Below are 60948 nucleotides of genomic sequence, written 5' to 3' on the forward strand. Positions count from 1 at the left end.
AGAGAAATAAATACCAGTGAAGACTGCATAAAAATACAATCAAATTGTCCATCATCAACTGTCATCGCCAATTTTTGATAAAATGATTCGATATGCCTGGTATACTTCTAAACTTTCTGACAAAAGAGAAATTTTCCTGAATGTAAATGAAGTTTGTTTTCCAACGACTCTTTCACAAAAAAGTTGCTCCTGTAAGCAATCTTCCTTTATAAATTGTGCAAGATATCAAAACAGTTTTTGTTTTCCATGTTTTTATGATAAATATCATTCTAGTGTATGTATATAAATAACAACTATATTGTTAAAAATCATCTAAAAATTAAGCTCTACAGTAATTTTGTAGCCGTTGTAATTCAAATTTTAACTTGTATTGATTTATCTCCATTTTCTCTATTAAAGTGCTTTACATGTTTAAAAATTTTGCATTATCTTCAATTCAAATTGCACAAAACTGTAACCGTTACTTTATAAATGAACAAAAAAGAAACTTGCAGTGTATTTGAACCCAGATCGGCCGCATGGAACCCCAGAGCGCTGCCCACATGACCACCGGGCCCTTGTTTACAAACAATCTCTACTAGTTTACAAGTTGCGCGTAAATCTTTAAAGGCTGTTTTCTTGGAATTTTTGCGCTTTATTACTTTACCCTGAGAGTACCCTTAACGATACTACTAATCTGCCAAATCTCATCCCGATCTGAATTTCCGAGACCGTATTGTCTCCTTGTAAGTCATAAACATTATGTATTATGAAGAAATTTTATACTTTCTGTAAACTGTATTTGTGCAAATGTATTATATATTTGCCTACTGAAAGAATCCTACTTTGCAAAAATTCAATTACCGCGGTTAAGTCTAGGACAGATTAATCGCCATAAACGAGGATAGACTGTATACTATGCAACATTCTTGCAGAAATTGGGGCTCAAAGTTATCCTGTGTTACTGTACTGAAACCCTGAAGCTCACACCTTTCGAATTGGTGAAGAAGTTATTTTCAATTTCAAAACATGTGTATACAGTTTTTGTGAATGACAACATTGTTTTCTGCAGTCAGGACAAGATTTGAAAAACAAAATCTCGGAAAAAAATATAGATACAGTATAACTCTGATTTAACGATACCCCGATTCCCCCAATTTAATGATACATTAAAATGCTCTTTGACTTAACGATAACTTTTTTCGGTCCATTGACAGTTGTTAAATCAAGGTTATACTGTTTATATAGTTAACTCTCTGTTTAACAAGGCTCTATGTAACGACTTTCTCTATTTAAAGACGATTTTTCACGGTCCCGGAGGCTCCACTGTAGTTTTAAAAGCATTCTATTTAAGGATGCATTCTACTTAAGGACGATTTTTTGTGGTCCCTTGAAAGTTGTTAAATAGAAAGCCAAATGTTTTTATTATTATCATTTTTAGCTGTAATTTGATGCTTGATCTTGAACAAACTTATTTTTGTTTGTGTTAAAAGAGGGGGGAACTCTTAAATTGACACTGTGCCAACAATCATTACCAAAATGGAAACTGGCATTCCTCACCCCATTTTAACAAATGAAATCATTTAAGCCTCAGCGAATCAGAAGTTGACTTATCATGAGTTAGTTTTAATTTACGATAAATTGATGTAATTCATCACTTCATGTAAACTGACTCATGAGAACAAAGCAATACAGAAAAACATTGTTTTTTTTTGTGAAAATAAAAATACAAATATTTTATTTATATATTTATTTTTTTTAACATGAACAATAATTCATGTCCAGTATCATTATATAAAGAATCTGAAAAACAACATAGTGAAGAATATAATTAAAATAATATTTATATAAACTAGTAGAAATCAATTACTTCAACATTAGCAGCACGATATTGAAAACTGCTCTGCTCCCTAAATAACATTACTGGTGGTATTTGAAATTTTATACAATGTTCAAACAATGTAAGAAAACCTGTCAAAGCACAGTGTCCTATGCCGCACCCAAAGCCTCTCAAACTGGAAAAACCACCTTCCGACACAAAACCTATAATTTTACGTTCAGAATTCAAAAATAAATTTTCAGGCTTCTTCCAAGACGATAACATATGCTCAAGCTTTTCCTTTTTTTCCTTTTTAGATAACTTCTGCCTTTTATTGGATGGTTCAGAATGATTCGGTTCTACAGGATTCAGAAGTTTGGAATTCTCTCTCAGCAACTGGTGGTCGGATTCATTTGGTAAATAAAGTGCGGAAAATTTCTTTGGTATGCCTCTACACAGAGAATCAATTTTTACTAAAACAATTGATCTTTTTATGAGTTCAACTTCTGCAACACACAAATTCACAAAAGAAGTTAATGAATCCAGCGTTTCCTGTGCGTCCTCCGTATCCAGTGTGCAGACCATTTTAGAAATATTTTTATTCAATCTCTTCAGTTCTTTCAACAGTCTTTTAGATCTCAGAACAAACATACTGCTGCTATCTTTATCGGATGGTCTTTGGGAGGAAGATACATTGGAAGACGAAAAAACTGTTTGGATCCACTCAGAATTTTGATGCTTAAGTTCGTCTTCCCAGTTATCTAAAAGTGTTACCCAGGGCATACTAAAAGGTGACACAGTGCCCAAGGATTCAAAATTAGGTCTCTTATTAGGTGGATACCTCAAAAATTTCTTGGTATTTTCTTCCTGATCTTCTTCTTCGTACACTCTACCAGCAGCGGTATCAGGGTAGCTGTAAGGGAAGTTTGGAACACCAGCTTCTATGTTTACAGTGCTCACATCCCTGAGTCCAGCGACATGTGATCCACCATAGCTGAATGGGATCCAGAATGCCATGCTCCAACCCTGGGGAGCAATTAGATCCCAGCCACTGCCTACACCTGAAACATAAGGTTTAGATAAATATTACTATAACTTTCACTATATATTAGGATCAGTCAATACATAATGAGAGAGAGCCTATAAAACAGATTTAATTCGGCATTTTTTAACAATACTGACCGAAATTATTTATACACTTATCCCACTGGGTAATTAGTCGCATAATTACGTGCCAATAAAAATCTTTTGGCTGCTGCTGGAACCAATTATGCATGCACTCCATAACTTCGTTGTCCGAATGAAATCTTTCTCCCCGAAGTTCCTTCTCGAGGTCCTCAAAGATGTGGGATCATATTGGGATAGATTTGGACTCTGAGGGGGGCGAGTCAAGACTTCCCACTTAAATTTCAGCAAAAGTTCTTTTTTTTGCATTGGCTGTGTGTGGTTCTAGTAAACTTTCACATGCTGTCATCATGTTGCATGATAACGCTAGAACACAGACAACCAATACAACTGAGGAACTTTGGCAGAAAGTTGAGTGGAAAGTCTTGAACTCCCCCCCCCCCCTATAGTCCAGATCTATCCCCATATGATCTTACATCTTTGGGAAGCACAAGAAGGCACTTCGAGGACAACAATTCCATTTGGACGATGAAATAAAAAAGTACGTGCGTAATTGGTTCCAGCAGCAGCCAAAGGACTTTTATGAGTGCGGAATTATGCGACTAATTTCCCAGTGGGAAAATTTCGGTCAGTATTTTTCAAGAATATCTCTGCCTTGTTATTTATTGATTGATCCTCATATTACAGCAAAAAACAATGCTTTGTAACAAAATTACGTAGGATTGTTTTTCACACAATGCACACTTTATCATTTACATTATTCAATTAAACCACTGTCATTTACTAAGTTAATGACCATAAGCCATGACTAAGGCAGAACTACATGCAATGTACCACACAGCCGGTTATCACATCCAGAGACTGCAGTTTCGATCTTATTGGGACTCATCAGCCTGAACTAGTGAATAACCGAGCTGGAGGCAGATGTCCTCTCATTGAAGCTGAGCGTTTGTATCAACAAACTGGTAGATAAATAAAAATTATCTCACCAGCGGGTGTCCGCAGCATGATGCTGTTCGACTCGTGAATTGAAGGCAAAGCTTGGGTATTTAGCAGTAAGTTATAGCCCCTAAGCCAGGGCTAAGGCAGTTTGTTGATACTCTCAGCTTCAATGAGATGACATCTGCTTCCAGCTCAGTTATTCACCAATCTTGACTGATGAACTCCAATAAGAACAAAAGTATAGTCTCTGGATGTGATAACTGGGCTGTCTAGTACATTTCATGTTCTATCATTTATAGTTCAGTTGCAGTGTTTTTGGTCCGACGTTCCAAGTATGCCATGATATCTCCGTGTGGTGACCGGAGCAGAATAATCCCAACGTAGTCCATTCGTGTCGTAAAAGGCGACTAAAATGGATACGTAATCTAAGGTGTGAGGCACCGTGCTGGTGGATGGATGGCATCTGGATTGTCTGATGACTAAAGGGTCCCCTCGAGGAACCCGGCGAAACCTCGTTGTAACTTGCCTTGCACTCGTACAAGGTGGTTGTGCGGGTGTTGACCGTTTACAACAGCCCAGTTCCCTACTCTTTTGGAGCTGGATACTGGCTTCATGGAGAGAACCAGCAATCTTGCTGCTGGAGGAGGTGAGGGTGCAGGTATGCAACTCACCGACACTGCAGTAGGGGGGCAGGGGGTACTCATTTATGCACGAAATGCAACAGGCACAGGCAAGAGATGGGGGGGGGGGGCTGTTACAGAAGGCGAAAGCCACTGGGCCAGCCATCCATGAGAAGGTAGGAGAAACCAAATGTCATCGATCGGAGGTTTCAACCCCTGCACAAACTGCTGCATCTTAAGGAGTAAGGACTGGTCAACCACAGTCCTAGGCTCATGCACTGCGTATGTTTAAGATGGTTGTTGTGAGAGAAACCTTCCCGTCGGAGAGATTATCTCCTGATGACATTGAACATATTCAGCTTGTCTTTCTAAGGAGGACAGACCTGATTCTCTCTGAGGATCATATGCCAGAAATGCAATAGGCTTCTTAACAAAAATAGTATTAGGAAGGCTTTTGGTCTTCTTATTGGACTTTACACCTTAAAGTGGCACCTTGCTATAATGGGTGTCAGTAATGATCAAATTTACAGAGGTTATTTAAGGAGGAAACTATTACTCACACCCTGTGTGATTGTGAAGTGTTTTCTGCCTATAGGTTTGAACACCTTGGTCATCATTTACTTGAACCATGCGAGATTCATAATATTCATATTAGGTGTTTGCTGAATTCTGCTTCAGCTACTGGTCTGTTTTAACCCATTAATGCCGGTTTCGAAAAAAACAATAAACTGTGATAATTTTATTAGTATTTATTTATTTTATGTCTAGTAAGTGCATTATATACAAATTTAATTTTTCCCGTTAAATTTTCTATTTTTATTTTTATGGTAGATTTTTCTACCAACCGGCGTTTGTATGGTGTGAGCACATTTTGTTTGCAAATTTTAGATTTATTGTTTGATTGCAATAATTGCATTGATTACCACTTATAATTATTTATAATTGTAGAATATTACTTACACTTACATAAAAGAGTTTTCTAATTACAATTTCATTTATTTCAAAAGAAAAAAGAAATGTGTTCATTTTGTAAAATAAAATTTTATGAAATATGAACTTGAAAAAAATCGATACTAAAAATGTAGTAAAATTTCGAATTGAATATATTTTTAACCGAATATTTATGCATCACAATCTTCTCGGAATGAATAGTGAATCTTCTTTTCAAAAAGTCTGGAACATTCGCCATTCTTTTACAGCACTTTGCAGAAATTGCCCCCCCCCCCCCCCCCCAAAAAAAAGTGACCTCCACATTTTTTTTTTTTTTTTTTTTGCAACAATTTCTAATACCGTATTCTTCTAACGGATCAAAAAGGTCTATCCGACAGATGCACTTGCTATGTGTTTCAATAACTACGATATTGGAATAATAAAATTATTTTTCTCAAAAGCATCTCATTTACTGTTGATTCACATCATGTCCTGAATACTTTATTGCTTGTAATTGCTACTGTAGTACTGCCGTTCCATTTTACAGCATCATCTTTATTGCAGCATTACCACATGCTGTTCTTGGTTGATTGTGTGTGTATTTCTTCATTTCATTTCTTGAACCCAATGGAACATACATTTGTATACTCTTTCAATGTATAAGTTGAAAGAATATCATTTAGCACAGGAATAAAAGTAAAAACTTGCCCATAATGGCATGCATTTCCTCTGGTACTTAGGTTCTTATTATTTTTCCATACTATACAAATATACTATACAAATACTATACCAATACTAATATTTTATGCTATACCAATTCGTCTAGGTGACGTAATATGGTACCGAAAAAAATAAAAGTCCGTATTACGAGAAAAACACTCACAGCTTATATTCAAATCTAATCGAATTTCCTCTTATCAGCTTTTTGCGTCCATGACGTCCATAATAAATTAACAACACTACTAAAATACTTAAAAAATCTTTTAAAAATATCACTTATTTGTACAAATTTTAGATTAAACACTTCATTTGCCCGAAGCAAGACAGTGACTACATATTCGCCGGTTGGTACAATTTTCTACCATTGAAAGTAAAAGAGAATTCATAACACGAAACAAAGATAAAAACAACGTTTTAAAAGTATATCTGAATCAAATACACTGTTACAATTATGGTACAATTTTTAAACCTTTTTGAAATTACTAAAATACATGCAAAACTTGCATTTTACTTTTTGACGGAAGACGAATGCTTTTGGAGTTATGATTTATTCAAGTTTTAAGCCTACTGTTACGACCGTTTTTAACAAAGATACAGTAAACATATTTTTTTCCCTTTTTGTGATTATTTACTATGTAAAATGTACAGCTATTGGGGAGATAGCATCATGTGAGGACAAATTAATTTTTTTCCCGGTTGGTATATTTTTGTACCAGCCGGCATGAATGGGTTAAGGCTTCTGTTTGGGGACTAGTACAATAGACCTCTCATCGCAGTGCTTGGTTCGGTTGAGCCCCCCTTTCATTCATTTCATGCCATGATATTTGTTAGATTGCTACAATTTATTGTGCGATCAATGCAGGAGTTGAACACATAATTAAAATAAAAAGCATATGTTTGGCACACTTTATTTCAGCTATCCTAATTTAAAATTATTATTTTTGTTAATATGAAAATTTTTTTTAACTCTAGAAATTTAACCTGGATAAATCCGAATAAACGAGGTTCTACTGTTTTCAATTTATCTGATGATGGTTAAGGCTGCGGAGTCGAACTGATTTTGGGGAAAAGGAGCCAGAATCAGTAATTTTTCCTTTCACATTTCAGTCTTGATTCTAGTACTTGCAAAAATGTAAGTCGTAATCAACAGGCCTTAGATTTGGTGGGCTTTTAAAACAAGTGGAGAAATGAGATTCAAAACTGTTTTTAAAAAAAGACAATAAGTATTCAAGAAAAACATTTATACCAGTGGCAAAGCTGGATGTATTTTTTTCTACAAACAAAAAAATTTAAGCAAAACAATTTACAAAATTTAAAAAATAGGGGTGATTTAGTAGGGCTCTACAGTATCAGTTCAAAAAGCAATAAAATCTTTCTGAAATAATTAAGTGTAACTATATCAATAATTCATTAAGCAGTAAAATATAAAACGAAATTAAAATAAAAAGGAAGAAAAGCAATTTTATATTAGGGAATGAGAAAATAATTTTCATATTTCAGATAAATTGAAAAATTCACAGGATGCAAAAGGATTGAAATCTGACACAAAACAAATACTTTTTTTCAAAGCATGAATTCAATGTTGGAATGTTTATTTTGTCTCTTCCTACATTCTGATTTTAAAGGTTTACATATTTTATTTTTAATTTAAATAGATGTAAGCACTTTTACTTTTGGTACTTCACAAAAAAAAAAAAAAAGTAACGACTAACAGTATATTCAGTAAAATAAGGAAAGTTAAAAAAAAAAACAAAATAACCATTCAAAGCCAAGATATGATAAAATAACTTTCAGACTTCAAAATGAATGAAAAATTTGCAGGATACAAAAAAATTGAAATCTCAAACACAGTAAGTAATTTTTCAAAGAGAATATGTTTTAATGTAGCGTGTTTATATATTACTTTATTTTTTCAATCCTTTATTTAGAGTAAATTTTTCGATAAAGTTTAAGAGAGTTATTTAACCCTTTCAAACTTTGTACTTTCCAAAAAAAGAACGTAATAATTTACTAATTAGTTAGATAAGAAAAGATGTTAACATTTTTTTAAAAAGAAGCCATTCTAAATGGGGATATAAATTTAATAAAATAATTGTCTATTTCCAAACATGGGGAGGAAATAAAAAACTGCAGGAAGCAAAAAGGATTAAAAACTTAACATATCAAACAATTTTTCAGAGAGGATGTGTTTTATCAGGCATGGTTAATTAGTTGTTGTTTTTTTCAATGCCCATGGTTTAAAATATTATTTCAATAAATTGTTTATTTCAATTTAAAAAGAAACGGAGAATAGAACCAGTAATAATTCCTTTAATATTCGGTACTTACCACAAAAAATAACTATTAATAACTCATTAATTAGAAAGGAAAAAAAAGTTGTTTAAAAGGTCATTCTAAGCTGGAATATGATAAATCAATTTCCACACTTTGAAACATATCCATTTAATAGTTTCAATTCTTTTTTTTATTTTATTTTTTATTTAAAATATTTTTTAATGAAGTTTTAATTCTATTTTTGTTTAAATGAAAAACACCTAACTATTTAGTCCTAGCAAATTTAATACTTAAAATGAAAAATATGTAACTACTAATAATTAAATAATCAGTAAAATAGGAAGTGTTATTAAAATAATAAATTTTGAATATAGGAAACGTTATAAGTTTGGATATGATTAAAATAATTTCTGCATTTCTAGATACTTGAGAAATTTGCGAACTTCAAAAGGATTGAAATTTCAAATACAGTAACTTTCTGCAAAGCATGTGTTCAGTGTGGGCATGCTAAAACAACATTTTATATAATTGATTTCATTTTTAATGTGTTTTAGTAAATATTTTATTTTTAACTAAAAACAAGTGAACAATTAATCTCCTTACACATTCAGTATTTCCCGAAAAATCCGCAATGACTAGAATTTTATAAATAAGTGAAATAAAATATTTAAATAAAAAATAAAAGCTATGCTTGGCTGACATATGATAAAAACACCTCCATATTTCAAAATAAATGATTCCTTTTTCAGGCTGCAAAAATACTGAAATCCCAAATACAGCAAACAATTTTCATGGAGCATGTTTCAGTGTTGGTATGCTTAATGACTTTGTTTTTCTTAAAGCTATGTTAGTTGGAAAAAGTTTATACTTTATTTATTTCTTTTTTAAATTTAAAATCAAGCAATTGAATGCTTATTCTGTTAAAATTTGGTACTTCTCTGAAAAAGAAGTAAGTACCAATAATTTATTGTCAAACTAGAACCAAATTCACAAACGAAAGATTTTTTTAAAAAAATATTTTTGAAACATTTTTTTAACTACCACATGATGCATCATATATCAAATAATTTCCAATCTTAAAATAATTGAAATCTTTGAAGGATGCAAAAGGACTAAAACCTTATATATAGCAAGCAATTTTCTGTGAAGCAGGTGCTCAATGTTTGCATGTTAAAATACATTTTATATTTGATTCTATTTTCAAAGCTTTTCAATAAATACCTTTATATTTAATTTGAAGGGAGTAAGGATGAAACAAGATTTCAGTATAGAAAATTCATATCTTTTAACTTCTGAAATAAATTGCCAAATGTACCAGAAATATACTTCAATTTTTAGAGTAATTGTATTTAAAAAATATATGTATATGAAAATTTACCATCAAATCCAGGCTGGTGAACAAGTATAACAGGCACTTTGTTTTCACGTAATCCTAGGTTCACTCCTTCTACAAAATAAAAACTCGTTTAAAAAATATAAAACTACTTTATAAATTTTAAACTATTTTTTACATTATTTTCAATTTTTGTGTCGTACAATATTTTGAACAGAAAATAAAATATTTTTATCACCACAGAAAGGTTAATACTTGCTTCTAAATACTGTAACAGCTGTTATTTTTGCAAGGCTTTAATTTTCACAAGTCTGGCATAATCGTGAAAACTTTTGGTGAAATAATTTTTCCACTCTCAGTTACGTCCCAATAAAACTCAAGAAATTTTCAATTCCCGAAATCACCGATATCTTTATATAGCTCATGAAAATAAATAAGTGCTTTTACAGTAACCATTAGAGAGAAATGACATTCTTTCCTTTTTCTTTTTTGGCAGAATGGGCAATATTCGTGTCCTTATTTCTGACTGGAGAATTATCGAAGAAATTTTGTTTTTGTCTTGGAGGATACGTGTAACATGAGAGAATGCCAGGCCGCCGTCAACGAAGGCACTTCCAGCAGATAGGCGATTTTACGAGGGGTATGGTGATCGAACTGAGAAGGGAAGGTTGGTCCGTACGTCAAATCGCAGCTGATACCCACATGGATGCGAGCATGGTGCATCGGCTGTGCCGAAGATGGTTGGAACAACGAGATGTGGCAAGATTGGGGGGTGCAGGGGCAGTCAGAATGATGTCAGAACGTGTGGATCGACGCATCCACCGACAAGCTGTAGCAGACCCATAAGTCACTTGTTCCTCAATTCTGCAGCATCCGCAAGATACCCCGAATGTTCCTGTGTCAACCAGAACCATTTCCCGTCGTTTGGTCGCGCATGGTCTGCAATCAGGGAGTCCGCTAAGAAGACTGCCATTGACCCCACAACATAGACAGCAACGTTTAGTATAGTGCCAGACTAGAGCGACGTGAATGACAGAACGGCGAAATGTCGTGTTCTCAGATGAATCCCGCTTGTGTTTATCTAGTGATAGTCGCCGCATACGTGTGTGGCGTTGATGTGGAGACAGATCTAATCCGGCAGTAACTGTGGAATGTCCTACCGCACGACAACGTGGCATAATGGTTTAGGGCGCAATTGCGTACAATTCCATATCACCTCTAGTTGGTATTCAGGGCACTATGACGGCTCAACGATACTTGGATAATGTGCTGCGGCCGGTGGCAATCCCTTACCTTCAAGGGCTACCTAATGCAATTTTTAAGCAGGATAACACCGACCACACAGTGCTCGTACCTGCCAACATGCTCTCCAAGGCACCCAGATGCTTCCCTGACCACCATACACTCCTGACCTGTCACCAATCGAACATGTGTGAGATGTGATTGGACGCCGTTTGCAGACTCTGTCCCTACCTCGTTCAGAAGACGAACTGTGGCAAATGGTTGAAAGGGAATGGAGATCCATCCTCCTGGACACCATCCGCACCCTTATTGACTCTATGCCTAGACGTGTTTCTTCATGTATCACTGTCCTCGGTGGTCCTACATCCTACTGAGCCGATGCCGTTCTCGCAATGCATTCTGTCTATCATTTTGAAATTAAGATCATTTATTATTCCTTGCTGTCTCTATCTTTTTTCCAAATTTCATCACTTTCTGATCATTTTTTCCTGGTGTTGCATTTTCAATGTCGAGCAGTTTATATCAAAACATTCGGATATATATCAAAGTATTGGATATTTTCGAAAATATGATGATCTTTTCGAACCCTGATTAGGAACCTCCACTCATTTGTTGCCCCAGGGCCTCCACACTTCCAAATCCGGCCCTGTCTATAACAGTTGAGATCAAAAGAGCCCGGTTCCATGACCGCATACCAGTGGTTGGAGGGGGGGGGGTCTTTCGCTCCTTTAATAGGTGACAATTCTCTCTTTTAAAAAATAGGATGTAAAAAGTTATTGGCATCCAGATTTTGTTTATAGTTGCCAAAATTTTCTGCTCAGGCATAATTTAAAAATAGTTCAAGTATATTAAGCAATTTCTGCCTAATATATAAACCTTTTCTGCATGACATATAAAGCTACCAATAAAGAAAGACTCGACGTAAAAACTACGATCATAAATTTTTTTATAAAAAGTTTAACATCAAAAAGGTTTACTGGATGTCAAATCATGGTCATCAAACTTAAATTTTTAGTCTTATTTTAACTGTTAATTTTGAACCCTGAGGCCAGCAAACAAAACACTTGACTTAAAATGCAAAAATATTGAATTTTTTTTTTTTTAATAAAAGACGTATTGGTTTCTCCAAAAAATCTAATTTTTAACAACATAAGCACATTGAATGATAATTTTTTCATAGATATTTCTTAAAAAATAAAAGCATATCAAAAGAGGTTATAAATTGCACAACTGTAGAAAAACTTGAAACTGCCAAACAGATACAGTAGAGTACCACAAATCTGCTCATTAAAACTATTTTATTCATCTAATCATTTTAGTGTTAGGAGTTTTCAAAGAAAGGTTTTTGTAGAAACTATGTTGCATTACTGAACAAAACCTAATGATTATTTATAATTTAAAAAAAGAACAGGTTACAAACTGATTTACTAAAAAATTATGAAATAGTTTCTTAGATTTTATCATATTGCTTTCATCACACACATTTCAGTATTTTTTGCCATGTATAATTGTAATAAAGAAGCAAAAAAATGCAATTATGTGTTTCATTCATTTTGCTTGCCTTAAGATTTTGATTTGATGTATTGAAAAATTTATCGTTATTTTATGACCTTAAAATTCACCAAATCCTAAAATCAGTACAATCTCTGGTCCTGGTCCCAAACCAGGTAGCAGAATTCTTTTCAGCAGTCTGCCAATGCAGAATACAAACCCAAAAATTAGGGCTCGACCGATGGCATTTTTTGGCCGATGGGCCGATGCCGATTGTTGGCCGATTGTTCAAAGATGGCCGATGGCCGATGCTGTTGGCCGATGGCAAAAAAAAAAAAAAAAAAATCAAACAGAAATAAATTGATAAGTTTGTCAGGGATTTAAAGGATTATTGATTCATTTCACTTCCTTTCTACGAATAAGGAATTGTAATCACAAAAAAAAAAAAAAAAATCTCGATTTCGACCTAAATTTCTATTTTACGATCACCCAAATTATACTTCACAAGTTTTTTCTGCACATCTGTACATGCATATGTTTCTAAGAACATAAGGTGACCGAAATATCCATTTTGAACGCCTCCTCAGTTAATTATCGCAAATTCTCTTGTGATGTTTTCATGTGCGTAAACTTGCGCCACTCAAAAAGTTATGAAATAGTAAGTTGAAAACTCATACGTACGTAGTATGATCTAAAGGTTCGAGGACAAGTTGTATAAAACCTTACCCTTAATAGTTCACATTAACGAAGCACATCTATCTACAAAATAATCACCTCGAACGGCTTTTGCCAACGTTCGTATGGCTTTTAGAAGTACTCTTGGAAGACAGTTTTCGCAACCCTTTGCAAGGTCTCTTGCGCTGCTGGTTTGACTTCATCGTGGGGAAGAAGGCGACTTTCATGTTGAGGATGCACGGTTCGATTGGTCAATACTCTGATATGACAAACAAATAACATAACGTTTCGTTGGACTTTGCTCTGTGTGACTTTTACCTGTTCCCAGCAAAAAAACATTTGCATGGACGCAGCTTTCTTCCGTCAGGAGAAGATAAAGCTGCATCATAGAAGGTAGCGAAAAATGACTTCCAGGAGCGTTTCCAAAAGTTATATGAACACTGGCAGAAGTACATAGTCCCTCAAGGTGACCTTTTGAAAGTGGATGTGCTTTGGTAATGTGAACTATTCTGGGTAAGGTTTTATACAGCTTGTCCCTGAATTTTTGGATCGTACTACGTACAATCTGTTTAGGGTGTAGTTATGCTTCTCCTTTTTTTGACTGCTGCATGATGAAAGAGAAAGAACAACAGCCAAAAAAAAAAAAAAAAGAAAGAAAGAAAAGAAAGGAAGAAAAACAAAGAGACTAATATTGAACAATTTGATTGTTCAATCTTTTATGAAGCTTTACAAACAAGTTCAAATTAAATTTTTCAATTTAACAATTTTCTGAAATTTAAAAAAATGCATTATAGAAAATCCTTGAAACTTTTCTATAAAAAACGAAAATAACTTATTCATTGATTTTATATGGATACATAAAAATAGTTACTCAATTGATCGCTATTAATGATGCAAAAAAGATGGCGCATTACGAAATATAGGTGTAACAAGTATGAGAAATACGGAAAATGACATTTCTTGACCAAAATAAATAATCGCTAAATATTAAGAAATGCTTGAAACGACGAGGTAGGTTTAGGGGGGTCACCCTCAGATTTTGGAGTAACTCACGCTTCGGCAATTTTTTAGTACAGAACCGCTACCACCAACGATTCGTAAGAGTTTCTGAATCTACTTCAGCACTTCCGAAGAAAAAATTCCAAAGTCCCTTTGATTTCCGAATTATTTCACCATTCAAAACGTCTTTAATCACTTTCTTACATTAATGCTCTAAATTCTTTCTAAACAATAGATAAAGTTTGAAAAAAAAAAGTCTCTAATTTTATGAATGGTGTTAGTCTTAAACAACTCAGAAGTACAACTAGAGTTTAATTTTAGAAATTGAGGGAGTGGGAGGAGGGGCACGCAAGTGTTCTCGGAAATTCAAAAAATAGTCGTAAAAAATAAGAGTTCAAAATAATCATAAACATTGAGCAGAAAAACCATTCCAAAACTTGCACCCGAGTTTGTTTCAACGTGCAGTGGCGGATTTAAAATATAGCAAATGTTGCAATTGCGCGAGAGGCCCCATAACCATAGGGGCATCGACAAAAATGCTTACGATAAATGTTTTACAACTTCTGTGATAGAGAAATAGGGCCCCAAAATGTATTTCGAAGGGCCCCAACCTTGTAACTCCGCCGAAGCGATACAAAAAAGACTATTACTGTGATTCATATTACAAATATCGAAAAATTAAAAATTACCGTCTGTTCAACGGGAATCTTTTATAATGACACAAAAAACGGTTTCGCCATTTCATATTTGTTTCCATGATCTCCTATTCGGCAATATATCACCAAATGATCGTCAGTCTGAGACGCTATATTAGTTTTGCATTGAAATAAGTAATTAATAGCCACAAAAAAAGAGTAAACAGCCTTTTCAGAACACCCGATCGAGAACAAAAAGTTAAGTGCACAACTAGAACGTACGCATACCCAGGGCCGGATTAACGTCTATTTATGCCCTAGGCCAAGCTTAAAGATTACGCCCTCCCACCCCTTTCACATATCCAAACTGTATAGAGAACTCCCCCCCCCCCATCTTTCTCAGAGGCGTAGCAGCGTCCGGGGGATAAGTAAAAATTTGACACCCCTTCCGTTTAAGAATTGAGGGATGGGTTTTATTTTTACTTTCTTTTACAAAAAAAGAAGTATTGTATTCACGAAAAAAATTTCACTCAAAAATCGACCTTAATTTGCATTTTGCTCATCCCCGAATGAATGTTGAGTTTTCTTTTCGACTCGACCACACGTGGATAAGTGCCTAAGAACGTATAGACACCCGAAATATCCATTTTGACGATTCCCGAGTTAGTTACAACAAGGCATTCTAGTTACAACGAGTTTTCTCGTGACGTCCGTATGTACCTAAAAGTATGTATGTGCGGATGTGCGTATGTATGTCGCATAACTCAAGAACGATATGTCCTAGAAAGTTGAAATTTGGTACGTAGACTCCTAGTGGGGTCTAATTGTGCACCTCCCCTTTTGGTTGCATTCGGGTGTTTTTAAGGGGGTCTTTTGCCCCTTTTTGGGGTGGGGAAATCATTTTTAATTTCGATGTAAACTCAAGTGGTGTTACAATTTGGCGGACACTTAGCGATATATCGTCAGTCTTTTGGTCGCCAAGTTTTGTCGCGAACTTGGCAACAAATTTGGCGATTATTTTTTTTCAAAACCTGGTTTCAATTTGGTCTCTGTTGGTGATATTTAGAGAGTAAACTATTAAATCACATTAAAATTACCAATAATGGGAAAATTACATTCAATTGCAGTAAAAGGAAGTCATGTAAGGCACACATCAGCTCATTTCATTTTCCCATAGTGATGTTCAGAAGAGCGGGGATTTGCGAGTGCTCCCCGGAAATTTTTAAAATTGACACTTCAGAAATGCAATTTAAGGTCATTTAATTCGATTTAGCTAAAAGTAACGGTCATCTTTGATGATGTTACAGGAAGAGATGAGTTAGGGAACTCTCCCCTCTCTTTTCGAAATTAAAGTCATGAAACGAAATTTTTGAAAAACTTGAATGATGCTGGGAAAGAACGAAGAAATTGAGGTCCTAAAACAGAATTTTAGATGATATTTTTTTGATGATTGGGCGATCGGTGACTTTAGCAAGAAACTTAATTGAAATTAAAGACCGAAACATTCGAAGACATCTTGTATGATGTTAGGGAAATGGATGGGGTTAAGACAAGCTCCCTCAGAAAGTTTTCGAAATTGAAAACCTAAATACTTTATTGTAAGTCATTCTTAATAACAAAAGGAGAAGAGTAGGAATTCGGTAACTTTCTTCCGTAAATTTTTCAAATTTCAAGTCCTAAAAACACACAACTTTACACAATTTTAATTATGTTGGAGAAAGGCTGATGTCTGCGGCTCACAGATTATTAATATTATTATTATTTTTTTTTTTTTACATTCAGGTCCTAATCTTAGGCGATTTTAAATGAGTTGGGGAAGGGGGGGGGGGGATATTGAAGTCAATGTCACTTTCCTGGAAATTTTTCGGTCTTGAGCCTTAGAAACAAAATTTTAGACGATCTATTATGATATAAAGGCTTTCCTCTGAACAGTTTTTGAATTAAAAATTCTAAATATGCATTCGTAGGACTTCTAAAAGATTTGATAGTGCAGTGTGAAGAGATAGGGTTTGAGGACTTTCTTTCGGAAAATTTCCAAAATTTTAGACTAAATTCAAAATGGAAATGGGAGGGGGTGGGGGGGGGGGGCGCTCCTGCACAGATGTTTCGAAGTTGAGGTCCCATAAAAAAATTATTGGCAGTCTTCGATGATGTTCAGAAAATAAGAGACACTTGTAGTCACTCGGAAACCTTTTGAAATTGACGTTTCATAAAAAGCAAGCTCAGATAAACTTTGAAGATGTTAGTAGAACTGGGTTAGGGGAATCTGGATTTTTTTCTGAAATTAAATTTATAAAATTCGCAATTTTAGGTTACCTTTGATGATGTAACATGATGGGATTAGGTTCAGAAAACGCCTCCCTCCACACATTGCTACGTCCCGAAACTTTCATTCATTTCTTAAAATATGTTGTAAAACATCTTGTCCCAGTTTTTCTTTTCCAAAAACATTGAACAGTTTTGGTTTCCCATAATGAAATTTTCAATTTTTCGCCTCAAAACTTTTGTCTGTTTGGAAAACAAATGTGTGGCCCTAAGAAAAAGCTTTTACCGGTTTCAGCTGAGATAATGTTTAGCAATGATATCTTTAAGTTTTTTTTTTTTTTCATTTTTATTTACATTTAAATATCATGACTCTTGAATTTCTTGATAATTTCATTTTTTACTTTGAAAAGATTTAGAGAACTGCTGGTGTCTCTCTCTCTCTATTTATAAATATATTTAAGTTTTCTTTCACATTTCGGGGTATCCCATGTATTTTTATCTACTTTGTTGTGATCTTCAAGATGATATTTTGAAAAATAATATGTTGCAAATAAAACCTAATAGCAAAGGTAATTATAAAGTAAAAGATAGAAAATTGTGCCTAAGAAATTATTTATTAGGAACTTATATGCAATGCTTGTGTGCGTAGACAATTAAAGCAGACTATGGTAAATATTTTGTGTACAAAATAGGGGATATTATTGGCAAAGGCCACAGGAGATCACTGTGAACACTCCAAAATTTTCTTATTCGCCAAACAATGTCTGAAGGTTCGGAAAATTTAGAGACAACATTACAATATTCTTAAAAAGGATGTCTATTGTCTCTTTTCGTTAGATTTTGCTACACGTGTAATTGTGCTTTACTCGTGTTTTGTCATTTCGTAAAATTTGAAGCTTCATTCGGTAAATTAATTTCACCCCTTCAAAAATTTAAACTTCGGGTGCCGCTAATTATTGACTGTCAAAACTAAACATGAAATAATAAATTATTAATTGCATAATATATACCTAACTGACATGATTTAAAGACATCAAGAGAAAAATTGTTTCATGAACAAGTTCTATACACTGAACATTTTCTATATCATTGCTTTTACGAATTTCCCTGCATGTGCCTTACCTCTAATACTTTTTTTTTTTACTTTGGCAGAGCTGTATTTTCAACAAATCATTGTTCATATTAAAGATATTGAAAATTTAGAAGTGGCGCCGGGTTTTGAAAACCAGTGGGGGTGCTCAAACACCGGGCACAAAAAAGGGGGGGGGGGGAGCAAGCAAGGCCAAATTTTCAGTGTGTAACTTTCAAGAAAATGTGCTTCAGTTTTTTAAACAGAAACACTTAGCGGAAAATATCAACTTTTACTTCGGTGTTTTACCATAAAATAATTCCGCGAGAAAAAAAAAATAAAAAAAAGCAGAGAAAATATTAGAGAAAGTCAAAACACAAATGTGTAAGAACAAAAACACAGCAGTATAATTTGTTCTTTTTGTTAAGCTTAACTAAATTTTTAAAAATTTGGCTCTTTTTTTGTGGTTTCATATTTCTGCTTGATGCCGGTGGGGGTGGAATCTTGGAGTCTGCGCTTCTGGAACATTATCTATTTTGACGAGAAACGGTACCTTGATTCAAGCATTACGCCCCCTCTTCTATAATTGTTTTTTTTTTTTTCTGCTCAGGTTGACAGGTTGCAATCTGTTCTAGCTGGATTTTTATTCTCCAAATACTAGCACGCCGCTTTCATCCCCTCCCCCAAAGGAGTTGTTCTTTTTTTTTTCCTCCGTGGTATGCGCCCTTTTTGGCTTGCGCCCCTAGGCCAGGGCCTAGGTTGGCCTATTGGGTAATCCGGGCTTGCGCATACCTGTATAACGATACTGTCTATAACAATGAACCTGTCTATAACGATATTTCAATTGATCGCAGAAAAATTTTAGCATGAATAATCAAACTGTCAATAACGATAACCTATCTATAACAATATTTTTTTTAGGTCCCAACAGTATCATAGTAGACAGGTTTTACTGTACATACGTACATCCAGCTGCAAGAAACAACGCAATAACTAACATGTTTGGTACCTGAATGCAGTATTAAAAACTCTTTCAAGGGTGACTAAAATAGAAATTCATACTGAAATTTAAGTAAACAATTTTATATGAAAACAATAACTCCTTTTACTTTGTATTAAAAAGTAAAACAACAAAGGTCCTTTTTTTTTCAGAAACATCGGCCAATTCCATCGGCTTTTCGATGATTTTTAAGGCCGATGGGCCGATGTTTCCTGCAAGTTAGCATCGGCCGCCGATGCCGATGCCGATGGCTAAATTGTTGAACCATCGGCGCCGATGCATCGGCCAGGCCGATGCATCGGTCGAGTCCTACCAAAAATAGTCTGCAAGATGAACATTAGATCAATTGTAAATCTAAATTAGCAGCGAAGAATGCTCAAAAATAAGAAGCTAAAGTTAAAGATTACAATAGCATACTACTAGTGTGTGTATGTGGATAAAATTACAAGAACATACCACCAATAAGATTTTTTCCCAAAAAATAAAAATTTCCACTAGCTAAAAAAATTTGAAGTTTTTCATCTTAGATAAGAAATAGTTTGTAGACTTTCAAGAATCTGCGACCCAAGTCAAGCAGCATCACTGTGCTGCTAAGCTGTGCATATTTTTGACTCCACTGTTAAATGCACACATTTTTGTTTCCATCTAATTTTCTATACACTTATAGAATTTACTAAAGTATGACAGCACAATTTGGAAAAATAATGAAAATATAAAATTAGATATATTTGAAGTGTTTAATTGGCATAAAATGCAAATATTTCAGTAAAAGAAAAGAAAGATTGCATATCATCACCTCAGAGCAACAGCAACTTAGTGTTATTCCTGGGATTAGATGTCTTAGTGTTGCTCTGAGGTGACAATAGTAAGTATATACTATCAATGTATACAAAATCGTTCTTTAAAAAAGCATAAATGAAAGAGAATATTTCTGAAGGCATACATAAATATTTGTTAAAATAATTTTACTGCAACATACTTAACAGTCCAACACCATTCTACTAACTAGTGATGCATAACCGAATGATTGGATATTGAGTTAATCTGATAATATCGAACGATGAGCAATCGAATGGATCTCTCAAGTTAACTTCATAATCAAATGAGCACTTCAAGTGATTTTGGAATCAAATAACTACTATTCATAAAAACAACTTCTTACAAATGATAATTTTCAATAAGTAATTTATAATACTTTCTAAAGGCAAGCATAAATTTTTGTTAAAGAATTTTACTGCCACATACCTAATCTATTCTAATATTAAGCTAAAGAGTTTGTTTGAACGCGCTAATCTTAGGAACAACTGTTTCAAATTGACAAATTCTTTTTGTGTTGAATAGTCCATTTATTGAGGAAGGCTGTATAACATCAGGCTTTGATAATAGGAGTGGAGCAGCAATAAAAAATGTAATGAAAACTGGAAAATTTATATCATATTATAAAATGCTTGGAACGCTGAATAGACATATCCACGGTGGCTCGACATGAAAGCGCGTGCTTTACGATTCAGTGGGCGTACGTTCAAGTTAGCCATTGTTAGTAGGTTGAGACAAATCTCAAGGTTCCTGAAAATAGAGTTAAATCTTACCTGATTTTTAAAGAAATCCTAAACGATGCGAAAAATGATTTGTAAAAACAAAATACATATCATTGTTTTTATTTTCTTATTAATTTATTAATTATTAATATAAAGCTGAAGAGTTTTTGTTTGAACGCGCTAATCTTGGAGACTAGTGGTTCGAATTGAAAAATTATTTTTGTGTAGAATAGTCCATTTATATTGAAGAAGGCTATAGGCTATATACAGGGTTCGTACAAAACAAAAGGTTAAAGGACTTGTGAAGACCAAAAATAAGGACCCCTCAATAGAGTTACAGTAGTTTCGAAAATCAGAGGTAATTGGGGCTTGTACCACCTCGGATTACTGAGAACTCAGATTATAATAAAATATCTTAAATATGAACCAAATGTATTTTTACAATACATACTCCTAGAAACGAGTTTTGTATTTCTAAACCATTTTTATATAGTAATTTTTGCAAATTCTTTAGTTTATGGTTTATGTGTCTGAATTTTTAAAGCTTTTCAGTTATGCTTCAAAAACTACTTAAAGTTGCTGCGTTTGTTGTAATAATACATTTTTAAAAATACTAATCTATTGATTTTAATGCGCATTACATTAAAACTTTGAATTTGTAATATTTTATGTTGCTTTCCTAAACTGCATCTCATATAATACCATGTCCCACAGCAAAACATTTATCATTATAGATGAAAAATTTAAATTGTGTAAATTAAAAAATTGATTTACTTCAAGAAAAGTGAAATGGAAAACTTTTTTACCTCGAATATAAGAGTGATTTTCTATTTCTAATTATGTCACTCAAAATCAGTCATTTTCTCTGGATAGTTCAACTTGAAATTAACCTATCAGTATTTTTGCGCTTCCTTTTTAGAACTAAAATGAGTTCTGTATGAAGATAGGATCCCTTTTCATTTCTTTGTTGCATTGTAATAAAATAAATTGTTTTCAGTATGTCAACTTGATGAATACGTACCTGTGTAGCTGCTTCTGTAGGTTAAGAAAGCACTGCCATGTGTTTTAGTGTAAGGACGTTCTGTTCCAGGGGGCCTCCGGGAGGGCCGGTGGTAGTGGGAAAGGTACGTTCTGGCTTGAAGCGTTAATTAATGATTTTAGCCAGAATTTGAAATTAAGTGGGCGCTTGGTATTTAACAAAGATATATGTTGTATATACTCATTTTGTTCCGAATTTTAATCTCTACAAGTTTTTTATGCATATGTATGGCCATTGGAAGCGTTGTTTTTGAGGCATTTTTAAATTAATGAAAAAACAGGTGTTTTTTGTCACTAATTTGGACGTCACGGCTAAAGCTCACTTAGTAGAAGTGGGAAAAAGTATGGTCATTCCAGACCCATACGGCATAGATTAAAGCAATTTCCAGCTTTCCACCAATTACTTCCGTATTCGACCTTTTTTCACTCCCCAACCACTGGCCTAAAAGTGCATTATCTGCAATTTTTTTCTTTAAAAAAAACGTCAGCTGTTGTACTTCAGTTTTATTGCACAAGCTGTTTATTTGGTTTCCGATAAAAATAAAGTACAAAAACAATGTTGAAGTCCAACATTTCCCTATTGTTAGTATGCAGTCCGAAATGAGTTTCTTCAAATATTTCAAAAACTTATTTCTGCAGATAGTATGCTTTGCCTTCCCATGGTGATATGATCCTTTGAGTATGTCACAAATTTCAAGTGACATTGACTCTAAGACATCATTCTTTCTGTGAACTATTACAATCTTTGACACCCTTGATGTGCAATGCTGTCAAGGGTAAAACGTTCAAGAGTAAAAAGCACTTACCATTAGGACAAACGTATTTTGATCTTTCCTTATTTATCTCATTTTCAGACAGCTGTGTTTCAGTAACTTCATCCCGAATTTCTTTCTCCCATAATGCCGAGGAAGCGTAGTAAGGTGGAAATTCTCTCATAACAGCTAATTCTTCATTGTTTCCTGTACAAAGAGGTAATATATTAATAAGAGCAAAAATATCAGCAAGACCGAAAACTTATCCCAAATAATGCTTTTATGAAAATGAATTCTTTGAATTCATTATGATAAAATATTTGATAACTTTGTGCTTGCATGAGAAAAGAGCCAGAAAGATATTTCTTTTCCGCTAGAAATTAACAACAATAAATGTATACATATAGTAAAATTTTCGAAAAAAAAAAAAAAAAAAACAGCTGAACAAAGATACAAACAAAATAAAATTTAGCACATTTGTGTATATGCTTGCTGAATTTCTTTAGATATATTTATTTTGCACCTGAAATACTTGCTGTAAAGGTTCTTATAAAGGTAATTACAGTAAATTCCCGATTATCTGCAGAATAGGGTGGCATGGTAACTGTGGATAAGCGAAAACCACGGATAATCCGAATAATAGGTAAAAACAATACTACTATATACAGAAGCCAAAAATATCAATAACACTCTTACACACTTTTAAATTATAGCTAAAAACATTGCTACCTTGCTTCTACTAACATTGAATGAAAAAAATATACATATACAAAAGCTAAATACAAACAATAACACAATCATAAGTTTAAAAAAACATTTAATGAATTTAAAAAAATAAATATAATGAAATAAATTGTGAAAAGACCCGCGGATAATCCGACTGCCGATAATTTGGAGTTTACTGCATTTTATTTTGCATTTAATTTGAAACTAAAGCACAAAGCAGCAAATTATATTTTTCTTACCTTGAAAGTAATTTTCATTTTCTGCCTTTTTAGAAGTCCAATCCAAGCGTGGATCTTTTACTGTAAGTCCAACAACCATACTCAAAGGAAGCAAATAAGAAAAATTCACATTTGCCAAGTTTTCTAGAAGCTTGGTTTTCATGATGTGGACATTTCTGGTCTCTTCGCTTTCATAGAACTTCTGCCACCAAAGCTTTCCATCTACTGGTGGACGAATAGTTTCGCCACTTTTGGATGACTGGCCTTCACTCGATGCTGAGATGGTGGCTTCACCTGCAGGAACTGAAAAGCTTTGGCCATCCAACATGGAGACATCAGCAGATTTCAACACCTTAGTGATTGCAGACAATGCAAGGGGCCCAATCAGACGATGACGGACTAAAGTATCTTTCAGCAATGTCATGGTGACATCCTCACCAGTAAAAACTCTTTCCTTTTTGAAGTAGAGTTTTGTTTTTGTGTGATTAACCCTGGAAGCAAAATTATGTTCAGGCCTTTTATTTTCCAATTTACTTTCAGGTTCTTTCTCGATCGAGCTGTCTTCCAGCTTGCTGCAACTTTCCTTCAGATGAAATATTTCAGTGAGGACTTCAACTACTTCAGAATGCGTGGATGGATGACACCAGATCCATAATTGACGAACTGTGCTGCTTGGGGAGGGGCACTGGTATTTTGAATTGTTTGTCACTTCAATGTTTGAATACGGTTTCCACAGAAAGGAAACAAAGCCAATGGCTTGGAAGGGATATGAGAAAGGGTGATATAAGAAACAATGCCCCTCTTTACTTCCATCAATATATAATTCTGATGAGAAGTTAGTACCTACGTAAAAAATATACATATCACATAAAGTCACACATACATATATGTACATTAGAATCTCATTTATTCCAATCTCAAGATTATCCGAATCAAATTAATAGCTCATTATGAGCTATTAATTTGATTCGTATAATTTTTTATGACATAAAAAAATATGTTTGCATAGATAGTGGTCGATCACAATAGCAAGAGCATAAATATAAATACAGTAGAACCTCCATATATCAAACTTCCACATATCAAAATTTTCTATATATCGAAATTTCAGCAAATTTCTATGTTCATTACATAGCAAAATAGTTCCTATATATCGAAATTTTTTTCGAGACATTCGTAGATTCCACTTCAGACTTTGTCTCATGAAAAATGAAAATTAAAGGAGAAAATTATGTTCACTAAAGGTTGCTACGAAACTCATAAGGAATCTGGGGTTGAGGGCTGTGTAGATAGGTCGTTGCTCCGTTCTGGAGTTCTTAAATTCCCTCAAGTTTATTTCAAATCTAAGTTGTAACCAGTAACACTGTAAAATCAGTTTCAAGTTATCCCTTTTGTCTGTTGATTATCATTCCTAGTTTTTTAGCTTCAGTAAAAATCATTCAAGTGAAGTAGATTGATTTTTTACTTTTCTCTCGATTACACTGTTAAAACGAAATCCCCCTAATGTTGCGAATCAAGTTACTTGCAGAAGAATGAAGATGTATGACGGCGCAAAAATGTAATTTCTGTTAATTTTTTATTTTTCAACTTTCATTTAATCCGTTGCTCGTATAAATTAGAAATTGGGTTTTATACACGAAAATTAGCTTTAATTTTAGTGATTTAGGAGATTTGTATGATAAAATAAGATTGTTTCTATATATCGAATCTTTTTCCGGAAATTTGCTCCTTCGATATATGGAGGTCCGACTGTACTTCAAACATTCTCTTTTTATTTTGTTCAATTAGAGAAAAAGCATTGCATGTTTAAATCACCGCCGCATGTGTTTGAACCAGAAGACAGTGGACCAATTCTGTGTTAAGAAATCATGTGAAAAATTATTTATATATTTTTTAATATCTTGTTAAAACATCTATGTAATTTTCATACAAAATATTGGATTTTATTCTAATAATGGGTAAGTCTGCTTACTTCAGAATTTGTTTATTAGCTAATTAATAAGTTTTTTTGAAAATTCCAGGTTACTCGCTTCATTCAAAATTAAGTTTACATAGCAATATTTTCAAAATAATTAAAATTGTTTAAAGTAGCAATGCGGAAGAACTGAAACTTTTCACCTTAGAGATTAAAAAAAAAAAGTCTTGGATTTGTTTTCCTTCCCAAATTTTAAGTTTTTTTAAACACTTTGTTCAAAATTGTTTTAATTAGTTTACTAATTGTTGAAAACAAAGTGCTTTCAACTTATTTTAGCGTTTTTTGATGTCATGTGTCATGCGTAATATTAGACTTTTGCTGTAGTCGTGCAGCAATCTTTTAGCATCTGCTTTTGGTCTTTTGATTCATAATACTTATTTTTATTTTCTTATTAGTATGTAACACAAAATATATTGAGCAAAATACAAAGCTATTTTTCAGTATAAATATATGATTAACTTGTTGCATCGCTTGTCATACCAGAAAATGCATAATAAAAAATTAACATCCGCCGATTATAGGCCAATGCCAACCATCTTTTTTTTTCTTTCGCTTATTAAAGAATGCTTCCATTAAAATTTTTCTTTTCTAGAAAATAATTAATTTTTAAAAATTCATAATTTGTTGCACATTTTATGTTACTTTCAATAGTTTACATAGAGATAAACATCCAATTCTGTTTTTGGAAGTTTACGTCTACTTCTATCATGCAAATGACCAAATATGGCGACTAAGTAAAAACTTAAGATAATATGTAGATTTTTGAATTTGTAGCATAAAAGTAGATAAATAATTAATAATCCTTAAAAAACTACAGTTAAGACGAAATAGTCAGTTTTTAGCACATAAGGGTCTAATTAGAATTTAAAAAAGATGTTCTGAAGATAAATTTTTGCATTTTTCAAGAAAATAATTATTAATTATTCCAAAAAAAAAGGCACACTTTGCGTTGTTTTCAATACTTTGCATAGCAATAAACATCCACTGCCGTTTTCGGGAACTTAGGCACTTAAAAAGTCTTGTGTACTTCCATCTTGAGAATGACCAAATATGGCGGCTGCGCCCCCCCCCCCCCTCCCCCCCAAAAAAAGAAGTAATTTTTTGAATTTATAGCATGAAAACAATTTGAAAATAATAAATCTTCATGGAACTACAATTCAGTTGAAAAGTTTTTGGAACAAATTGCATCCAATGCAATGAAGATAAGATTAAGTTTTAAGAACAAAATTTTTCATTTCTCAAGAAAATTATTTAAAATAATAATAATAAAACAATTTTCAGCACATTTTGTGTTACTTTCATTAATTTGCAATTAAAGAAAACATCCAATTATGCTTTGCTTTTGAAAAGTTAGGCATTTAAGGACTATCAACATCTATCTTGTGAGTGACCAAAAATGGCGACTACGTTTCACAGTAGCTTAAAATACTTTCCGATTAAAAAAAAAACGATTTTCCCAGATCCCCTCACCCCCATTTTCAGGCTTGTGCTTCCGAAGCAATAAATTGTCCTCTTCCCTGTTGAGTTTGTGCATAATTCCTATTCCCCCGAGGAATTATTTTCTTGAGAACTATTGAGAGTCAAAAATGGCGGCTGCAAAAGTTTTTTTGGGTCGCCACTTTTTCAGGGTGGCGACAGGAACTGTGAAAAAAAAGTTCCCTGACTTTTCCCTGATTTAGTTCACCAAATTTCCCTGATTTACGTTACCAATGATAATGGTCTTCTTTCTTTGCTCTACTTGAAATCCATTGTATGTTTGTACAAGATGCAGTATTTTAAACGTTTTAAGTTGTGTAAAGTTGTTGAACTAAAGATATATTTTAAAAAGATGCTACTTTTTTAATAAAATGGTTAAAAAAACATATCAAGTCAATTTTTTTGGGGGGGGGGGGGGAAACCCTACAAAACAGTATATTAAATTTTTCTACATGGAAAGATTATAGAAAATTTAAAAAAAAAACTTTACTTCCAGAAACCACTTAACATAAGAATTTTAAGCAACTATTAAAATCGCTCTTAAAAACGTACTATGTGTATTTATGATAGAACTAAAAAGTAATTGAAATTATTTAGAACTAAGTTTTTAAACAGTGTAATAATTGTTGCAAGAATAACAAGTAATAGTGAAAGAATAGAAGTAATGTAGTTATTCTTATATAACTAATTGAAATATTTATGCAAAACAGATGAAACCATTTGACGTCCATTCATAGGGAACTTTTCCCTAATCAAGAACATAGGTTTTAATGAATGAATACAGCATTTTAACAATAAAAAATAAAGATATTTACTTAAGTACACAAGTTAACTCTATTTCAAATGATTTCAGTATGTAACGAAAAAAAAATCTTAGATTGCTTTTGTAACAAACAATTTTGAAATGCAAGAAGAAAAAAAAGCAATTAGTTAATTTTAAAATATTTAAAAGAAGAATACAACTTGGTTATAAAACTAAAGAATCACTTAAATCTGAAGAAAAATCCTTTATGATCTGCAGTGACAACAAATAGTATAACGGCAAAAAACAAAGTTTTTTTAATTGAAAGTTCAATTTTAGCAATTAAATTAAAAATGCGAAGAAGTAATAACTTTTAAGCTTTTATAGTATTTATTCAAAAACCAAAGATTTTTTTTCTTGAAATCGTGATTACAGTACGCTATTTACTTCGAGACAATGGAATAAAGGCAAAGGAGCTAAGGCATAATTGAAAGCTTCCGCTTTGCCTGTATGGTTGTTTATTTTACGTAGCATTGAAAGCATTCAAGGAAATTTCAACCTAGGTAAAATAAACAACTTAACAGACACAAAAGCAATCTTAGGAAGTTCATCCTGTGGATAATAAGTAAGATTCAATACTTTAAAGTTGAGAAAAAAGATGCACAAATATGCGGCAGTGTATAATCGCACCTCATTAATTTTACTTTTTTTTGAACAGATAATTGGCAGATAATGTGTAGGGAATTAAGAGTACTTAATTTTGTAAAGCAAAAAAAAATTTTTTTCTTCAAAAAATCAATTTTCCCTGATTTTTTGTTATTTTTTCAAAATTCCCTGATATTTCCCTGACTTTTCCCTGATTAATAAAGTTCCCTGACTTTTCCCTGATCTCCCTGATTTCCCTGATCAGTCGCCACCCTGTTTTTTAATTGCCAGTCTCATTTTACCTCAAAATTTTTACAATTTAGGAAAAATAGATAAAAAAGAAGATTAGATCTCATGAAAAAAAATTCCCTGGGAAAAAAAAATTTGGGGGGCAAATTTGGAAAATTTCCTGACATTTCCCTGACATTTTTAGCTGTTTCATTTTCCCTGACAATTCCAGGTTTTCCTGGAGCGTACGAACCCTGCAAAAGTGTAGTTTTGGTAAAAAAAAAAAAAGGAAGAGGCTTACAGCAAACGTAGGAAATGAAAGATGTTGAAAGAAAAATTAGGTTAAATTAGGCCTAGAAGTGACATTTGCCAAAAGAAATATCTAGGAGATTATAGGAATTTTTCGAAAAAAATACAGGAATTTTTACAGAACTATAGACATTTTCTGGACAAAATAGCACAGGAAATACAAACGAAGTCCGAAATTTAGAGTCCTCTGGACTTTTGTATGTGCAAATCTTAAGGATTTTTTCTAACTTTTGGAATGTTACATTTTTTAAATTATATTCCCTATTCAATTTTTACAATGTAAAAGGAAACTTCAGTGACACATGGGAGTGATCCACAGATAGAAATTGCTTCTAAGGTCACTCAATGTAATATTATGTATTAAATGAAGGAAAAAAAATTAATATATCCTACTAAAATCATTAAAAGGAACAGAAACTTGTGCAAGGAAGCTTTTTTTCAGCTGATGATTTTTCATGCCTAACAAGAGTTCTATCCCCTTTACGCCATACCACTCTGAAGCATCAGTGAAAAAGAAGTGCAAATTTATATTTCTCTCCCAAAACACAAAGTAATTTATGACCTTGAAGTGCAGATCTCAAGTGAAGCAGGGCTCGTCTGTGGACTCTGCTTGAAATGAATGAGATTTCAGTTTTGTGTGGTGGTTTTGAATTGTTAAAAAAGTTGATATTTTATACATTCTGGTGAACCATAGATTCTATTTCCAGTCCTTAGAAGAAGATAGACCCTCAAAAAAGTAAAGAAAAGAGATTTAAAATTGTTAAAAAGAGACAAAAAGTAGACAAGAAAAACATTCAAACCAAGCGCAGAGCTAAGTGTTCTTCTGCTATCAACAAAATACTGAAGCAAAATGAATTAAAATATTTTTTAAAGGATTATTTTAGTCTTGATTGCTCTATATTATCCGTTTTAAAAACACCTTTTGGAAAAAATAAAATGTAATGTATCTGCCAATTATTTAATAATAAGATAAATAGAAAAATTAAAAAAAAATAATAATAAATAAATAAATAAATAAACACAGCACTCTAAACAACAATACAATAAAATTATTTCCATAATTCAAAAGAATTGAAAAATTTGCAGGTTGCACAAAGATCAAAATCTGACACACTGCAATTTATTTTTTGTGAAGCTTATTTTCAATTACATTCTCTATTTTTTAAGGTTTTAAAATAATATTTTTATTCAGTTCTTTCCAAATTCAGCACACAAAAAAAAGTTACAATCAGTCACATGTTTATTGAATAATTCTAAAACTGATATTGTCTTTATTTTTTTATGTCTTACTTAAAATACTTTCCAATACGTATTTTGTTATAATTTAAAAATAAAACATAAACAATTATTTCACCCTTTCAAACTCAATAGTTTCCAGGAAAAAATATAGGTACTAGCAAAATTGATTAGTAAGATAAGAAAAGTTATTAAAATAAAAATAAAGCTTTTCTAAGCTGGGGATATGATAAAACAATTTCCATATTTTGAAACATTCAAAAAAACTGCAGGATGCAAATGGATGTTTACTTCAAACAGAGCAAGCAACTATCTAAAGAGCATGCATTTCAATGTTGCCATGTATGAATATTGTTTTTATTTCTTAATTCTTGAAATCATAAAAATGTTTTCAATACATTTTTTATTTTTAATAAAAGAATCAAGTATTTAACCCTTTCAAATTTTCATGAATAATATGTAAATTACTAATATTTTACATTGGTCAGTAAAATAAGAAAAGTTATTAAAAGAAATATTTTAAGGGGGGAAATTCCAGGTTTCCTTTTTGCAGAATTCCCAGAGTTTTCCAAGGCAGAAAAAATCCCGACTACTCTTTATTTTTAGGTTACATGAACACTTTGGTTTTGCTATACCACAGTTAAGTTATTAAGTGTAACAGAAGCGCCAAACCGTTTGAATTAGGCTCTTATAAAAAATATATAAATGTGCATGTGTGCGTGTGAACAGGGACAAAGCCAAGGGGCAACACATCCCTACTGCCTGAAGTTTGACTTTCCTTTTTTGACCAAAGAAAATGGCTAAAACTACCCCCCCCCCCCCACTTTTTTTTTTTGCTCTTTATAACTGTTTTTTTGTATTTATACATATGTACACATACACCCTTTTCAGGCATCGCTTGACATGTTTTTAAATAGTTATGAAAGTTCACGATAAATATTATGATAAATATACAACACGATAAATATTGACTTGATTTATATTATGTATATGATCAAGGGCGCCCATATAGGGGGCAAGGAGGGCTCAAGCACCCCTTTGAAATTAGGACTTCCTTGATTGAAATTCCCCTTCCTCCCTTTTAGTACATTTTTTTTTTCGCAAAAATGTAAAAACATTTCTGCTCCAGTCATTAATAAATAAGTTATTAAAAATGTCAAATTTTAATGACTCTAATCTGTCCTAAAATCGGTTTCCACGGGGGAAATATCCAGCTAAACCATGGGGAAAATATTTGAGCCCCCCCCCCCCTTGCAACTTTGCATATGGGCGCCCATGTATATGATCAAATAGTTAAAAAAATAAGTTTAAAAACTTTTAATAAATAAATCTCGTTTTACAGTTTTGATACTACACAATATGAATTGAACGTGATATACGAGCGATACCTGTATCTAAAATAGATAATTTAAAGTAAGCCAAGCTCATTAATATGCAGCAGCATAGTTACCTAGTGAGTCATTTGTCAAAGAAGATAACTTCAACAAAAGGTTTTCTTGCGTTCCCTTCAATTCAATGCAACAATAATACGACATGTCCTAAAAGAGGTGAATAAAAAAAACTGTGAATAATATTTTTTAAAAGTGGTAATGCAATACAAGTTAAAATTTATCTGTTTTATGTTAGCTTAGTCCAGGGGCCCAGCAAGGGGGGGGGTGAAAACACCCCCCAGAGCCATTGGCTTTAACATAAATGCAAATTATAATACAGTAGTTGATGCATATGAAAAGGCTGATTTGATCAAAAAAATCCCCTTCAGACGATATTTTTCATAACCTCCCCTCCCCCACCAGAAGGTATTTTTGTTCAAAAAAAGAACCCTCCAGGAGGTATTTTTCATCAACCCCTCTAGAAGGTATTTTTAATTTAAAAAAAAACCCTCCAGAAGGTATTTCTGGCTATGCTAGTGGCTCATTCAATTAACATTTGTTTTGTAATAAAAGTAATTCATGTGCAAAATGAATTTCTTTATTATTTAACAATAATTTTGGCACTTAACCATGTATATGAACAAATCAAAAGCAGAAAAATCTGCCCTTTCTAATGATACATAATTTAACATGTGCAAGTAACTTTTCCCCTCATGTTCAGGAATTGAAATGAAAAAAGAACTATTAATCAAACTTTTTTCGAACAGATCTGCAAACCTTTCCAGTGTTAATTTAACAAACTGAAAATTTTTGCAAAATCAGCCAGGTAGTGTTTCTAAAATCCAAAGAGCAATCAATCCGTAATGATCTCCCAATTGATGGGGGAAAATGAGAGCCATATTGAGCTTCAATTTTATTTTTAAAAGCATAAGAGATTCCCTTATTTTTTAAAGGGAGTCTTTCTTGACTCTCAGAAAGTGAACAACAGTAGATTTATCTTGCAATGAGACTGAGTGGGGAGAAGTTAGTTACAAAAATGAAACTGATTTATGCATTTTTGGTTTCTTTTTCAATCTGCATTCAAAGATTTAGTTAACAAAGCACTCAAATAGTATTCATTTTTGTACAACTTATTTGCATGTGCAAACATTTTCTTCACTTTGTAACATCAAAAGTGTAAAAAGAAATAGACTTAGGAAGATTTTACCAGCCTTGAGGTTGAAGATTACAAAAATCCTCCACAAAACATCAGATATTCAACAAATAACTTAATTCCTGCATGCAATGTATATCAGCTTTCGTTTCTACTCACAGTAGTTTCATTCATCTTTAAAGATTAAAGATGTGATTATGGCACTGACTTTATGATTTGCAAAAGAAGGCTTGCTGAATGAATATGAGGGTTGATCCAAAAGTAAGGCTCCCATCAATTTTACAAATATACAGCACTGTCTATTCTCATTGTAATTTACATCGTTGCAAAGAAAATACATTTCTCTATTTTTATACATAGTTGCCATCTTTTTCTATGCATTATTGTCAACGGTGTCCTAACTTCTGTATCGAGTGTCACAGAATTCCACTGCGTTTCACCCCTCTTTTGACTTTGTCGTCACTCCAGAAATGTTGGCCATCAAAATGTTCCTTAAAATTAGGAAACAAATGGAAATCACTAGAATCTAGCTCTGAACTGCAATCAAGAACGGAGTGGTTTGTTGACTGTCATGTCCCACTATTGCGCTGAAATTCTGTGACATTCGATACAGAAGTTAAGATATCGTCGACAATAATGCAGAAAAAGATGGTGATTATGTATAAAAATAGTGAACCGTTTCCTTCTTTCCAACGATATTAATTTCAATGAGAATAGACAATGACAATGCTGCATATTTGTTAAATTGATGGGAACCTTACTTTTGGATCAACTTTAGTATTATTCAAAAATAGTATAAATATGTTCATAAGTGTTTTACCTATGACTTCAAATATGGAAAACAACATGTTTATATTAAAATTTGTAGTTGATACATATCATGATACTTATCCACTGATATTCACCAATGAACCCCAATTTATAAGCAAATAATCTTATTTAAAATGAAACATCAGAAAAGAAAACCGAACATACCTGTAACAATGTCTTTCTTGTAGCAGCCTTAAATGACACTCGAAAATGTTTTCCTGTAGAATGCAAAGGTAACTTATATCCATACATTTTCTTCATATGAAATCGCTTGGCGAACCAAATATGCGTTGGCAACCATGTTGAGTTTAGCTGACGCTTGAGGTATTCAGTTTGGCGATTTTTATGGCAATGTTTCCGTTTTTTATGCTTTGATTTTTCCTGCTTGGCCTAGATAATTGACAGGAAAGTTAATTTTAATATAATGACATGCAAATGATACGTTGAAAACTACCAGTCAACACAACAATGTACTCTTCCAACTACCAAACTTAAGAAAATATCCATTTACATAGCTCATAAAATTCAGGATTACATTTTTCTATATTGGGTACTTTAGTTTTATGAACAAAGGTTGTAATCGTTTTTGCATCTAAAATTGATTTTTTAAGGTTTTCTCTATCAAGAAGCTTAAACAATTGTCTCATTAAATCAATACCCAGTAGTGTCACCCGAGGGGGGGAAGGTGTAGCGGTTCACCCCAGGTCCCGTTATTCTGGTGACGACATAAAATTTCCCCCAAATATTTTATGTTCTTTACAATCTATCAAATCCAGTAGCATCATTTGTGGGGGGGGGGGGGGAACAATTAGAAAGACTTATAACAGCAATCATACAAGAATTAACAACCATTGACCAGACATAGCAAAACCTAGATGGATTTTGAAATTCGAAAAAAAAAAATCTTACAACAGCTTTCAAACAAGAATAACAACAAATTTAAGACTTAGCAAAACCTAAATGGGCTCTGGAATTAAAAGACTTACAACAGCATTCCTTAAATTTCTGGGCAATCGCTTTGGATTATAACTTGCAGCTCGTCTTCGCATATTATGCGGCAAATTCTGAGAGGCGAGCTTTGGCTCCTTGCGTACAACATCTTTCATAACACTAAATATTTCTCTTGCTCGACATTCAGCAAACTTCAACACACTGACAGCTGTAAAAAAAAAATAAATAAAATAACTCATAAAAATCAATTTGTTAAAATTAATAATAATAATTTTAAAATAAAATTTCAAAATTGCTTACAATCTTCCATTTTGTTACACTTGCCAAAGAAAATACAATCTGAAATAAGATACAAATAAAATATCAAAAATAAATGATAAAAATTGTATTCAAGTATCAAAGTTAAATTATGTTGTATGCAATCTATACACATGAAATTTCTACGATGAAAATTATCCAAGCAAAAGTACATTGGTTGTCAAAATTAAACACAATATGAAACAAAAATAACAAGAATTTAATATATATATATATATATATATATATATATATATATATATATATATATATATATATATATATATATATATATATATATATATATATATAGCTTTCCTACTTTTCAATAAGAAACTTCGTTGAATGAAAGTGAGCATGAAGCTATTGTTTTCTTAGAAGTCGTCCTTCCTGCTGAGAGAGTTTAACACAAGGATTGGTACTTACTTTTAACTTACAGTAAAAGCTCATCTGTTGGGTACTCTAGTTACCAGAAATCTCAAACAACCAGAATTTATAGGCCCAGTAGTCCTTCTTTTTCACTCCATTCAGAAAAACAAATTCAAATAAACTTACTGACAGCAATAAATACAGTTCTGGTTTTCCCTGCCTTTTATACTTTATCTCTAGGTGTAAAAGGAAACTCTCAAACCAATCAATAAAGAACCAATTGCATGTAAATTGATCTATTATTACTAAATGTAACATGAATTCCTCTAATTTTGCATGAAGAAATTTTTTATATGTTTTTTAATTTTAATTTTTGAAACACTCTTATCAAATCTGCCAACTGAGCTTATAAAATTGATTCTATTTTAATTTACAATGCGACTTAATTTAAATGTCTTGCATTTAGCTTATAAACATGTTATTTAAAAGAAACTGGAAAAACTTGTTGGGTAAACATTTTGAAAATAAAACAAAATGAATAGATTCAAATTGAAATCGTAATACAGTGCAACGACTCTCTGTTCCTGCAAAAAGTGGTTGTTAAGGGAGGTTGGTTCCTTTTAGAGGTAGTTTTCGAACAAGCAAAAAACAATGATAACAAAAAAAAAAAGTCATCTGTATCATGGAGCACATTATATTAAGAATATTATAATTGGAATACAATGGAAGAATTTAAAATTTTCTTTTCAAATTTTTAAGTAAAAAATACACAGTCAAGTCGACTCTCGATAACTCAGAAGTCTCAAGGAACCTGCTAAAATATTCGAGTTATGAGAAGTTTCCACAACAGTATCAAGAGTTTGGACTCTATGAAAACTACGAGGTAGAATATTCAAGTAATAAACTTCGAGTTATCGAGATTCGACTGTACTTCAAACTTGTCCATTTCACTTACACTTTCTCAATTTTTTTCCATTTAGAAAGTAATTTGCTGTAAAATATGAGAAGAGATTTGCCCACTTGGAGTTGCTTTTTTTTTCTACAAAAACTTGATTTCTTATTAATCTTTTGGCTGCAAAAATAAATTATTAATTACTTATCATTAGCACAATCTGAGTACAATCATGAGCCCGTTTAGACTCCATTTATGAGCCCATCTATTTCTGAACTGTTCAAATGCATCAAAATTCGATTCTGACCACTAAAATGACCTAAGAATGTCTCGTTCTATTCATAAGCTGCCTTACTTATGAACCTCCTACAATGAAGGATGCATGCCTGACTGCAGTGACATATACGTTTGCCACCTTAGATTCCCCAGAGGTGCAAAAATCTATGCCCTTTGCCCTCCTTTTTGCAGTTTTGGGACCCTAAACAGAAGGAAGGCAGGGCAACGAATACAAAAGGAATTCATTTGAAACTTGCAGAAGAATAAATTTTATCCACTCATTCGGGTTTCACTTTTATGAGCAAGAGTACATTGGTGCGTGTCCTTTCTCTCCATATCTCTTTCGGTTTCCTCTAACTGAAAATTCCTTCATTTGTTAGTGGCAGAGTTTAATGATTTGCAAGTCATTGTGTGAGAGGTTTAGAAGGTCCTTTTTAGAGGATTTTCGGGTCATTCTCCAGAAAACGTTAAAAATCTAGTCCCTTCTGATTATTTTCCTTATTTCATATAATTTGTTTTTTAACTAAAATTTATTGAGAATTAGGCAGTTTTTTATGTATTATAACATATAAATTCTAAAAATAATATAATTTAATATCTAAATTTGAGTCCACAGAGCATGACTAGTCATGTCTGTGGCCTGTCTCACTCTCAGCTTTTAATTTATTATTGGCTTCCAAATTCACAACAAATCCCACTGGTTTGATTAATTTTCAATCTATTAAATTGAAATGCCTTTAGGGTAATATTTATAAAATGTGAACTGATTATTTTATGAATAAGTTCATTAAATTTATAAAAATATGTGTGTCCTTCAGATCTAATACAAATACAAATACAAAAGTGACGACCAGCAACAGGCTCTGGGCTCAGCTAGACTGGTCCTAGTCAATTTACAATCCCCAGTGAAGACCAATGGCCTTCTTAACACTATCTACTCCCTTGCTCATTACCACCTCTTCCGGTAAGCACACCATCATATCTGTGGTCATCAAATTAAACAAGGTATGTCAATTTTTTTTTTATTTTTCATTTAGAATAGAAAATAAAATGCTAACTAAAGCTTAATTTAACTGCCACATGTTATTAACTCTAAATCTCTTCCCTCTATAAGCTTCAGTGAAGAATTTCATCATGTCCGTGGATCATCATGTCCGTGGTCCTATAGTTCCACAGACATGATCTGTTGCTCCACGGACATGATTTGAGAGTTGTTTTTAAATTATATGGGAGTTAAAAATTATAATAAATATAAATAATGGAAAAATTAATTATTTACATCCTTTATAAGTATTTGTTTTTCATTTTTTTAAAGATTAAATTAGAATGGTTTTTAATATTAGTACAAGAAAGGTAAATAAATTAAAAAAAAGTTATTTTACCCTATAATTGCATCAATATTTTTAAAAGTAACTTATTTTAATATAGTTTCTTGTAAAATAATCAGTGATATATTTATTATAGGTGGTAACATGCCTCCAACTAAGAGAAAAAGATTATCAGAGAAGACCCTTGCTGAAAAGAGGAATGCAAAAAAACTTAGCATGAGGCATGCTAGGGAAAAATTAAGAAGTAATACTGAAAAATATGAAGAAGAAAAGCAGAAAGATAGAGAAAGGAAGAAGGCCCAGAGGAGAAGGAAGTAGAAGTGCAGATTAGAGAAGAAATGAAGTTAATTAGAAAAACTACTAAGGAAGAAGTCTCAGTTACAAAGGGCAAACTGGTTTTAATGTTTCATACTTTCTTAAAAAAATTTACCACTCACATTAACAATATAAAACACCAGTATTCTGCAATTAAACATATTAAAGCCAATTTGAAACAAGATGGAAGCTCTTCTGCACGTAGATTTCTCAGAAAACTACAGTTGTAAATTCGGTGAAGAAATACAATCCTTTCACTTTGGAGGGTCAAGACAGCAAGTATCATTACACACTGCTGTCTTGTACTATTGCAATGAAGAGGGTGCAAAAAGTATACCATTTTGCACTTTGTCAGAAGATCATAGACACAATTCTTCTCTTCTCTCTCTCTCTCTCTCAGCAATATGTGCTCATTTACAACCCATATTATTAGAATTCAAGAAAATGGTACCTAATTTAGAGACCATTCATTTTCTGAGTGATGGACCCACTAGTCAATACCACAATAGGAGGATGTTTGTTTTGGCAGCAAAATTCATTGCTAAAGTCCTTAAAGTAAATAACCTGCATTGGCACTTTTTTGAGGCCGGCCATGGAAAAGGTGGCCCAGGCGGAATTGGGGGTTGCCTCAAAAAACAAGCTGACAGCATTGTTGCAAGAGGAGTTTATGTACCTAACATAGGAGTTCTTATTAAACAGTTATAAGAAAATTGTAAGGGAATTCATCTTTATCAAGTACATGAGCCTGACATTTCTAAACTTGATAGTATTTGCACCAAATTACCAACATTTAAAGGAACACTTGGAGTTCACGAAATACGCTGGTACAAAAATAATAAGGATATCATCAAAGACTTACTTGCAAATTATGTCATTCTCAAGAGAAATGCTCACATTATTTTATTGGCTTGCTGAGAATTCCAACTACAGATGGTGTCCTTTTGAATTTAAGTGCTTTAACAGATAAAGAAGCCTCTACAAATAATGAGGGCTCTGATACAGAGGGTTACTGCCAAGTTAGAAAAAATGATTATGTACTTGTGAAGTTTAGCCAAAAAAAAAATCACGAGACACAATGTAGGAACAGTAATAAATCAACAAGAAGGGCTTGAAATCAAAATTTTGAGAAAATCTGGAAAAGATAAGTTTATATTTTCGGATGAAGATGATATTTGCATAATTGAACATAGTGATGTAGTTCATGTATTAACTGTACCAAACGTAAATAACCGTCATCAATACATGTTTAGTGACGATTTAAGCAAATTTAAAAACATTTGCTAATATGTTTTATCTGTAAAATAACGTAAATTTAAATAAAATAATCAAATACAAATACAAAAGTGACGACCAGCAACAGGCTCTGGGCCCAGCTAGACTGGTCCTAGTCAATTTACAATTCCCAGTGAAGATCAATGGTCCTCTTAAAACTATCTACTCCCTTGCTCATTACCACCTCCTCCGGTAAGCTGTTCCAAGGTTCCACTACCCTGCTAAAATAATAATTTTTCCTAATATCCATGTTAGCCTGAGATTTAAATAGCTTAAAACAATGACCCCCCCCCCCCCCCCCTTGTCCTGTTTTCAGTGCTAAACTTTAGACCTGTAACATCTTTCGTTTTAATAAATTTAAACAGCTGAATCATGTCCCCTCGGTCTCTTCTTTGCTCAAGACTGTACATTTTAAGCCTTCTAAGCCTGGAATCATAATCTAAGTGGGAAAGTCCATTTATTAGCCTTGTTGCCCGCCTTTGAACCCTTTCCAATACATTAATGTCTTTCTTAAGATAAGGAGACCAAAACTGAACAGCATACTCCAAATGGAGTCTTACCAAACTTCTATATAAGGGCAGAAGAACTTCTTTAGATTTGTTTGAAATAGATCTATTGATAAACCCAAGCATTTATCTCATTGGCCTTGTTACTAGCAATGCTGCACTGTTGGCTAAACTTTAAATCCTGACTTATTAAGACCCCCAGATCAGTAACTATGTCTGCCTGACTAATGACTGAACCTTGCAAATAATAACTTGTACACTCATTTCCATGCCCTAAATGTAGCACTTACTTGACATTTCCCAACATTAACAGCCATACCCCATTTATGAGCCCACTCCGTAATATGATCTAGATCCTCTTCTTGCAGCTGATTTGCTTGTTCTTCATTTTCTACAGTCCCCATAACTTTGACATCATCAACAAAACAATTCATATTCCCAGAAATATTTTTGTGAATCTCATTCATAAAGAAAATGAACAAAACAGGCCCTAACACTGATCCTTGAGGAACCCCGCTTAAGACCTCACTCCAATTAGAATAATTTCCCCTTACAACTACTCTTTGTTTTCTTCCGGTCAGCCAGTTTTTTACCCAAATGAAAGTTTTCCCTCCTATTCCTATATCAACAAATTTGCTAAGTAGAGCAACAAGCGGTACCTTATCGAAAGCTTTTAGAAAATCAATGTAAACAACATCTACAGGCTTCTTATTGTCCAAAGCCATGGTAACTTTGTCATAGAAATATAATAAATTAGTTGCACAAGATTTACCTTTCCTGAAACCCTACTGAAAACTAGTCAATAGATTATTAGTCTCTAGAAAATTTACTATCTTAATTTTCATCAATGTTTCAAAAATTTTGCAAACCACCGAAGTTAGACTCACAGGTCTATAATTTCCCGCACTCCCTTTAGATCCTTTCGTGAACAGCGGTGTAATGTCAGCCAGCTTCCAGTCCTCTGGCACTGTCCCCGAATTATAAGAAGCATTGAAAATGTTTGCGATTACATCTGCTAATTCCTCTGCACATTCAACTAAAATTTTTGGATAAATCTTATCTGGTCCCGGTGCCTTAGTATGTCATAACAATTTAAACATCATAAATTACTGCATTCAATTTTCATTATACATATTTCTTGTTTTCAGCTGTAATTATTCATCATTCAGTGCAAAATATGAAAATGAACAATATGAGTAAATGTAAAAATATATTTTGACAGGTTTAATTCACATATTACTTTATAATAATCCCAAAATGTGTAATTCTTTCATAAGTACATTTCTTTTTTTAACAACTTATGATTTATCATGTGCTTGACGCAAATCATCATGTCCGTGGCATAGGTTATGTCCGTGGTCCAGCAATTTTAAAAATTTTAAATTTTAGCAAAAAATAATGCTGCAGGGTTCATACACTTTTGGTTAAAAAAAGTTCCCTGACTTTTCCAGGTTTTCCAGGTTGTTTTCTAGAAAATTCCAGGTTACTCGCTTCATTAAAAATTTAAGTTTAAATAGTAATATTTTCAAAATAATTAAAATTGTTTAAAGTAGCAATGCAGAAGAACTGAAACTTCTCCCCTTAGATTTAAAAAAAAAAAAAAAACTTAGATTTTTTTCCTTTGTTTTCTCTGTCAAAATTTTAAGTTTTTTTTTAAACATTTTGTTCAAAATTGTTTACTATTTGTTGAAAACAGAGTACTTTCAACTTATTTTAGGGTTTTTTTGATGTCACGCGTAATATTATAGCGTTTTGCTGTAGTCCTGCAGCAACCTTTTAGCATCCGCTTTTGGTTTACAATACTTTTTATTTTCTTATAAGTAGGTTACACAAAACATATTGAGCAAAATGCAAAGCTAAATTTTAGTATAAATATGGTTAACTTGTTGCATCAATTGGCATACCATGTAATGCATAGTAACAAAAATCAACATCCGCCGATCATAGGCCAATGCCAATAATCTTTTTTTTTTTTCACATATTAAAGGACGCTTACATTAAAATTTCAAATTTTCTTTTCCAGAAAGTATTAGTTAATTTTCAAAAATTCACAACTTTTTGCACATTTTAATGTTATTTTCAATGTTACTCATTGATATAAACATCCAATTCTGTTTCTGGAAGTTTAAGTCTATTTCCATTGTGCAAACGATCAAATATGGCGACAAAGTGAAAAATTTAAAATAATATGTAGATTTTTGGATTTGTAGTATAAAAGTAGTAATAAATAATTAATAATCCTTAAAAGGATACAATAAAAGCAAAATAGTCAGTATTTAGCACATAAGAGTCTAAATCAATTAAAACAAAAAAATGTTATAAAGATTAAATTTTGCATTTTTCCAGAAAATAATTACAAATTATCCGGAAAAAAAAGGCACAATTTGTGTTGTTTTCAATAGTTTGCATTGCAATTAACATCCAATGCCGTTTTCGGGAACTTAGGCACTTAAAAAGTCTTGTGTACTTCCATCTTGGGAATGACCAAATATGGCGGCTATGCCCAAAAATAAGAAATAACTTTTTTAATTTGTCGCATGAAGACAATTAAAAAATAATTAATCTTCATGAAACTACAATTCATTGAAAAGTTTTTATCACATTTGCGTCCGAGGCAGTGAGGATAAGATTAAGTTTTAAGAACAAAATTTTTTATTTCTCAAGAAAATTATTTTAAATAACAATAGAAAAACAATTTGTAGACCATTTTTTGTTATTTTCATCAGTTTTCAATTAAAGAAAACATCCAATTCTGCTTTGTTTTTAGAAACTTAGGCATTTTAGGATCGTATCTACATCTATCTTGTGAATGACCAAAGATGGCGACTGCGTTTCACACGAAGCTGAAATGATTTTCCGATCAAAAAAAAAAAACCTATTTTCCCCGATTTTTAAAAATGTTTTAAAAGATTATCCTTACCTCCCCTTATCCTTACAGCCAAATAATCTATTTTAAAATAAGCAAATGCTACGTACTTATTTACTTCGAATATAGAGGTTAAACTGATCTTTCTCCAAAAACGTTCAAGTTAAAAGAATATGCAATTAATTTCTGGACAATTTCTGGTTCCAAGTGTTCAATACTTACAATCAATTTAAGTAAATGTACTTATCTACTTTATTTCATTGTATGGCATAATTGCGTAAACTAAAAAGACACTATTTTATATAATTACAATTGTAAAATGAAACTCACAACATAAATCTTTATTTATTTCAACATAATATATCTGCTGAAGCGGCAGAATCACTTCTCATGATTTCGGCCAGGAAAATGCTGTGGTGAAATAGCCGAAATTTCGTACCATGTCTATTTATAGTAATAAATATTTTTCATTGTTTTTGCCAACCGGAATTAGTATGCGAGCATTATGACATAGAAAGTACGCTAAGAAATCGTCTTAAAGTTCTGTATCGGAAAATAATTTTAGCGAGAAAGACTATTGAAAGTTGAGAAAATGATCGCATGAAAGCACCCTATTATTTACGGCTAGCTTCACACTTATAAGACACCTTCCAAGAATTTTCCGGAGAACCGGACGCTCTTTCGAAAGGAGTGCAACAATTTGGCGTGTTATCTTTCCCTTGGCGAATGCTTTCCGCGGGGATTTACAATTGTTTTCGTGACCAGTAATGGCGGACATACGGATTTGTACTGAACCTGCTTTTTAAGTTTCTTTCCCTGCACAAAGGAAGTTCCATACAATAGTTGCTCTGACAGCTCACCTGTCATCCTTATCAGCAAGGGGAAGAGTTTGGATGTAGCCGCTTCCGAAGCAGTAAATTGTCTTCTCTCCTTTTGAGTTTGTACATAATTGCTGTTCACCTGATTTTTTTTCCCTTGGGAACTACTGAGAGCCAAAAATGGCGGCTGCTGAAGATTTTTTGGGTCGCCACTTTTTTCATTGCTTTAAAATTGTTACAATTTTTTTTAAATACATCGATAAAAATGAAGATTAGATCTCATAAAACCAAATTCCCTGGGAAAAAATTGGGAAAAGAAAAATTTTGGGGACACATTTGGAAAATTCCCTGACATTTTTGACTATGTCATTTTCCATGATAATTCCAAGTTTTCCCGGAGCGTACGAACCCTGAACCGAATAGAATGTTGTGGCAACCCATCTAAAACTTTAGGCAGTAGAAAGAAATGCGTTCCCCTCACTGACTCCATGTAAGAAAATCTTCGATCTTTTGGCGCATTTTTCGTTGTGAAAAAAAAAAAACAAACAAAAAACGTTCATTTCTCGATCGCAGTTTTTAAATGCCAGCGTCGGTTTAGATAAAAATTTACAATTTTTTTCGTGAAATCACAATAAAAACGAAGACTAGATCTCATGGTAATTAATTCCTTGGGAAAAAAAATGGAAAAAAAATTTTTGGAGGACAAAATTTGAAAACTCCCTGACTTTTCCCTGACATTTTTGACAGTGTCATTTTCCCTGACAATTCCCGGTTTTCCCGGAATTCCCGGAGCGTACGAACCCTGTGCTGTACAATCTTGATTGTTGATAAACTTACAATGTATTGTGCAAATAAAATTGAAATCCTGAATATTTAAAATATTTATTGAATTTTATTTTTTCAATTTTTTTGTCTTAAAAGTTAGCACTTTCTGGAGAATGACCCTTTCACCATTGAGTAGATAGGGGAAAAAATGGTGCCTCAGAAAATTGGTCGCTATGAAAATTTATTTGTAGATATATTCTTCATTTTAAAACCTAGCACAAATTTTCATGCGCTTAACTATAGGAAGAATCCAGAATTCAACGCTTCCTGCACTTTGGCGATAATTGGGCTTTTATTGTATATTAAAATTCAATGACGGATTTATGGATTTTGTGCAAAAGTAAAACTTTACATTTAAAACAAAATTAAAAAGCTACAAATAGTAAATCAATTTGTTGCAGCTCCTAAAAATACAAAAAATATATAGAAAGTTATGTAAGCAAAAATAAGAAGCACTGGAAAAAAAAAACACTCAACATTTTCAACTCAAACTCTCATTTTCAACTATTAAAAATAAAACAGAGTAAAAAATATAACTTATCTCTTTAACCCGAGTACAATGAGCAATGCCACAATGTTAAACTGAACTAAAAAACTGAGGGCCACTTCCGGTGGTTTAGGCCAGTATTTTAAGTAGCTCATTATGCTACTACAAACTACCAAAAAAATGCAGTGACTATAGTAGTTTTGCTACTTGTACCACTCACTGGCAGTCTTGCATAATATAGATGAACGTGGGAATGGCATTCGCAGAAAATTTTTGGCTCCGCAGAAATTTTTTTTCAAACTGCTAACGTTAATTAAATTTTTTTTTTAAGGGAATTTTTAAGAAAATCTCAGAGTTTATTTCTGTTAAAGCTTTTCTAGAAAAACCTTTTAAAGCACATGTGCAAAAAAAAAATAATGGTTTTGGCAGTTTTCTTCAGTTGGTGAAAAATAAGCAAACTATATGCTATTGTAAAAAAAATGATTTAAAGCAATTTTTTTTGTCTTTCATATTTGAATATAAATTTAATTTTTTACTCAAGGGTGAGTTAGGCAAAGAATTATTTGCAGAAAATTTTCCAGTTAGGATATAGGATTTGTGTTCGCAGAAAGCTTTTCATTTTATCTAAGTCTGCTCACTGGTCATGATAGAGTTTGAACCTAACAGAATACACATGAAATACACCGCCAGCTCAGTCAATTCCAGCTGAGGACTGCAATTTCGTGCTTCTTAGCACTCATCAGCACGGCATAGGACTAACTGAGCTGGAGGTTATTTCATGCATTTCTGCCTTAGCCCTGGCTATAGGGCGATAATTTACTGAATAACAGAATATGTTTAACTTTTCATTTTTAAAAACCAACAGAAATTTACTGATTTTGTTTCTTCTATAGTTGCTCTTATGATTAAGAAGGGCGAAAAAAAAACTAAAAGCAACACTGCAAACACTTTCCTAGTTCTAAATCTTTCAATAATAATATCAGCATAAATGATCATCTACTTCTCTGAAAAGATACAATACAAAACCCAGCCAGGGATTTGAACCCTGATCCATCCTCATTAAGAGAAAGTGCTCTGCCATTTGAGCTAGCTAGGATACCTTAATATTGCAACTTTTCAGAGATACTCAGAAATGGTTAACTTTCTCCCCAGGGCCTGATTACAGCACAGGTCGCCTAGGCCTGGGGCCCCATCTTTCTAAGGGGTCCCAAACTTCTTAAGGAATTATGCATAGCATTGAAACTATATGAAAAATACATCTATTTTAAAAATAATAAAAAATATATGACTTTTTAATTGGGGAAAAAACTTCCTTAAAAGGGAATTTTTAACCATCTGCCAGTAACGAATTTACTTTCTCACAATTATGAGGGGCCCCAAAGGGGATTGTTAAATGCACATGATAAATGATTTATACATAGTTCTGTGGTTAGACAAAGAGGCCCCAAAAGAGCATTTCGATGTGCCCTAAACAGGGTTGGCTTTTTGCCGGCAGAAACTGGTTTTTGCCCTGCCGGTGGCAGAAACTGGTTATAACCGGTAAAAACCGGCAGAAACTGGTAGAAACTGGCAAAAACTAGAAAACGTTTTAATAGCTCTAGTAATTACTTAATGACAGGCAATTAAGTGTAAAAATATGTTAAATAACAAGACTGACATTTCTAAAGCAAAGTAAAATTTATCGTAGTTGAAATTGCTATGTGTTAGAAAATTTAGCCTTGTAATGTTGTAAGTAACAAATTTTTCAGTTTGTTTATAATTATTTTGTTTGCATTTAATATAAAGTGTGATATATCAAATATTTAAATAAATACACATTTTTTTTTATTTCATTAAATTCTAAAATTCAGAAACTTGTCATTTTACACTTAATATAACTGAATAAAGCTATTCTCAAAGAACAAAGAGCTCCTCCCCCCCATTTTGATTTCTATGGAAAGCTAATAATCCAATTTAGGGTTGCCATCCAAATTTTGCTTCAAAATAGTTGCTTTAGTAGCCTAAATTGTAAAAAAAAGTCGCCTAAATAGTCTCCTCAGCACAATAATTAAGTTGCTTTTTTCACCCATTTAGTTGCTTTTTCCAATATCTTTAAACTATTTACTAACTCAAAAAATACTTAGTGTAACAAAATCACACAACAGAAAATCTTAAAACATAGCTATTTATAGTAAATGCAAAAAAAAAGAAAAAATCAAAACTTAATTTCTCAGATCTAACATGTGTTTTAACATCATTCAACATTTTTTACTGGAATTACTACTTCAAAAAAGAAACTCTCAGAATAGTAATGAAGTTCATATTTCCAATATTTTTTAAATACTTACAAATTAAAAAAAAACATTGTGTCACACAATCAAAAGATGACTACCTATAGTAACTACAAGAAAATAAAAACTTATTTTCCCAAACATAATATTTTTTTTTTTTCAAAATTAACTTGGTTCATTCATTTTTTAATGGTACTACTAATAATAGAATTTAATGAAGATTAAACTTTAAATAAAGTAACACATCTCCTAGGGTCTGTGAGGCTTACTTTATTTTTAAAAGTCCTACTTGAGGCAATATAAAAACTTAAGTGACGCATTAAAGTTTATAGTGTAAAAAATTAAGAATTTTTATTAAAAAAAATATTTCTTCAAAATTCTTAATTTTTGAAAAAAAAAAGTATTATTTAAAATTCTTAGTAAAAGCATATAATAAATGATGTATTTTTTTCTCTTTTTCATTATTAATAAGTAAAAAATGTAGAACATATTCATGAGTCTTCAAAGTATTTAAGTTGGGGAGACAGTATTGACATTTTCCCATGCATTTTAAATTTAAAATTGTCAATATATTTAAATGTTGATTTTTTTTTTTTTTTTCAATGCTGATCGTTGATTTGTGTACTTCAAAGTCTAGTCTTATTAGAAATTAAGAACTGTGAACTAAAATGAGACAGTTTTTTCATACTACTATTTAAATGTAATAATTAAGCAATAGCTATATAGGGAAAGTAATGTAATAGGTAAAATGGCTTTTGAAATAAGCAAAGTAAACAACAAACTAGTATAGGGAAGGGGGGCACATGTGAACATGGCACCATGACAACGTCAAGCAAAACATCTTAAAAAAAATTCTTAAATAATGGCAGGGCCAGTTCTACTTCTTAGCCTAACTTTTAGGGCAAGGACCCAGTTTATGTTCCTGTAGTGACAGGTTTTTTGTTTTAGCAGATGCTGATGTAATGTTATCAGACTTCTACATGTGAAAACATATTTTAAATTACCTAATAAGCTAAAGTTAATTATTGCAAACCAATACATGAACATTCAAGTAAATTTATGACTGTTGTTAATTGTTAAATCAATTTTCATTTCATTTTTTTACATTTTATATTTTAGTGCTATTAGTGATCACTTGAAGCAGTTTCCAGCTAAAAGGAGTCAAATTTTCATTTTCATATGAATTTCACCTAGAGTTCAATTTTTAGTTATGTTCATTTCTATGTGAACTTTAAAAAACAAGAAAATTAAATTAGAGTAGCTTTGAAAATATTTTGGGAATAAAATTGAATATAAACAAGTTTGCTAGTTTGAAATTTCGTTTTTGTACAAAAATACGTAACTAATAACAACTTAAGAACAAAGTTTTAAAAAAATAAGAAATTATTGAAATAAAAATCAAAATAAATTGCTTTAAGATAGCATAAGTTAAAATATCTAAGACCATTTAAAAATATTAAAACACTGACTGGATGCTAAAAGATTAAAATTTCGAGCACGGCAAGACATTTTCGGCGAAGCACGTGTTCGACGCTTGAGTGTTTGTTCTCTATATTTTCATTTCTATGTGAACTTCAAAAAACAGTAAAATTCAGTTTAAGTAGCTTTGAAAATATTTATTTTGGACATAAATTTAAAAGTAAGGAAGTTTGCTAGTTTTAATTTTCGTATTTTTACGAAAATACGTAACTAATAACAACTTAAGAACAAAGTTTTAAAAAAATTAAGAAATTATTGAAATAAAAACCAAAATAAATTGCCCTAAGATTGCATAATTTAAAATAGCTAAGACCTTTTAAAATAGTTCAAGCACTAACCGGATGCTAAAAGATTTCAATTTCGAACAAGGCATGCAATTTTCGGCGAAGCACGTGTTCGACGCTAGAATGTTAAACGAGAACGGCTTTGGTTTTTTGCCGTACAAATTAGGATATCTTAAGTCAAAGCACTGGAGATCATTACTAATAATGCAATTTTATTATAGAAAACGAAAATTGAGCTTTAGGGGGGAAAAATAACAATGTGCAGCATGTTTTTAGTTTTGGTTTCGCAGAACTTACGATTTTTTTTTCGGGTATGATGGTGGGAGGCATATTAAAGTAATTTTATCCTTAAAAAAGAAAAAATATGATATTTTAACTTCAAAATTTGATTGATTTGAAAATTTTAAAATTTCGGAGAAAAATCCAGAAAAAGTCTTTAAAAACCAAGACAAAAAGCGGCGATCTATCCCTGTTATAATGTAAAGTAAATAATATTTTTTAACACTTACTTGAATGTATTTATTTCACGTCGGCTGTTATCAAAATCCTGGAACTACAATCCTTGATCAGATCATCTTTCTACCCCCCGTTCCCTTTTTTTTTGCATTTGAATTCGACCTCAGTAAATCGACGCGTTCGCCGCGGCGAAACGCTATTGGCTGAAAACTGTATGATGCAATCTCCATAGTGTGTTGGAATGCAACTGACTGGCTCAAAATCTTTCTATGAATTTCATAAAATATGAAAAAATAGTCGCTTTTTATTGCAAAAGGTCGCCGTTTTTTTTTAAATAGTCGTTTTTGGCCTGTTTTTTGCCAAAAAAGTCGCCACAGTCGCCTAGGGTAAAAAATAGTCGCAAAAGTCGTCTTTTTAGTCGCCAGTGGCAACCCTACAATTATATAAGTACTAACACAGTCTTCAACTTTGCTGTATGTAAGAAACAATATAATTGGTTAGATTCACTGACTCATAAATGTAAAGAGTTTCATTGGTTGAAACTAGGGGTACAGCATGGATGTCGATGTTTTGGAAACATCGATTTTTTTGTTAAAACATCGATGTTTTACTTTCAATGTTTTTGGACTATCAATGTTTTGGTTTCGATGTTTTTTCGATGCTGATGTTTTTGCATTTTAATTGAAAATTATCATAAAATTTTGCTCCAATCTTCTCGCTAGGTAATTAAGTTTACTTATGGAGTTGCCAAAAAAAAAATCATTTTTTGCACCCGTTTCATAAGAACAATTTTTCTGCGTAGAGGATGATTTTTGGGAAGATCACTACAAGATAGTAAAAGATTAACTAGGGAGTAAAAAAGAGATCAAAGCTATTGGAAGAACCTGACACTGGTAGTCTGGTGCCAGAACTTGCAGTCTATTTCAAGGCTCCAGTTCTTAAACTAAAGGAAAATCCTATACGCATTTGATAGTGATGGAAACTTCTGTTCCATCGAAAGAGATGTTTCTCAGACTGGTGGGATAGTCTGCGAAAAGAGAAATGCCCTTCTGGGGGGACAAAGTAAGGAAACTTCTTTTTCTCCAAACTGTCAACACCAATATTCGGGCTTACTTATCAATTTCCTCCAACAAGTCGTCCGTCTATTACCTTAAATTTGTGTTTAATTATTAACTAACAGTACAACACATATTTCTTACTCTTAAAAATTATTGTTAGAGTTAATTTTGTATTTTTAAAATAATTAGCACAACTTTTTCTCATCATTAAACTGACGGTAAGTGCATGATGCATTTTTTCTTAGATTCTTTTTTGATGTAAATTTACTTTTAGTTTAATTCAGTTTGAAAATATTTCCTTATTACTATAACTAGATTGTATTAACCGGTGCTTGTCTTATTATCAATTTTTGCCCAACTATAATACCAAGCTGTTGCGAAATTATTCTTATTAAATTATATTCATGATTTGAGGTTCAGTATTTTCAATATATTCGTCGGATACGTATTCTTTTGTATTGCTTAAATTAGTGTAGTATATTCAAAAATGTATGTTATACATTGATAAAAAGATCGATGTTTTAATTTCTAACATCGATGTTTTGATGGGATTGAAAGAATCTTCTCAAATTTCTCCTTTGTGCACAACAAATTAAGAAATTGTTTAGGTTTAGAAACAGCGTCAAAACTTGTATTTTCTTACAGGCTGCTGCAGTGTGAAAACAATGTAAAATTTGATTTTGAATGGTGATAGTGTTGTAAATAAATTGTATTTGGATTAATATTTAATTATTTTTCTTATACATTTTCTATTGTATGTCAGGAATTGCATTTATGTCATTTTTTGAGTTTCTGCCATAAATGTGGCAGAAAGGGGTTTTTGTCATGCCGGTTTTAACCGGTTTCTACCAGTGGTTTTTACCGCCTTGGCAGAAACCTGCCAACCCTGGCCCTAAACCTGTAAATCAGCCACTGCATAGTCTTCAGGGGGGCTCCAAATTGATGTGGGCCTAGGGCCTCACTTTCAGTTAGTCAGCCCTGTTTCTCCCACTTCATTTTCCTGTTTCTTCATACCAGGACTATCAAAATCGAGTAGGTCGAAAAAATTAACAGGCGAATAACAAGTGATTTTCCAACTGTTGCTCAACTTCCAGTGTTGCCAGATTGAGGGAAATTTCCCCATTTTGGGGAAATCTTGTGCTCTCTGGGGAAATGGGTTTTGAGGGGAATTCTTTGGCAAAAAATTTTTTCTTTGGGGAAAACCTGAGGGAAAAAATCCTCAGGAAAAAATAATTTTTTTCGTATTTAAATTCGCGTATTTACATCTGGTAGTTATTGTTTTAATCAAACAGTGTCGGTTTAGCTTTGCTCAACTTTATGGAATTCGCATTAATGTTCAGCGTGAGTAACTAGTTGATACATGAAACTGATAAAAATAAGTGAGTGTGGTGATTGATGAAGAATGTTCTTAGACAAATATATACAAAGCTCATACTTTAAATGTGCGTAAGCAGAGATGGGCTATTTCTTATCTCTCAGTCGGCCAGGGAAATCCAATACAATCCAATATGAGTAAAAGTCCTTTCTTGATGCAGGCGCTTGTATTTATGAAGACAAAAAAAAAGGAAAAGTTGCGGAAATTTAGAAGAAAATTTGGTTATTTGGAGTTAAAAAAAAATTCAAGAACAAAATATCATAGGAAGTCGATTTATTTTATGATAATATTAGCGGAAAAACGATTTTTGAATTTGGGGAATTTTGATTGAAAACATCGCTTTTTAGGGAAAGTTGGAAGGGAAGTGGGGAAATCTGGATTTGTGACAATCTGGCAACACTGTCAACTTCTCCTAGGATAACACATTAAAAACTTTGTGCTCGTAAATTAAATGAATCAATTAACCAATGCTTTGATGCACAAAAATGAAAGCAACCTGGAGGAACAGAAGACAGTATAAATACCAAAAGTTGGAAACAAACAAAACAAATAAGACAAATGACACCTGGAACAGAAATTTATTATATATTTCTACGGGAGGGGGGGGGGGGCGTTAAGTAATAAATTTCTAAGAAATCCTATAAGCAATACAAATTGTCTCAAAATGAGACCACTTTGAATAAAGTAGCAGTAAATTTATCGGCAGGAAAAATTATGTATGGAAGCAATGTAACAAATAGAGAAATGCAGAAAAAATAACAAGAGTTAAAGATAACAAATTATAGTATAATAGAATTAGTTGATTATCAAACAAAATAAAAAAGCAAAAACTGAAGAAAAAAAAGATTTGTACAGCCAAAAAAAAAAACCGTTTTGTGTAAAAACAAAACGTTGGTTTATTGATTCTCTCCCAGAATGATGGCAGGGGTGCAGAAAAGAGGGGGGGGGAGAGGTTTTAGGGACTGAACCTCTTCTGCTTCATCCAAAGAACCTGGTTTTAAGCCATATTGTCAATCCAAGAAATGTCGGTACATGGGGCAAATATTTTCTGTCCCACCCCCCTCACACTTACCGGGCTAGCATATAATGAAAAAGTGCCAAACACTTTTAGAATCATTATTACACAATTGACATGCAACTCAAACCTATGTGCATAGCTAGATAATATAGATGCACTCATGCACAGATACATTTGATGCTGTGTAAATACATTTGCTGTAGTAGAAATGTGCATCGACTAAAAAAATTTTAAAAAATTTAAAGTTAAATAAAATAAATTCTTTTCAGACCTAATCATGTTGCATATCATTGGAAAGGTCATTAAAAAGGCCGTCAAATGGCACTGGTTTCAGCTCTCTATCTTAATTAGAACATATTCTAGGCCATTTTGAAAATTGGGTCATTCACATGCTTTCACCATTGAGAAGAGATAAAATGGAGGGAGTGAAGACTTTCATTCATGAAACCAAGACTCCAAGTCACAAGATAGATTTTAAAGCACAGCATTGAAAGGAATTGGATTTCCTCCTCTTGTTTCACGCAAAATGTGCTCTAAGGTTTTGATACTTTTACACCGCTGTATTTTCAAAACCGTTTCGTCTTTTTAAAAAAATTAAATTTTTCACGTGTATATAAACGCCAAGGACGTAGCCAAGGGGTGGGTCCATGAGGTCCGGACCCCCCCCCCCCCCCCCTTCCTGAAAGATACCTGTTTTTTTTTCTCAGTTGTTGCATTTCGCATCAACAAAATTTTTTCGAAAGACAATGTTTTTATAAAACGCAGCATTTTCCCCTTAAATATTCCCATTAATCGGCAATTTTCTCAGTGCTTGAGTCAATTCAGAACACGAGAACCTTGTGCAACAACTACAGGTTCCCAATTTTCGTCTGCTTTTTGCTTTGTCCGAAACGGGGAAATGTCCCTTTCTTCTTTCAAACCAGTTGGGTCGTGTGACCTTGAAATTCAGCCCCTCGCCTTTGGTCCATCAAATTGCCATCGGCAAAGTAAAAACAAGCATTTATTGCCACTTTCGTCATATCCCACAGTCTCATTGGCGTGGTTTTCTTTATTTCTTTCTCCTTACTTTTTGGATTTTCGTGGATTTCGTAGACGCATGTTGTACGAAAGATAGCCAGAGTGAGGTGTGTTCCTGGTGAATCAGTAATTGAATTCCAATTCTTTTCTGTTGTAACACGCAGTTTTTATCTACGTCATACTTATAGGAAACATACCTTGAACAAAATTGTATGTAAAAGAAAATTAAGTTTACCCAAACTAGGTAAGTCGCAGTGCTCCCTTTTAAAGTTTTCTTAATAATACAAGCAATTTTACGTGTTTTTCCATTTAAAAACTAATTTTAGATTCTAAGTCAGCGGCGAAAAAAAAAAATTCTACACATTTCGTGTGTTTGAGGATGAGAAAAAATAATTATTGATTTTTTTTTTCATTTTAACTCTTTATATTTTTTACATGGTTCATTTCAGATTCATTTTGTATTTTGATAAAAAAATTATTTGAACTTTTAGATTATTTTTAATATCTCTCTCCTTTCTGAGTAACAAATTACGTAGATTTTTTACTGATATTCCCCCCCCCCCAATATTTAAGCATTATCATGGAAAATATTAAATGCCCAAAAATAATTCATGTTTGAAGGTAAAATGAATAAAATAAATGAATAAATAAAACTTGAAGTTGATGTAACAAGCTTTTCTTGGTATCAAAATTTTATAGAAAAATGAAGTTGAAAATTAATTGAATATTTTACTATGATCAATCAGTTTATGAAATTACAAGCTAGGCCATATTAACGCATGTAATAAGTAATCTATTAGAAATTATTACTTTTAAATCTCACTGAATTGTGATTCTATGATCCCAAAAGAAAACAGTTAGTCAGTTTTTAATTGACAAAAAAATCTCTTATTCGATGTTGTTCCATTAAACATATTTGTATTTGCATCATTGGAATACATTTTCTGATTGTTATTCACTGGCTTTGTACTAAGGAGTCATTTAATTAGCATCTATGCATCCATCTTTAGTAAATTGTGAAGGTAGCATTAAACGTAACAAAAAACAGACATCTGCAGTTTACTATAAATTATTAGGTGAAAATTACCGCTATTTACTTCGTTACAAGCAAAGAAACAAAAAAGCTGAATACGAGGTAAATTTTTTTGAGTTTTTCGTTTATATTGCCTTTTTTTTTAAACTTTTATTTTCTTCAAGCTAAAGATATTTACTATTTCTTGCAATAGAGTGTTTTGTTAATATTGTATTAAAGAAAAAAAATCATTACCTGCGTCGTAAAATATGATATGTATTGTTGTTAAAATTAACAACATGTTGTTAAACTAAAATTACACAGATAATTAATTTAATTCATTATAGAGACGTACCGAGTACTCGGTAACTACTCGGTACTCGGCCTACTCGGCCAATTTTCGAGTACTCGGTACTCGGCCAAATTCTGATCAGATACTCGGCCAATACCGAGTAGTTGCAAAAAATTGAATATTGTCCAAGACAGATACTAAAATTTATAAAAAAAAAGAGCAAGCATTATATTCTGCAATCATTTACAATTAAAATTCATAAGTCAAATTAAAATTTTGAGAATAATGAAGTTTGTAATGCTTCAATGGAATAAATCTTTATTTTAATGTCCCCAAAGTTAATAAAACTTACTTATTAAAAATTATGCAAAAAAGGTAAGTATAGAAAATATGGAATTTTTATATTAAAAATAGATTTTTGCTACAAACAAAAATTAGTCATAAAAAATATAAAAATACCTTTGCTTAAAAAATAAATGGAAATAAAACAAAGTTAAAAGCACAGTGCAGGAACACTGCAGGCACGTGTTTTGGCGTTACAATTAATTTCTTTTTCAATGCACAAAATGGGAGCTCGTGAATTTAAATGCATCCGACAAGAGTCGGATTTTTTTGTCGAATGTCTTTACATTCTTTAGCTCACATGTTATGCATTGAAAAAGACGTTCCTTGTAACGGAGAGGGGTCAGAAACACGTGTCTGCAGTGTTCCTGCACATTTGTTTTATCTGCTTTTAAAAATTATTTATGTTTGGCGGACTAGAACTGTAATTGATTGGTATACAGTGAAACCCCTCTTATGCGGACAATTTTTAATTCCCTAGTTCCAATGCAAAAAACATTATAAAACCTGTGTCCTGCGAACACCTCTCTATTGCTGACAAAAAAAATTGTCCTGTTAGTGAACCCATTAGAGAGATTTTACTGTAATTTTTTTTAATTCCAACTTGATTAATCATACCTGTTATTTATTTATTTTTAATTTTAAAAATATTTTTTTTGTAAAATTTGTGACTCAAACAAAATTATTTATACAATGCGTAATTAAATTTCAGGAGGAATTTAAGTTTTAAAAACTATTATATGGACAAGGAGGTTAATACTACTATTCCAATAGGTTCAAAATTCATCACATGTGTGTGGGTGGTTCTTCTTAAAACATAATTGGTACTTGGTAACTCAGCCGAGTAGTGAAAGGCCGAGTACTCGGTAACTCGGTACTCGGCCGAGTAGTGAAAGGCCGAGTACTCGGTACTCGGCTACTCGGCCAAAGTGCTACTCGGTACGTCTCTAATTCATTAGGTATACATTCCATTAATCGACATGCAAAAGGTCTTCTAGGTCTTTTGACAGTGAATGCTCTTGACAAAATTAAATTCCTTTTGCAGTTTCGCATCGAAGAGAGCTCAGATGTCTCCATCTGGTGGAAACTGGGCATCAAATTTTCCTGTGACATTCACATCCGCGCCTTAATGGTGGCATATGCCATATCGTTGGTTCGCACTTGTTCCACAAAAGGCTAAAGCCTCTAACACAGCCCCATTAGAAAGAAAAAAATAATGATAAAAACGGCAATACGCCTTTTTCGGTATCTAAAATTTTTTCGAACAGCTTTCACCCTCTGAGGAATAGCGACTTCACTTGAGAAGACCATTTATTTCTTGCTTCTCTTTTTTTTTTCAGCTAACTGAAATCACTTTGTCAGTTGGCTGAAAAAAGAGAAAAAAAATACATATTAAAAAAGTGGTTGCATCAAAGGAAGACTCCGTCCCTCAAAGAGTTAATAGTTTGTTCAAGCTTTTAATTGATGATTATGAATGATAGTTAGAAAACGGATAAGATTGGAAATATCATTCTATTTTGTATTATCAAAAGAATATTATAAATGTAAATAAATGAAAACTAATTCAAGCTTTTTAAATGAAACCTTGTTAATATTTTCGTTAAGAGAGTTGTGAGGTTTTGCCTGAAATGTTGTTCAAATCGGACAGGGTTACGTTATGTAACATTCATATAGTTATACATTCGACTCCATAGATATAGATTTATTTATCCTTATATAAATAATGCCGATGATCGAGTAACCCGCGTGTTTCAACAATGAATTCGCGCCACGGCATGATATGTAATTTGATAATATGTTTTGGTAATGTTTAACATGCAGGGAAAGGCTTTATTGTGACAAGGCTGAACTCGATCTGGTAACTTAACAGTTTTACTGGTAAGACTGTGTCATCTCAGAGGAATGAAGAAACGAAAATAATGAACGCTATCTACTTGAGTTTAGAGTTAATCCACTGGTGTTAGAGTTAAAATTTCAACTATCAAAATATCACCAAACAGGCAATTGCTTCGTTCAAATGAAGAGGAGTTGAAGCAATTTGACGGGTGGCTTTCTAGTTTTCAAATAAAATGGCATAAGTATAAATGAAATATATTACAAAGCTTTAATATTTTATTAAATTATCGCATGCATTTTCCAAGTAATTTCTAGTGCAGTTTTCGTTTTCCGTTTTTCTTTTATTGTGTCCTTTTTATTAATAGAAAATATATCACTTATTTTCAGGAGGACAGAGGTTCACCCATATTTGGAAACTTTGTATGTGATAACTTTCAGTTTAATGTTAATTTACAAACTGACAATAATTAATTTACCACTTAACATAAAATTTTTGTTAACTAATTTTAACTAATGACTCTATTAATTTCAATTATTAAATTAGTTTTAGTTAATTATCATATTTTAATAGTCAGTTTTAATTGGATTTATCTTGTTTTGTGTAATTATCAGCTACTAATTCTGCTTTAGCATGCCTCCTCTTTTGAAGTTCGTGCAACCTTGGACCCCCCCCCCCCCCTTAACAAAGTTCTAGCTACATGCCTGTAAACGCTGTACTAAATTTCATCAAAATCTGAAAGCCAAAATAAGTGTGTTGATTTGATACGGAATGACCCTATTTTTCTCAGCACATGGGCGCCCATATACAAAATTTTAAGGGGGGCTCAGATATTTTCTCCGTGAAAATCGATTTCAGTCGAGTAATTCCACGTCAAGTGATCTAATTTTTCAAATCGTCCCCTCTGCTTTGGATGAAACTTTATAGGGGTGTAGAAATGTCTTTGAAACTACCAATGCAAATTTTTAGCTTCCTAGATCCATATCCAAAGGATCTAGGATCTCCGAAAAATGTGATCCAAAATGGCTCATTAAAATTTGTTGAGCTTTCTTTTATATTGATTTTAATAGCGGCTGCTGCTGTGTTTGTGAGAAGTCTTAGGTGTAATCTTTTGTTTATCAAAACTAGAGCTCAGCAAGTACTCATTTTGTACCTACGGTAATAAATTGCAGAATCATTATATTCCATAATAATGTTTGTTGAAGAGGCCAACAAATTAATTTGCGCAGGGGTACCTTCAGGTTAAGAACTACGGAGAATTTAAACGAGCACACATTAAGGAAAAAACTGAAATGTTTATAAAACGAAAAAATGTCAATTAATAAACACCGGTTTAATGTGCAAGAGAAATGTATAAAATGTACACATATTCATGGAATAGACATTTACCTTATGGGTTTTTCTCTTAACCACTGATTTTTCAAACAAAACTCACACAAAGCAGCACCTAGTACAATAAATATACTTTAAATTAATAGGAATTTCAAACGAACACGTGGTGTTCAACTCGGGCGTTTATAAGTTTGTTTTCTTTAAATTTCATTTCACTTCTATAAGCACGATCGACTCATGAAAGTGAGAGCTAACAGCAATAAGTCTCTCCTCTTCATTAGTCCTAAAACAGAGTGACAGTAAAGTAAGAAATAAAAGCGTACAAATTAAAGATTACTGCAATTTGTGCGTTTTGACGTTGTTATTTCTTACTTTACTATTCATCACAAAGGTATTTATTTATCTTATAGGGACAATGTCAGTAGTATATTTTAAAACAGTCTAAAGAATAAAATAATAACTGACAATTTGGAAACAAAAAGGTACCCTCCCCTCCCCCCTCCCAAAGCCTGTCATTTACATTGAGTATATACTTTTTGCGACCCCTCCCCCCCTTTGGATAAATTCTAAATGACTTGCTATAGCTTTCCTACCGGTCGACTGCTGAGTAACCGGTGCTAACCGCAGCGTTCTATAATCAACCGGTTACCTCACCAGTTGCCACTCTAATAAGTAGTTGATTGGAGCACGTGATCATTAGCTGTCACGTGATTAACTAATCGGTCGCTACCAGTTGAGCTCGTCGAACGTAAGCTTAATAAGCACAGGTGCGACGAGAGCCCTAGTCGAAAACTAGGGACTCGTTCCTTAAGTAGCCACACCCACGCCTCAAAACTGAGAAGGGTAGCCTTGGCTCTTGATGGCCCTGTTCGTAGCTGCTGAATGGCGGAAAAAAGCGTTTGCATGAGTGCAGTAAAGCCCTTTGGTTTCCGAGAAGCAAAATCGCCAATCCTCGGCGTCGCTCCTCGCCGCGACGCTGAAATCAAAGTCAAGTAGTTCCGGCGTGGTCATTCACGACGTCTATTTCAGCTCGGGCGCGCATGCGCAGAAGAATCAAGTCTTCCCCTCGGCTAGAAGCGACGCCGAAGATTGACTAGTTCGTGTTGTATCCTTCCTTATTCATCTTAGTTGGAAGGTAGTGCGTGGGTTTACTTAAGTAACGAACATCGAAACCGCTTACGAACAACACATACTTTACTGGCACAAGCACACAAAATTACATACATCTTTTAACAAACGGTGAAAAGCACTTTTTTCCTTTCCCCAGTTACAGTTAGATCTCGATCCAGTTTACATTCTCATACAGTCACAGTTAAAGTTAATAGCATTGACACTACAGTTCGCTCATAGGAAACCAGCGCTTAAAGGAGGTCGTGCGTTGGATTCCCACTGATGCCCTACGGTGCGTTATCGATCTTTTTTTTGTAACGTGTAAATCTTTACTGCAGGTTTGTCCGGAGGCAAAGTGCTTTGTTCGCAGTCCTCTCTTATGCAAAGCATCTAATCCTAATGTCTGTAAAACTGAAATTACGCTTTTAAAACGTCATAATTTTAAACTATTTCGTGGGGGGGGGGGGGAGGAGCCGAAAACAATTCTCCCAGCCCTATCTCTCTACTTCATACCGTTTTCCGAAATAGAAAGATTGGGCAACGAGCATATTGGGCGCCAGGAACATTGGGGGACGGCATATTGGGTGTCGACGGTAACATTACTACGAATCTTCCCAGCGACCAAAATGCTCGGCACCCAATCTTTTTAGACCGTCCTTTTTCTAATGTATGAACTCCTTCAAAAACTTCCTTGTTAAGTCTTCAATTGATTTCAGTTTCAAAAAGAATTCGGAGGGAACTTCTAGCCCCCGTCTCCTCTTTCTCGTCTTGTCATTACCAAATTGAGCTTAAAGTCGCATTTTTAGGTAGTTAATTTCAAAAACATTCCGAAGAATATTGGCGGCGACGTTAAAGAACTTCCCCTAAAGTCAGAAAGATGCTTACATGCAAACCGACAGCACAACAGCCCGGTTTGTCACATTTAGAGACTGCAGTTTCGTCCTTATAATTGATATGGACTCATCGGTCTGGAATAGTCAATGACCGAGTTATGTCATCTTATTGAAGCTGAGAGTGCCAACAAACAGGTGGCTTAGCACATCAGTGAGAGTACGCAGCCTTGAATACCAAAAATACGAAACTGCAGGCCGGTAACTATAGGCTACAATTGCGTTTGGAAGACTTTAATGTTGAAATTTTTTTTGCTTTTTCATGTAGTTTTAACATCAACAAATCTGTACCTCAGAGCCAGAGGAATGTAAGTCATATGATAATTTTACAATAGAGAGGAAAAAACGACTCTTAAAAGATACCGAGCAAAAGTACAAAATTTCTGATCTGGCCTTTTCAGAAAAATTACTTTTAGCATTTGTGAGTTTTGTTTTCAGAAAAAAAAATCCAAACAAAAGGTAGAATGTCTCAAAATCATGGACGGATTTATGGGGGGGCGAGGGGGGTCAATGCCCCCCCCCCAGTCTTGGGAGAACTTTATAAATGGTAACAACACACCTTCAAAAATGTGAAAAGAAAAAAATCATGATTTTTTTTCTTTTTTTGAAAAATTCAGAAGTGAAAATGAAGAGAATAGCGACT

The 60948-nt window shown here is 32.9% G+C and overlaps 1 protein-coding gene across 1 annotated transcript; it reads right to left on the bottom strand.

The window, feature by feature from the left end:
* Positions 1-1792: 1792 nt before the first annotated feature.
* LOC129216733 (ribonucleases P/MRP protein subunit POP1-like) lies at positions 1793-58490 on the bottom strand. The gene is made up of 8 exons (XM_054850950.1): positions 58363-58490; positions 34321-34624; positions 33500-33724; positions 31452-31539; positions 23412-24233; positions 22501-22653; positions 9788-9856; positions 1793-2859 (listed from the first exon to the last, which is right to left on the bottom strand). The coding sequence occupies exons 2-8, from the start codon at positions 34522-34524 to the stop codon at positions 1832-1834; spliced, it is 2589 nt and encodes an 862-aa protein (XP_054706925.1). The 5' UTR covers positions 34525-34624; positions 58363-58490; the 3' UTR covers positions 1793-1831.
* Positions 58491-60948: the final 2458 nt, after the last annotated feature.

This window comes from Uloborus diversus, chromosome 2 (genome assembly GCF_026930045.1).
Source record: "Uloborus diversus isolate 005 chromosome 2, Udiv.v.3.1, whole genome shotgun sequence".
In the NCBI taxonomy this organism is placed as follows: Eukaryota; Metazoa; Arthropoda; class Arachnida; order Araneae; family Uloboridae; genus Uloborus; species Uloborus diversus.

Excerpts from the sequence above, each read along its gene's own strand:
- LOC129216733 (XM_054850950.1), bottom strand. The coding sequence starts at position 34,524 with ATGAGTTATTTTATTTATTTTTTTTTTACAGCTGTCAGTGTGTTGAAG. Across the intron at positions 31,540-33,499 it reads CAAGAAAGACATTGTTACAG|GACATGTCGTATTATTGTTG; the intron begins GTATGTTCGGTT and ends CACCTCTTTTAG. Across the intron at positions 24,234-31,451 it reads TTTGACAAATGACTCACTAG|GTACTAACTTCTCATCAGAA; the intron begins GTAACTATGCTG and ends TTTTTTACGTAG.